A 72,089-nucleotide genomic window follows, 5' to 3' on the forward strand; every position below is an offset into this window, starting at 1 on the left:
GAGGGGGTAGTGAAATGGTGAAGGGTGATGGCGGAGGAATGTCCATGGCAGAGTCCAGTCTATTAGTCTCACAGGTGCATTGCCCATATGGGCATATGAAGTAGAGCTGGGGCAGTTTAAGTATGGACAGGGTGACAAAGTGGGACAGTAGGATGACAATCAGGGTGGTCTCATTTCTTGGTGGGGGTCTTGGCATTGTGCTCTGTCTTGTTCCTGGATCTCAGGGACCGTTTGCGGGGTGGTTCTCCCTCTGCAGGGGGTGGGGTGCTGGTGTGGTGGTCCTGTGGCGGGACATCCTGTCCACTAGTGCTGGTGGAGGTGATAGGCAGTTCATCGTCCACGCTAGTGTCAGGGGCCCCTTGTAGTGCCACAGTGTCCCTCCTGGTGTTCACAAGTTCCTTCAGCACCCCTACGATGGTGCCCAGGGTGGAGCTGATGGTTCTGAGTTCCTCCCTGAAGCCCATATACTGTTCCTCCTGCAGGCGCTGGGTCTCCTGAAACTTGGCCAGTACCGTTGCCATCGTCTCCTGGGAGTGGTGGTAGGCTCCCATGATGGAGGAGAGGGCCTCGTGGAGAGTGGGTTCCCTTGGCCTGTCCGCCCCCTGTTGCACAGCAGCCCTCCCAGTTCCCCTGTGTTCCTGTGCCTCCGTCCCCTGGACCGTGTGCCCACTGCCACTGCCCCCAGGTCCCTGTTGTTGTTGGGGTGGTGGATTAGCCTGGGTTCCCTGTAGTGGTGGACACACAGCTGATTGACGTGTCCTGGGGACGGAGATATGGGCCTGCTGGGTGGGTGCTGTGCTGGTGTTTCCAGAGGGGGGAAGGTCTGTGGTGGCCTGTGACTGGGTGAGGGGAACCGACTGTCCCGAGGTCCTCGATGGGCCGGGCTGGTCATCTAGATCCAGTTGAAAGAGCTGCTGTCATCACTGTGGGCCTCTTTTGTTGGTGGTGTGGACATGTGTGGACCCTCCTGTCCGGTGACGTTGGGTAGGGGTCCTGCAGGGGTATAAAAGGATGGTTATTACATCTGTGTGTGGCATGGTGTGCAATGGGTGGGTGACCGTGTACCCCAGTGCTTGCATTCCTGTGTGGGACCTTGTGTGATGATGGTTTAGGGGGTTGCATGGGTATGTGCAGTGGGCATGCTTTAGTGATGGGTGTCCATGCTTTGTTGTTGCATGCAGGGCTTGGTGTTGGGATGGGTGGTTTGTGATGTTGGGACATATGTGAGGAGCTGGAGTGCTGGGGGTGAGGGTGAGGGTGAGGGTGGGGGTATGTGATGGCATGCAGGTAGGGTGGGGGATGTAATAGGTAAGATTTGTCTTACCAGAGTCCATTCCTCCACCTACTCCTGCGAGGCCCTCAAGATGCAGAATCGCCAAGACCTGCTCCTCCCATGTTGTTAGTTGTGGGTGAGGAGGTGGGGGTCCGCCGCCAGTCCGCTGAACCGCCAGGTGGTGTCTTGAGACCACGGAACGCACCTTCCCCCGTAGGTCGTTCCACCTCTTCCTGATGTCCTCCCGATTTCTTGGGTGCTGTCCCACTGCGTTGACCCTATCCGCTATTCTTCGCCATAGCTCCATCTTCCTTGCAATTGAGGTGTGCTGCACCTGTGATCCGAATAGCTGTGGCTCTACCCAGACGATTTCCTCCACATGACCCTGAGCTCCTCCTCCGAGAACCTGGGGTGTCTTTGCCGTGCCATGGGGTGGTGTAGCTGAGGTGTGGGGTGGAGTGTGTGGTGATAAGTGTGCTGATATGTAGTGGGGTGTTGTGTGAGGTGCGTGGAAGTTCTGTGGGTGATGGTGTTGTGTGCCTGTGGATGCTGTTGTTCTTGCTGGTGCTGTCTCTCTCTGGCCTTCTTTCACAATTTTTGGTAGTAGGGGTTTCTGGGTGATGTGGGTGTGTGTTTTATGTTGTAATGGGTGTGTGGAAGTGGTGTGTGTATGTGAATCAGGTGTGGTAATTTCGAATTGTCCAAAGTGGTTGTGTTTTGTAAAAGTGTGTGTATTTTGAGCACGGCGGTGTGTACCGCCAATAGAATACCGCGGTTGAAAGACCGCTGCGTGGATTCGTGTGTCGTGATAGTGTGGGCGTATTTCTGTTGGCGTGACGGTGGAGGTTTTGTTTTCACCAGTTTATCACTGACCTTTGGTATGGCGGACTTGTGTGGGTGTCTGAATTTTGGCAGATTCCGAAATGTGGGTCATAATAGCTGTGGCGGAATTCTGCGGCTGCGGCGGTGTGTTGGCGGTCTTCTGCGCGGCGGTAAAAGGCTTTTACCGCCAATGTTGTAATGAGGGCCAAAGTCTTTTGCCATTTGTACAGAAAAGTCTTTAAGCATAGGGTTAACACAATGTCGACCTTGCTGAGCTGTAAAATGACAAAAGTCATTTACCACTCTAGACACAGTATTACAGCTTTGGACTGGTAAAATACCATCCAAGCCAACCTGGAATGAATAAAAGCAACCCCTGACATTGTGTTAAACCTATGCTTAAAGACTTTGCTGTACAAATGGCAAAATACTTTGTCACTATCTAGCTCAGCGTGGGTAGCACTGTACTTAACCTATGCTTAAAAACTTTGCTAAATAAACAGACATTTGAGGGGAGCAAATCTAGAGTGTCGCTGGTGTTGCAGGGTGCTCCTTACTGGAGCTACTCTCCACCCAAACTTGGGACCTACCCAGAGTTTTCTCTTTTTTTTTGCATATATATTTATATATATATTCAAATGCAAGAAAGGCGCTGCACTCCCGGAGGTTTCTCTTTGTGGTAACCATTTATTTCTTCCAGAGAGCATGAAATCAGACCCCACAACTCGTTTCGACTATCGTCTTCCTCAAGTGGTATCTCGTCTGCATTCACATTATTAGCGCAATCACAGCTTATATATGCGCGAAGCATTCTGGGACATATTTATTATTGCTGGTGCATTCTGGGATTTATAGTTCTCTGATGTGTTCCACCTGGGACTTGTTAGTAAATTGTGGCATCATTATTTCCATTTTGGTAATCAGGAGGGCTTGATACATTTTCACTTTCAAAAGGGCTCCCATGAAGTAGTTTAATTGCCTCATTGCCTTTATCTCCGCATCTGCACATTTAACTTTCATGCCGCTATTTTAAACAGTATTTACAAGTCGTGTCTATTTATAAATCATCTCAATGTCACAGTGATTATTCCCCTTTAGTTCCACTTGGACTGGATCTCGATCCTAAACCTGTCATTGTGTTAGCTTCATGAAAGTCCTTGGTTTATCGGCCATCGAGGGATTACAGTCCTACAGAGAGGACCTTGCTGATAATCTTAACCTAGGCAGCACTAACAAAAACAAGTGGTTAGCCTATGTTAAGAAAACACTTTATGATCTAGGTTTAGACACATTTTGGGAACAGCATTTCTCCATTAAGCTTACTGCAGCGGATGTTGTTAAAACCGGATACTGGGAGAGACCTATTGTCAAGAATGAATCATCTATGTCTACAGGTAGTTGCCCAAGGGTCTTCTTATTACATAAGATTGTGCGCAAGGCTGAGGAGTTTCATCATTTTATTCATCCAATGCATGCACACACACTTTACTTACAGTTTAGGTATTGTACTTGGCCGACAGCTATGTTTTTAGCAAAATGGGCTAACCTACAGGCAAAGTCCACCTTGTGCCAGACATGCAATCTATCTGACAAGAGTGAAGGGCATCTGTTCTTTGTTTGCCCATATTATACTAGACCTAGCGCCAGGTGGATTGTTCCTTTATGTCGTCTGTTGGGGATGTCACATCGCACTTTTATTTTCAGAAATTGTAAAAGTGATTCCACCAGTTTGGTAGTGACAGCAATATCTAAATTTATCTTTTCTATGTGGTCAATCAGATTTAAAGTGACTGCTCAATTAACTACAATTATTTTGCCTAAGAGCTTTTTTATGTGCATTTTTTAGCAGTATGCGGTTTGCAAGTTAAATGTTTCCAACCGATGTATATTGTTTTATACTTTATACTTTGTAGGGTTTATAACTTGTTTTAGCATATTTTGTAATGACATTTGCTATATTTATTTTTCGGTATGTATTGTTAATTTTTTGATGATTAAATATTATGTTTGATCTGTCAATAAACGAATTTGAAGTAATATGGGGGACAGAAAGGGACGAGTGAGATGTAGGAAAAAATGGAAGAGAGGAATAGAAATAACAACGATCACGGACAAATGAGATGGGGTGGGAAAGTGAAGAGATACATGGGAAGTGAGATAGACCAAATGGTGAAAGGTGGTGTGATACAGAGAACACGAAAGAGAAGGATGGCTGGAGATCTTCAGGGAGTGATGAAGGGGTAGGAGGTAATGAAGAGACTGAAACAGGAGTATCTGCTATCATTAGTGCAACAGGTACAGTGATGCTAGTACCCAGGGGAGAGCAGGAACTACTGCAGGTCAGTTTCAGCAGTGTATTTTCTGCTGCCTATCAACTTGGATTAAGGCATATTTCCATTTCTTGCATTAGGGCCGATGGCAGCCTTGCCAGGGTCGGAGTGGCCTTTAGGGCAATCTGGCAGAGTCCGATGGGCTGGTCTAATAGGTCAGTGTGTGGACCGTTTTTTTGACTGTGTGTAGACCAGTTTTATTGGTCTTCTGGGCGGTTTTTAATGTTGATTTCTCTGATAGTAAAACAAACTGCCTGCAGCATCCACAAATGCATGGACAAATGTATGCAGTCTCCCATGCTTTGCAAAACACTTATAAAGTACGTTTAAACGTATTGAAAGCTGTCCCAATTTACAAACATGGGGCACTTGGTCAACTATTTAACTCACTATTGGAGGCCACTTTTATTTTGGTGCCCAGTCCAACCCTGAGCCTTGCCACTCTGCATACACATTGCCTGCTCTGTGTATGCTGTAGTATAGCCTGATACAAATTGTGAATGATACACCTACAAAGCAATAAGTGATGGGGCTCCCCCAAACCCTTATCAATTACTTGTTTTTTTTATTCAGACAGATAAATCTCTCCTGTCAGACCCAACAAGGACATAAAAATGCGATTACTTAAGTAAATACAAAACGATTTAATTTTTTTTTCACCTCTAGACAAATGTGCTCTGGCCCATTCAATATTTGAATGCTGAAACGTTGCTGGAACTCCACGTTAAAATCCATGTTCAGTCGAAATGTCCCAGTGCGAAAAACCTGTTTACCATTGTAAGTCATTTTTATGAAATACAATTGCTTTCGAATTTTGTCTCTTCTATTTTTTTCATGCCTACAAATAATGAAAACACAGATGTAACCATTTAAGTAATTTAATCACAGGAAGGTTGATCACAACTAATACACGTTATTTTGTTCAGTACAAAGGGGTTATCGCTCTAAGAAAGAGATCAAATGCAAGCCCAGTGTGGGTGCCAAGTTTTATCAAGCAACAGAGTGCCATACCACATAGGTATTGACAAAAAATAGGCCTAACCCTAGCAAGGGCGTAATACCATTTTTACTGACATGGCAACACAGGCCGTATAACACTTGTTAACCATTATGTTTTTATATATCACATGTTCATTTTGCTGTTTTCATCAAATTGCAGCTACAAGTAGGGCACTGATGCTATTAGAATATTCATGACTAAACTGTTGATAAAACAATGGTCAGTGATGACGGCCAGGGGATTTATGAGATGCTGTGGCAGCATAATTTGCTAAGTGATTATGGATTTACTATATTTGCCAGATAATTCACTGCATGATTTGAAAAATTTACAGATTTCCCAAAAAAGTTCCTTTATAAAATGGATGAAAATAATAATATGCTGCCCATTTAGCATTTTGCCACATAATTTGAAAAACCTTGCCACTTAATTGGTCCTTCGTGCCATATAATCATAACACACAAGGCAATGTAAGGTCTCTGGAGAATGACTCGGAGGATGGAGGCTTTCTTTTGACTATGAAATCCATACTTTGCAGGGAACTAAAAATATATTTTTAAACATTTTGTGATATGAAAGAACCCACACATGATCTATCCATCTATCTATCTATCTATCTATCTATCTATCTATCTATCTATCTATCTATCTATCTATCTATCTATCTATCTACCTATCTACCTATCTATCTGTCTCTCTACCTATATATACAAACACACACACACACATGCACAAAACCATAGAATTTCAGCAGCCATAGTTATGGTTATCTCAAGTAACTATAACTCGTGCCTTAAGGTAACTATAACTCACGCCCGCAAATCAGGTAATGCAAATCCAGGGGTGCTGGGGGGCTAAGCCCCCCCCTTTGATGCACCCTCCCAAAAATATTGTGAACTACATGGCACCTTTAAAAATTCATTTTCAAGGCATTTTTAAAAAATTGCACATGGTTACCACTAAATTTGAATTTCTGTTAATTGCATTTCCTAAATGCTCAGTTCGCATTTCGGAAACGCATGTTACATGTGCACAAGTGCACAAGCAATCGCAAATAGGTATTCCCTATTTGCGATTACCTATTTAGGGAATCATAATTTGCGATTTCCTATTCAAAGTCGCAATTTTAGGGAATCTCTAAAAATTGTGATTCCCTAAAATTGCACTGCACTGCCTTTCATACATCCTGAAAGGTGATTTTGCATTCGCAAATGGTGGAATTTACCGATTCGCACTGTTTGCGAATGCAAAATCCTTTGATACATCTAGCCCTATAACTCATGCCCTAAGGTAACTATAACTCGCACCCTGGCTATGCACTGCTAATTACCCTAGATATTACAGCATTCATGACATCTTTTATAACATCATTAAAAATATCAGTGCAACATTAGCAGTCAAATTATTAAAGAAGTAACTGTGCATGGCAGGGGAGCAAGAAATAGTTGCCTTGAGGCGTGAGTTACAGTCACTTCAAATAATTCTAACTGCTAAATTACTATGGTTTTGTGCGAGTAAATTCAGAACCTAAATATAATGTCCCCGTAACCTCTGTTTTTTCAGTGAATATACATATTCGCCCCCTAAGGTAATTATAACTCACTCCCTTACTATGCAAAGTTTTCTTATCAATAATTGTATTGCAAATGTTGCAGTGATAATATCAAAGATGCCATACAAGATCTCATTAATGATATAATATGTGGAGTAATTAGCAGTGCATGGCGAAGGCGCAAGTTATAGTTACCTTAGGGGACGAAGTATAGTTACGTGAAATAACTTTAACTAAAACTGCTGAATTTCTATGGTTTTGTACGAGTAAATTCAGAACTTAACTAAAACCTCCCTGTAGCCTTTGTTTTTTTCAGTGAATTTCTATGTTTTTTTAATGTAAAGTAATTTAATTACTATATGTTATTCCAACCCCTGCCGCACATAGCTGAAGGCTGTGTGCAGCAGGGATTGGTCACGGCCTGACCTGCAGCCAAGCCCTTATAACCACCCAACCCCGTGCCACGCACAGCCGTTAGCCGTGCACAGCGCAGGTTGGCCACAGGGCCTGTCTCTGTCAGTGGATCTGTGAGTGGGTGTGTAAGTGTCTGAGTGGGTCTGAAAGTGGGTGTGTGAGTCTATGAGTGGGTCTGAGTGGGTGCATAAGTGGGTGCATAAGTGTCTGAGTGCGTGTGATAGTGGGCGCCTGACTCTCTGAGTGCAGGTATAAATAAATTAGAGCACAAATGATTCTATGGTTTTTCTTTCAATTTTTTTCTGTATTCGTGAATATTTTGTAAAATTCACAAAAATTAACACATTTTCGCGAATATCGCATATGGCATCGAAAAATTATTTCAAACCCATAAATTTGCCCCTAGAACACACCTATATCACACCCTTGGGATCAGGGTACCTTCACCCTGACCCCTTATGCCACTTTCAATTTGGAATTTCATCCCCGGGGACTGTGTCCCTTGAAATAAAATGGCCACCGCATCTTTCTAGTTAGTTTGCTGTAGCCTATTACAGCACTTCTTTTCAGACGCGTATTCTCGAAAAGGATTTAGCCAGATAATTGTAAAGTCGCCGTGGCCAGAGTTATACAAATTTGGATTTCCCTAAATTTACACAAAATAAGTGAAAGCTTGATCTGCATACCAAAAGCTACCTTTCTGTCAAATTTGGTGTAACTCTGTCCAGTGGTTCAGGCTGTACGCGTGTCTAAAGGTCTTATGGGAATTAACATGGTAAACACAACCTTTTTCTCAGCCCCCACTTGGCGGATCACTCTGGAAACCTTCTGTGTGTAACAAGAATCACTGCAACATGTTTTGGGGAAAATTTTGGGAAATTGCTCAAACGGCACCAAAGATATAGGCAAGTCAAAAAAAAATGTTTCTATGGTCCTAACTGTAATTACCTACTCTATACAGTTAAACTTTGTTACAGTTATGAAAACTTTATTTGTTCTTTCTATACAAACCAAACTTAAAATATACAAGCATTAGAAATTCTTCAGGTATAGTTTATCTTACATTTATAATCTATGCATCACCTTTAAATTAATATGGCAAAACTCAATGTATTAAAAAAATGTAATTTCTAACTTTATACCTTTAATTCCAAATTTTTGCAATTATTACTATAACTCACGCACCTCCATACACAGTGTGTTCAGCTGTTCTAAAATTTCATATGGAAACAAGTGCAGAGCGTAAAGTATTGTGGCCAGAGCCACCATACTCAGAATGGAAATTTGAAGGTGAACCCCACTGATTCAGATCCCCATGCAGCTCTCCATTGGGGTCACCATATTGTGATACAAGGTTTTTTTCTGGTTCCATGACACTCATATGCCCAGACATTTAGAACTAGTCTTGTCAAAGCCTTGAGAGGCCTGCCAATTCATACAGATTTTCCTTCCTGCACATGGAAGATGACCAATTTGTTGTCTTTATGTCATGTTGACAAACAGGGCAGAGTGCCTACTACCATTCATTATCATCATTACCCTGTGACCCCTCTGTCTGGAATAACAATGGAAAAGAGTCATGCATTGGCATAGGGAGACACTGGGTCATCGAAAGAATTGCACCATGCAAATCCAAGAGCTAAAAGACCTCACTGAACCCATTCCATCAATGACATTATTAGCAGGGAAAACAATGGCATCAAGTGGGAATCCTTGTTGGGTACCACTCTTAATGGAAAGGAGACCAAGAATGTTCCATTATCTTTCATTCAAACAATGGAACATTCATAGAAGATCCTTATTTAACTCAAAAAATCAGGACCCAAAATTTATTTTATGAAGGACTTGAAATAGATATTCCTAGTCCAGTAAAACCTTCTTGAAATTTACATAGACATAAGCACTAGGATCTGACAAACCATGAACATGGGCTAACTTAACAGACAGGTACGTCACAGTCTGACTGATAGCACAAATAGGCATAAAGTCATTCTTGAACGGAGTGTAAAAAAGTGGTGATGATCATCACTAAATATATTTAACAAGAGCTTTGGTGAGCATTTTAACCTCACAGTTACTAAGTGGTAGACTACACGAGTCACATCGGACACATGGTTGTTCTGAATAAGCTTCCCCATTTTTGCCTTTGTGGTGCACAGTTCTTTGAAAGATTACTTGCCAGTTTAGAGCCTTTCAACATAGTTTAGAGGTGTCGGGCTACCAGTTTCACAATTATCTTAAAGAATTTGACTGGGAGTCTACTGGACCATGGGGTCTTTTCAGGCTGTGTGTTAGCAATCGTAATTGTTGACTCATCAGAGGTCAGTGCCATATCAAGTTCTTGGCATTAGGCAGCACTAAGTCACCATATCGCTAGATCTATGATCCAGTCATCTTTTTCCTCTACATATCTTTGATGAACTGCTGCTTAAAGGCACTAGTAACAGTTAGCAAAGGTGGCTGCCACCTCAGACATGCCATTGAAACACTCACCCATTGAACCCTATATACCAGACATCAGCCATGAGGCCTCTCCAGGCATGGCAAGACAATAAAGCAATTTACTGACCTCATCCTCTGACTCATGAAAGGAAGCACTGTGTAGCCATCCAGTACATCTGTGGCACAGTACTGGTAATTTGCTTCAGTGACAATCTGTAAACTTCAATCTGGAAGGGTTGCACGCCATCACCAGTAAAATCATATTCCTGTTCTAAGATAAGGAGTTTCACTTTTATAGTAGGAATGACAGCCTCTATGGTTTGTTCCCATTGTGCAATTACCTTCTTCTGATTAAAAAATGTGAAGGTCATCCAAAGAGCACATTGGAATTGGCCCATCCACATACTAAACTGTCCCCCTCCGTCAAGGAACTTAAAAATCCTCATTCACTTACTACCATGTGTTCTGTCTGGTGTCAGACTCCATGCTTCTCGGTATTGCTTCCTAATATTGTGATCCACTGTCAATTCTAATGGGAGTGGTTTAAAAAAGCCTCAAGAGAGAACATACACCTGATACCCATGGAAAATCAAGCACAACAGTAACAGAGTTAAGAAATGACTCATGTAGTGCTAAGAATTATTTTAAGCCTGCTCATATTGGGTACCAAGCCCACCGATTATCTCACAGTCCTGAAACTGTCATACAGTTCTGGAGAACAAACTCCTGTGTGTCCCTACGGTCCATGGTTCAATGTGGTCTAACACCTTATCCAAGTCATCATTGAAAATAGTAATGTGATCAGACTCGTTGGTCAGTAGAATGGACAATAATTCAGTCATAACCGTGATTTGTTGTTGGGGTGTCACAAAACTACAAGTGTACTCATCAACATCCCATCCAGTATTAGGTGCCTTTATTTCCTATAAGTCATAGATTTGCTAACTACAAAGAGTAATTATTTTTTGCGGAAGATGGCTACACTGCTTGAGGCCCTGGAGAAGCCCATATGTAACTCTAGAAAATCATGCTTCATTCCTGTTAGACTTGTTTTCCTTGGTGTGGGCTTCCCCCAAGCTCTTTGCTCACACCATATTGGCATATGTAATCCATGTATAAGCTTCTAGTATGTGGCACTACCTGTAGCTAGGGCCTGTAAAAAAAATACTATTAGTGGGCAAGCAGCACTCATTATGCCACCCACTTAAGCATCCCTTTAAACCCTATTTAAGGCCTGCCATTGCAGTCCTGGGTGCAGTTATATAAACCTTTCGCCAGATCCAAACCTTTCTTTTTGAAACATATAAGTCACCCTTACGGTGGGCCACAAACAGCCCACAAGGAAGGGTGCATTCTACTTAAGACGTAAGGATTGTGTTTTTTAAGTTTTATATGTCTTGGTAGTGAAAAACCTATGAATTGTTTTTTCACTACTTCAAGGTCAATCTCCCTCAGCTGGATAACATTTGGTGACCTTATTACATTTAATTAGGTCTGGGCAGAGCTATGCGGAACCCCACAAAGTGACCACAAAACTCTGCTGCTCTACGCGGAGTTCCGCAAGCAGCGGAGTGTGCTAGGTCACACCATTCATGCTGATATTTAGCATCGGGTGTTTGTCCCAAAGTGAAAAATCTGGTTCCTCTTGATTCCAGAAGTGATCTAATTTTCAGGGGTCTTGGGTCCTCTTCTTATAGTCATTTCTGCCTTTAAAGTAGGCCTACTTCAAAGGAAAATCTCTCTTGTTTGTAAGATCCTGCCTTGCCCAGGCCAGGCCCCAGACACACACCAGGGGGTTCGAGACTGAATTGTGTGACGCAGGCACAGCCCTTTCAGGTGTGAGTGACCACTCCTCCCCTCCCTCCTAGCACAGATGGCTCATCAGGATATGCAGGCTACACCCCAGCTCCCTTTGTGTCACTGTCTAGAGAGGTTCAAACAGCCCAACTGTCAAACTAACCCAGATAGGGAGTCCACAAACTGGCAGAGTCACAGGATGGTTTAAGCAAAAAACTGCTTTCTAAAAGTGGCATTTTCAAACACACAATCTCAAAACCAACTTCACTAAAAGATGTATTTTTAAATTATAAGTTCAGAGACCCCAAACTCCCAATGTCCATCTACTCCCAAAGGGAATCTGCGCTTTAATAATATTTAAAGGCAGCCCCCATGTTAAACAGTTAAACAGTGAAAAACAGAATTAGGCAGTATTTGACTGTCAGGACAGATGAAACACATTAGTATATGTCCCACCTTAAACATACACTGCACCCTGCCCATGGGGCTACCTAGGGCCTACCTTAGGGGTGTGTTACATGTAACAAAAGGGAAGGGTTAGGACTGGCAAGTGGGTACACTTGCTAAGTCGAATTGGCAGTTTAAAACTGCACACACAGACACTGCAGTGGCAGGTCTGAGCCATGTTTACAGGGCTTCTAATGTGGGTGGCAGACCCACTAGTAGCATTTGACTTACAGGCGCTGGGCACCCCTAGTGCACTGTACTAGGGACTTACTAGCAAATCAAATGCCAATCATGGATAAGCCAATGACATATACATTTTACATAGGAGCACTGGCACTTTAGCACTGGATGGCAGTAATAAGGTGCCGAGAGTAACAAAAAACAGCAAAAACAGAGTCCAGCATACGCCAACAACCTGGGAAACTTTGGAGGCAAAAAGATAGGGGAGACCATGCCGAGGATGCCAAGTCTAACATCGATTCTCTCTGAATCCACTTGCCCTGAATTTAGAGGTGGTCTACGTAAGCTACCCATCATAGCAGAGAGGCATCCGTGACTATGGTCTGTGGAGGAATCTGCTGATGGAATGGTGTAACTCGCAGGAGATTGGTTAGATAGCACCACCATTTCAAGGACAGCTTTGTGTGATGGAATAGCTGACTCCTGTCATCCCACTTACCTGTCAGTTGATCCCACTGGTCCTCGAGTCATTCCTGTAGGGGTCTCATATGGAAAAAGGCATTCAGTGTGAGAAATATATGCAGGAAGCCATCGAGCTGAGGAGAGAGGATACTGTTGTCATGGTTGGATGGGGGGTTTTGCTGAAGGATTGATAAGCTTCTCTCCTCTGAAGGACACGTGATTGCTTGGAGGGTGTTGATGGAGACCCCCAGATATTGTAATAGTTGCACTGGGACAGAGGTTGACTTTGCATGGTTGACATGGAGGCCCAGGAGTTGCAGCAGATTGCAAGCCAATTGTAGTGAAGCTGAACTACCTGATACGTAGATGCTTTAATCAGGCAATCGTCTAGATATGGGTAATATTTTGGCCCAGATTTATGGAAAAGCTGCGCTGCATCACTTTAGAAACGCGGGGATGCACCGTATTTTAGTGAATGCAGAGCACCCCTGTGTGGTCCCCTGCGCTGGCACTAAATTTAGCTGCCAGCGCCAACGCAGGCATCCTTGCACCATCGTGCAGGGGACACCTTCCCGCACATAAACAATCATTTCTGGCATTTTGCTCGTTCTATGGGTGCTGCAGAATGTAGCATGCATAGAAAAAGCAAAAAATGAGGAGGAATAAAAGTATTCCTCCTCGTTGAGCCCTGCTGTTAGATTTTGGCGCTGCATCGGGTTTATGAAATTTCATAAATCTGAGGCAGCATCAAAATGAAATGGGTGTTGCTGTGGCACGCCTACAGCAACACCCATTGCATGCCCCTTCCATGCACAGTGCTGCATGGGAAGGGCCCATATTTACAAGGTGAATTTAAGTCACAAAAACTGGCTCAATGCCGCCTTGTAAATACTGCGCAGTGCTTAGCGCCACAGGAGCGTCACGAAATGTGACACTCCTATGGCACTGGGGCCTATGAATACGCCCCTTTGTGTCTTCGTAGATGAGCAGCAACTACTACCATGCATTTGGAGAATGTCTTGGGTGCTGATTTACGGCCAAATGGAAGTACTTGGTACTGATAATTGTTGTGCCCCACCACGACCCTCAAGAAATTTCAATGCTTTCTGGCTACTTGCATGTGAAAGTATGTGTCTTGAAGGTCGATGGGGTAGAGCCAATCCCCTTGGTGTAGTTGAGGGTAAATTTGGTGTAATGCCAGCATCCAGAACTTTTCTCGCCAAATCCACTTGTTGGCGGTTTTGAGGTTGAGAATGGATCAGAATTCGTTTGTGCCTTTCTTTTGATGAGAAAGTACCTGGAATAGATCCCTGTTCATCGTTGGTGAGGAGGAACAAGCTCCACTGCATGCTTCTGTAAGGGGATGTCTACCTCCGCTTATAATTGTGGAAGTTGGAATCTGGATGGTTTGGGAGGAATGGACAGTGGAGGACTGGTTAACCTGAGGCAATATCCATTGCAAACAATATTCAGAACCAAGGCATCTTGTGTGATGTTTTGCCACTCTTCCAGGTAATGTTGGATGCTCCCTCCTACCGGAGTGAGAAGCATCAACGGTCCCGGTCAAATGCAATGACGTTTGGCAATACAAGATGTCGAGACTACTAGCTTCAGAGTGGCAGCTCCCTCTGGGAACCTGAGCCAGAGTCAAAGGAAACCGGTACAAAGGTTTATGAAAAACCTATTTCCCGGCAATACTCCTGGAAACATGGGTTATAATAATACAAGAGCAAACCAGCTAAGCCAAACTCAATCCATGTAATCAAGTCTATGATAGGCAAAGGTCTGAAAACTGAGTAACTCAGCAAGGGAACAAGGGAAGAAAAAGGTGAGGGACAGAACAATGGTAATCGAACTGCTATGGCACCTAGAGGGGCCAATGTAACACAAAAAGTTGCCAGGCACCTTGCTAAGGGCCATTCACAGTTAAGAAAGTACTTCTGCCTAAAGTGACTGGGTAGTCTCACCCCTTCACATTCTCCAGCCAAATAGTCTCTGACCCAGCCTCTATAGGTCAATCGACCACAATCTTAAAGGGATGTGTCTCACAAATCTCTTATGTTTTTCCAACGGGTTAATCCCAGGTCTCCAGGCCTATTCCTGACATGTAACACTGGGTGATGATCAGACGATAGAATTCAAGAATGCTCTGCAATGTATATTGGATTTGACTGAGGAAATTGTCTGGCTCTTGATTAAGACAAGAAAAGCAGATCCACATTTGTCAATATCACATCTTTAACCAAACATCCACAAGAATTATGTTAGATCCACCGGGGAACCCGTTCAAATCTGGAATTGGATCATTAAGAGGACCACCGAGGAGATTTGTGGATCATTTTTACAAATCACAGTACAAACAGAGGAAACTTTCCTAAAGACAAACACAACTTTATTGTTGAAATAAAAACAATTGCAAACAAAGCAAATTAACAAGTATGGCTATGTATCCTTGATATAATAAAATTTGTAAATTTCTTGCCACAAGAATGGGGACTCGGAGAGCGTGAATATTTGAGGAAAAATACATTCTTAAAGATGGTAGTTTGAAGACTGTCCTAAAGACCTTGTTAAGGTTTATGGAGGAGTTTCTTCTACTTGGGTCAGGAAGCACTGACAGAAAAGATGATTGAACTAAATGAAAAATGTGAAAGTAATAAATATACTTCAGTAATACTTAAGGAGACTGTAAACTTCCTTGATGTTAAGGTGACACTTCAGAAAGGCAGATGGATCACCGTGTTACATAAAAGGCTGACCAACAGGAAACGCCCTTTGTGTGTTCGAAGTTTTCATCATAAAGTTTCAAAAAACATCTTTCATATTTACGGGTTTTGCATGGTAACATTTGTGCAAAGAAGATATTCAGAAGAAATAGTTCAGAATGCCACGGAACAAGAAAACCTTTGGACAAATGAAGACTTACTCGAAAGAACAAAACATGATAAATAAGGAGAGACCAGTTTTTGAGACAACATTTCCCATACAGAATAATAACATGAAGAGAATAATACTCCAACAATGGTGATTGATCGAGGGAGATAATTAATTGAATCAACTATTCACAGGTAAGCCAATGTTTACTTACAAGTATGAGTGGAAATGTAACACATTTACCCTGGCTGTCAAAAGAACGCCAGGGTCAAAATGACCACCTATGTGTCCAAATAATTTAATTTTGGTCTTGTTAACTCAGACTGTGCTGCATTCAGAGTGAGACCTGCATCAGCAAGTAATTGGCACACTTGTGTAAGAGCCTTGTCATGCTCCTCTTGCGTTGCTCCAAATACCAGAATATAATCAGTATAATTAAAAGCATATGTGACAGGTTGACTTATTTGACGTATAACATTCTGAAATATTTCTGCAGCTGACAGCAGTTCAAAACTCAACATTTTGTACTTGAACAAACCAACATGAGTCAAAAAAGTATTGATGTACTTGTAGTTCTCTTCCATCCCGAGTTGATGGTATCCCTTGTTCAGGTCAAGACATGAGAAGACACTCTTCAGTTGCATGATCATGTCCACTATGTATGGACCAGGATGTCTTTCTCTCTCGATTGCTTTGTTGGCTTTGAGAAAATCAAACCAAATGAGCACTGCACCGTCACTGTCCTTTTTTGGCACCACCACTATGTGTGACACCATGGCAAAGGATCGGTGGAGCATTCAATGATGTCATGCTTCAACTGTGTTTTTAGTTCTTCCTCAACAGCTTCTTGTAAGTGAAAAGCGACTCTGTGATGTCATTGTGGAATAGGGTGAATGTCCTCATTAATGTGAAGCTGCACTTTTATTGCTTTGAGCCTTCCTAAGCCATGAAACAATGACGGAAACTGACTCACAAGTTCAGAACGAGTGTGAAGGTTGTAATTGAGAGATATCCGTACCATGTCAGCAGCAGTTGTAAATTTGAGTAGGCATGCACTGGATGAAGTTCTTTGAAGGACTTGAATTGGCACTTGCAGTGATACTGCTTTATGTCGCATTGTTGCTATGAATGACCCTTGACTCTGCAGCGGTTTGGAAGCAGCCCACATGTTTACTTTTGTGTTTGATGGGGTTGAGGCGTGGCACAGGAAATAGACTACTAAACTTTTCCACTGGCTTGATGTTAATCAAAGCACCACTGTCTATGATACAGGTTATGGGGTAACCATTGACTTTTATTGTAATCTTGAGGCAGTGTCCAAATCAATTCAGTTGTTTCGTGTGATGGTTCGTCTTTATCTTTTGTTCTTCCTTGCAAGCAGCCATACTGACAGACGGCTGTCGTTCCTTGGTTGACATCATCATCGCATATCCATCTTCTTCATTGGCACTTGACAATGATGCTGAAGAGCCTTTGTAGGCTGAGCTTGATGATGGTCAACTTTGTCTGGTTTCTACTAGTCATAACTGATTCTGCTGTTTGGCCTTGTGGGCGTGGTGAAAATGCTTCTTGAACCTTCTGGCATTCCTTTTCTCTTCTTGCTGTGACATCTGGTTTCTCTTTCACTTTGCAGACCATTATGAAGTGGTTTTCCTTCCCAAAACCTTTGCACATCTGTGCTATAGCTGGACATTTACCTTCATGGTGAAATGAAAACCCACATCAGGTATGCAACTTTTTCTTCTTTGAAGATGTTGACTAGCATGCAACTACCTTGTACTTATGCTTGCTTTTTATGACCAACACTGATTAATTTGTCATTGTTCCAGCCTCCATAGCAGCAGCTTTTTGATCTGCTCGTTCATTGGCTCTTGCAGCAATTAATATTTTTTCTAGACTGAGAGTGTCTCTCAACATGCGTCTTCTGAAAGAGTCTGAAAGACAGCCATTGATGACTGTGAGGCGATTGGGTTCTTCATCATTAAATTCACTAAACCTACAGTGAGCGCCTCAAGTCTCTCAACAAACTCGTCCATAGTTTCATCAGGTTTCTTTCTCGCTTGATTGAACATGTACCTTTATAGTCGACATTCGGCGTTGGATTGAAATTGATCAAAGAACCCAATGCTTCTTTGATTTGTCACTACAATACTGCATCAGTCTGTGAGATTGTCTTTAGCGCGTCTTTCACTCCGTCACTGGCAAGATTCTTTAAATACTTGATGACTTTCTTGTCTCACTCTCTTTGTAGACAAAAGGAAGTTATTTTTTATGAGCACTCTCAGAAATTGCAAGAAGAATATTTGTTGTGTTGTGTTATTTCCGGTTTAGTCCGACATCAGGTTCGGTGGAGGACAGAATGTGGCATTTCTGCTATGGCGGTTCTTGCTTTCTGACATTATGCATTGTTTTTGTAGCGTTTCCAGTTATTTTTAATGAAATAAGGATCGACTGAACCCTTTATTACACTGAGGGCAGTTTTACTTTGGATTGCTTCCGTGAGTTATAGTGTGCCACTGTGCTTCCCTGCAGGAAGAAACGGGTCTGTGCTTAATGAACTAAATATTAGACAGGCAATCATGCATTTTGGTTTCTTGACTTTGAAGAGTGTATTGTAATAAACTGGTGGTGGAGGGGTGAGGACCTGTCCGAAAGGTTTTGTAGTAGTTTACGGACAGGGAATTTGACATGTGGGTTTTTCTTAAGGGGTGCCGGCGCTCTGCCCCATTTATTTTTTTTCTCCTTAAGACAAATTTAGCTTTGGTGTGCATAGAGTCCAGCTAGACTCATACTAGTGTTCCTAAGTGACGTGCTCCCACCAGTCACTTCTCGAGGACTGGTTTCACACTCACCCCACACCCATCCATCACAGGTATCATCGGTCAGGTGATCCTGCAAATAAAAGGGTCCAGGTGCACGTGCCCAGGGCCAGTTCCTGCAACCACAATGCTGTGTCCGAGTCGTTACTTTCAGTAGCATGAGGGCTTAGGGCCCACACCACTACAATGGCAACAAGTGGGTCTGCCCCACACATGAACCAGCTGCAGCTCTATCACTCCACAAAGAAAAATGCCCAAGGCGCCCCCTCACAAGCCATCCACATGTTAATGACCCTGCAGCCCCACCTGCTGTGAGCCTGCAAAACAACAGGTCTGAAAAGAAGTAAGTGCTGAGAAACTGAGGTGAAGCGCTGCAGCTAGCATACAGCACTGACACTGTTTGAAGTGTGCCGCGCTAACACAGAGAAGCCCCTGTTCAAGCCTCCTTGCGGGAACCGAGAGCGAAAGAAAAGGAAGGATGAGCGCTGAATGCTGCACGCTCCTCAATAAAAAGTTTCTGCCACTGCGGGGAGCGAAAGTGATTGTGTGCCTCCCGCCGCAACATTAAAGCACACGAACCACCCAGCAACATGGCCTGGCACAGAACAGTAATGCATACTGATGTCCCACCAAACAAATGCCCCTCAGCGCCACAATGCACAACATCCGCCTTCAAGCCGCCTGGCCCGCTTGTGTAAAGAAGGTGCCAACCCTATGACAGGACTGCGGCACCCCATGGCAGTGAAAGCCAGCACCAGCATGAGGGCCTGAGTGCAGTGTGAATGCGGGAAAGCAGTCCTGCTGTGACACTCCCCTGTCCCCCATTATCATTCACCCAGTCAAGGAGATGGAGAGTCTGGTGCTGCGAAGAGGCTCTAAGGCCTGGAGAGAGGCCTCCGGCTATGTGAGCCCACTGCCGGTGGGGCACTGCTGCACCGGTACTGTGTGCCCCCCACCCCATTGCTCACCTTCAGTGCCTGCATGGGCGAAGAAACAGCACCCAAAGTAGGGCGGCCAAAGTACCAGAGGGGGCTGTCAATGGTAACGTCTGTTGTGCCCTGATCAGCTTTCTGCAGCACAAGGCAGCCCAGGAGGTGAGGAGAGCATTGAGCGCCCCCACAATCTTCTACCTGCTATCACTGCGGGGAGAGGCGGAGACCTCCGACATGAGCCCTGATACCTGTGTACAGGGCCAGAGAATCGGCAGATTAAACCCTGCCTCACCTGTTCCAAGTGGAGAGCATAGCCCTGCTGGATTAGTGAGGATGCAGGGTCACCACTGGCCATTAGTGGTTACTGTACCTCTTCAAGTAACCAGCTGTGTGTTTGCCCAAAGAAACGGCCCTGCAGTGTCACTGAAGAAAAAGGGTCTGTCAGGGCCCTACGCCCCAAGCAGCAACAGACCGTGCAAGCGGGTGCCACATGCCTGCAGGTGGCTGCAGTGTGTTTCAACAGAGGGGAGACTGTGAACCCCTGAAAAGAGAGACTGCTGATGCCTAAAGCTGCACCAGCCAAACAGCAAAGCCTAGGAAGGCCGCAGGAGCCTGAGTGAAAGAGAGAACCCTCATGAACTGAGACGAAATGTTTGAAAGAATGAGAAAGTGCCAACCGGCCACACACCAGCACTTGGCCTGACAGTGAGCATGTCACGAGGAGTGACTGACCCTGCCTTGCAAACTGGAATGATGCCAGGAGCAGGCGCTGTGACAGCACAGTCTCAAGGTCTTGAGTAAAGACAGGAAGAAGGAAAGGTGACCCTCCAGTCTGGGAGTGGACCACCTTGAACATCCCTGAGGAAGGGACAGGACTGGTGTGAGGTCCACAAGAAGAAGGAATCCAGTCTGATTGACAGGACTAAGCCTGCAAAAGTCTGCAATGGAAGAAGATGCACCGTCCAAGGTGCATCACACAAGCCAGCAAGAGGTCTACGTGACACAACATGCGACCTGTGGTGGAACACCACATCAAGAAAGGAAATGGAGAGGAGAAGAGCAAGGAATGTGGCACAACACCACATCCTGAAGGTTTAAGGAAGAAAAGGGGTGACAAACCTGTCACATGGAAGATCAGGAACCCTGCAGGTGCACAAGAGAAAGGGAGAAGAGCGATAGGACTGAGGACTCATACAAGAGGGCGTCGATCACCACAAGCCAGCCACTGGGGTGAACAGACGTCACTGGAGACAGTTCCGCGGGTGGACCAACTGCAAGCCACCAACTTGTGCAGACCGCATCCAAGCTCCACGCTTCTCAGTGGACCTTCCAGCCACCTGTCACCCGCTGCCTGATGCAGGTGGCATCCCTGCTGGTAACTGCACATGCTGAACAAGAACCGCAAGTGGCTATGAAGTCCATCGAGCCATCCCTTCTCCAAGTAAGACGCCACCACCTGTTGAAACAAATAGATGGTAAGATCATAAACATTACCATGTGCATCACCAAAACATCCTAAGAAGCACTGTACCTCCAGAGTGGAGCTGATGTTAGCGAAAAGACCAGAAGTTGACAAGGCATCTCTGGCACAGTAGGAGGCTGACCACCCAGAAACCTGCTGTGAGCCCTGTGAACCTGGCACCTGCCGAAGAGAGCACATGCGACCATTGGACCATCCACCCTTGGGGTTGCACGAGGCTTGAACTTGGTGTCACAGGAAACTCGTCATTTATGACTCAGGCCAACTGGAACTGCAGAGTGGTCTCGATCCTTGTGGGTTCTGCCTTGACCAAGGTAAAGGCGGCCCTTTCTGCTAGCCACAGTGCTGCTGACCATGGGACGTCAAAAGGCAGTCTGTGCCCTCCAGAAGGAGTCCCAGAGGAAAAAACCCCAAAAGGAAAAACCTCTATGACTGGAACTCCTTGGAACAAAAATAAGCATAAAAAGTAAGTCTTTCAACAAGAAAACAAATACTGGAAGAAACTTCAACAGGCAAATAAAAAAGCTGGAGAAAAACAACCGGATGTGATCTCCACCAAAGGAAGTGTTGCAGCGCAAGGAGAACAAGAATCGCAGTCCTTATATACCCTAAAACAGGAACTGACAGACAAGAAGAAAAAAGACGCCATGTTGGATTGGGAAAAAGACCAAAAGGATCCTAATGCATGCAGGGAAAAGGGTAGAAGCAAGGCATTCTGGGATTAAGAAGAACGTGGCTTCTAAGTGTAAAAAAGGAAAGAAAGAAAAAAACGAGAAAGGAAGAGAAAAGAAGAAAAGAACAGGCTTCACCAGGGAAGTGGGGTGTCGCACCCTGAACTCGCCGAGGCCCGATGCCTACTTTAGGGCCTTGTGTGGGAAAATACAAGAAAAAAGGGTTGCGGCACACTCAGCGGCCGGGAACATGAAATGCGGCTCCAGCTGCACCCCGAGCCAATCGCTCTGCTCGGGTCGCGGCGGGCTGGGGCGCTACACTTGGCCCTGTAGGGAGTTTCCCAGTGATCCCCTTGGCTTGGCCTACAAATGGTCTGTACAGCCCACGCAGTCCGGTGGCAATCCAGAAGCAGGGGCCTCAAGGGGATTCCAATGAGAGGGGAATCCTGACAAGAGAGTTGTGTCAGAGGCATCTCTACTACAGGCACAGGGAAGCACTGAGGTCGTGGATGGAGCCTGGTCACCCAAAGATTATTGCAGAAAGGCCAGTGCACCTGAGTCCTGATGACCAGAGCACACAGACCCAGAGAAAAACACCCTTGTGGCTCCAAACGCTACTTAGATGTGGTCCTGTTGGCTGCTCCTCAGCGACCCTTCACTCGGCCTGTGATAGCCCTGCACAGTCCACACAGTCCAGTGGCAGCCCGGCAAAAGGGCCTTGAGGAAACTCCTGTGCAATGGAATCCAAGCACAAGAGGGAAGCCTGAAGCTACTCTACCAGAGGACGTTGGAAAGCACCAAGACATTCGAGGAAGATGTCCTTTTATCCAGGTCATCCTCAGACTTTGGAGATTCGCTATCCCTGGAGCCTGAATGGGTTCCAAGAGATACTTGAAGTGGACTCCCCACCGCTCTGGATGCACCCACATTGAACTTTGTACATAGACTTCACCACTGCTCAGGATGCAATATCTCAGTGGACTGTGTAAACAGAATCCAGCACCGTGAGCTCAGGCGGGACAGGACAAACGGTGCCCGAGTAAACTGTAATGTCATGGACAGGCGATTGAGGATCCGAACTTCAACACAGCATTCATGTCCAGACTAGTCTGGTTAATCTACGGAGGTGTGCAGTGATGGCGAGTGCACCAGCTGCAGATGTCCACGTAGCATGACCGATGGACCGCCTGAAGAAACTCAGTGTTGTTTATTTTAGTATTTATTTCTCTCCCACAGGTTGGCCTTTTTTATTTCTTTTAAATAAAGTTTGGGAGGGATGTAGAGTCCGTCTGGACTCATACTAGTGTTCCTAAGTGTCATGCTTCGACTGGCCACTCCTCGAGGGCTGGTTTTATATTCACCTCATACACATCCATCACAGGTGTCACTGGTCAAGTGACCCTGAAAATAAAAGGGTCTGGGCGCACGTGCCCGAGGCCAGTTCTTGCCACCACAATGCTGTGTCTTCGTTGTTACTTTCAGTAGCATGAGAGCCTACGGTCCCCAACACTACAGTGTGCCCCCTACTTTATTTTCATTTTAAATTATTATTGTTAACTCTTTAGATTGCAAGCACAAATGTGTGCTTGACACTGACTGTGGCTGCTGTACTCACCTCATCATCTTCCTTGCTTCATCATGTAGGTTGATACATGGACAGATGTGATACCTGTCTGCAAAGTGTATTTTTCTGCTGAGGATCTCACAGCCCTGAAGTCTGTGATGGTCATCAGCCTGGCAAAGCATAGCTCCTGGGGCTAATCTCCACCCCCTGATGACATATAGGCAAAGTTAGTCCTAGGCGCTTCAGATAGAAGCCCTGCAGCACCTGGGACTACCTGTCAATCAGAAGCTCACTCTACCCTTTCCCAACTTGTCACAGTAATTCATAAGATACACTTCACACACTCGAGTTGTCTGCTTCCCACACTGATTTTTGAAGCAATGTGATAGCTGTGCAAGACAGTGAGGCAAGTGTACTGCTGCAATGAGTGAAAATTGGAGGCAGGTATAAGCTATCTAGTTTCGTCTAGTGCTCCTTGATAGTGCAGAGGAGACTCTCCATTCTCCAGAGTGCAAGAGTCTAAAGGAACAAATCACATCATGCGAGGTAAATGAGGAGAGGGCCACGGGGAGGAGGTGTCAGGGGGACTACATTGCATAAAGTAGGCCCCAAGGGACGGTAGGGAGAGTAAACTGGCAACTGGCTCATAACTCTCAAAGGTGCAACGTTTTCAGAGGCACCAGGCCTAAAGTTGAAAAGGAGACCTCTTAGCTCGAGGCCGCCGCTAGTCTGTAGGTGTTGGTGTTGTCACCTTGTGCCTTGGTATGACCCCGCATTAGCAAACGGGAATGCCATCCCCTGGGTGTGCAAAGTGACCTTAGAGTGTTGTAAACGTTTTTTTTAAATACTTGCAGCATTCTCTTTATTTCTGAGAATGACGTAGGTGGCGCAGTCTTAACTGCGAGGGAAGGAGAATGCTGCACGCTCTTTGACAGAAAAAATTACATCTAACAGATTCACTTTTAAATCGGGGTGTTTCGTTTTTAGGTTCATTTATAGTTATGTGGAAAACAGGCATGCCATTTAAAAAAAAAGGAATCAAATAAAAAATGTAATTGTTTTACATATGAGAATACGTTTAAGTGCTTTTATAAATTGCGGGCGATTCCTCAACAATGGAGACAACACACGCACAAACCTCATACACGTCATATTTTATAAGAATGTTTATCCTACTTAGTTTGTGGTGTGTATGTGCAAGGTTCGTACATATATTTAATTTGTCCATTATACAAGTAGAGACTGTGGGCCATGCTTTTTTGCGATCTCAAACAGCCCAATGGACCGTTTGCAATCGCAAAAATGCATTTGGGTACGTATGAATTCCGATTCGCGATTTGGTAACTTGTTATCGAATCACAAATTGAGATTGCGACTACATACCAATTCGGTATTAGAAAGGGCGTATCAAGGGCCTCCCTTCCTAATACTGAATCGCAGCGGTATGTAGGAATGTCTTGGACCTAAATGCGGTCACAAAACCTTCACTTTTTACCATCTACTGCAAGTAGATGGTAACCAATTCGCAATGGGAAGGGGTCCTTAATGACTGCATGCAAAAACATTTTTTAAGAGCAGGCAGTGGTCCTGTGGACCACTGCATACTGTTAAAAAAATGAAAAGAAAACTTTTCATTTTTCTTTTTTAAACGCATCCCATTTTCCTTTAAGATTGCTTTATTTAAAAGCAATCACAGACATGGTGGTAGGCTGAGTCCAGCAGGCTACCATCCCTGTGATTATCACCATTAACAATGGGTCACAAATTGCGACCAACCTCATGAATATTAATGAGGTAGCTTGATTTGCGAGCCATTAGGAATCGCAAAATGAAACTCCTGGAGTTTCATACATTCAAATAGCGATTATGTAATTGCGATTCGCAGATAACTGCAATTAGGTAATCGCTATTTGAAAAAATGACACATCTGGCCCCGTATCTTATCATTGACAGTAAAGTTCTCTTTTAGTTGGGAGCTGTGCTAGTTTTCTGACAGCACTTCATGGGTGGGGTCAAGTGGCACTTAACGATTTGCCTTTGCTAATTAGTCCCTCGGTAATCTTTTAGGCTTGAGCCAGGGCATTTACTTTGTAGAGGTGTTGATTTTGGAACTAAGAAAACCAGGTCGAGTCCCGGCCTCTGCTCAACTGCTGTGATTCGGGGCAAATCAAACAATCTCCACGTCTTAAAAATAAAAACGAATTTGACCTCTTGTAATGTAATCTGGTGCTTATGTAAAGCATGTTGATGCCCATTGTCCAAGTTCCAGCTCTATAAAACTGCCATAAATAAAAAAAAATACCTTCGGAAAATGCAGTACCTTCAGCAGGCAAAGTGGGTCATACAGCTATGCAGACACTCTCCGAGAACCCAAAGCGGGCCTGAGTCGTTTCATTGTTGGGAAAAACGGGAGACATGTAATTATAAAGTTCAGTTTAATTGACTGCAGAGTAGTTATCTCATAACTTCTAAGGGAACACTTTTTTAATCTGGTGAGTTGTCAGAGGCTCCGTATCCCCCCGGGAGTTGTTAATTGTGAAATTCAAATCTAAAAAAGTTTGGAAACATAACCAATAAAAATATAGAGAAGGAGCAATAAGAGCAATAAGAACATGGTCCCATTAGGAGCACTGTAGTCCTAGTTAAGATTCGAATCTCAGACTTTCTGTATTGACAGAAAAACAATTCTTTCAATCCAGTACTTTGGATTTAATAATATACGTTCTGTAATTGGTTCTCAATGTTTTCTTGAGGATCACAATCTAGCCAGCTACAAGAAATATGCCCAAGACTACCAATGTTACTTTTATGATCTTTTTCTTAAAAAAAATATATAATAAAACTGTTCAAAAACTCCGAAATGCAGTCTCTTGTCGTAATCCAAGAGTAATTCAGAAGACAGGCTTTTTTTATACAACCTGCAGATTATTCGGCACTTGATTTGCTTATGTGTCCAATCCACTAATATCACAAAATGCTAAAGCTGCAGAAACGTATAATTATAGTCGCCATAGTTATAGGTGTGTAGGTTTCAGGGACCTTGTTTCTTTCTGTGTTTTTAGAGGGCATGTGTAGCCTTCAGTAACCTTGGTTCTATGTGTAGACATGGGCAAGGTGCAAAATATACCTTTCTATCTTATAGGTGTGTACATGCTTCTCAGGCCTGGGTTCTCTGTCTTTGAAGAGCGCAGGTTTCAAAGGCCTTATTTTTATGCTTTAAGTGTGCAAGCATTGGAGACCTTATGTGGTCGGGTCTGTGAGGTGGATAAGTTGAGTATCATACATTTGCAAATAGTTATTTTTAGGTTTTTGGAATTGGAGAAATGTGGTATGAAGCACTAAAAATTTAGTGACGAGTTTAAGAAAAGTGGTGCTGCATCCAATGCAGCGCCACTTTTCTTGTGCCCCCCCTGCACGGTGTTTATGATACAGTGCACCATGGCAGTATCAGGAACAATAGAGTCAACATTTTTGGCGCTATTGTGGAGAAAGAATTTGAGTGGAGAAAAGTGCAAGGAGGCCCATTGATTTCAGCAGGCATTAAAAATTACGCTAAAAATGGCGCCATGAAATGTTGTAGATTTATTTGTACCATTTTTGCGGGCCTCCTTGTGCCGGAATACCACCTTTGCATACATTATGCATGGCGCATGCATAATGTGGCACCAAGGGTTACAAGGTGGTGCAATGTTTGCATTGCACAACTTTGTAAATATGGCGCAGTGATTATGCAAACCTAACGCCACATTAGCATAAAAAAACTATGCTAATGTGATGCTAGGCCTTCTTAAATTTGGGCCTTAATGTCTTGCGTAATAAGCCAGGAATTTTCCAAGATCCTTTGAAAGGTCTTGTACAAAAGCTTTCTGTTGTTTTTATTTTAATACATTGTACTGGGAAATGCATAATTGTATCCCATTGTTTTTAAAAAAAGATTTGCACTTGAAATGGTGACCAGCCTCCCAAACAATGCTGTGCTCCCCCTAACATGAACCTTGATGATCCCCCCGTTATCACCCTCACACCGAACCCCTCTGCAGCCAAGTCCAGTCCCACCACCCTCAAACTTCACCAGTCGCCACTGGAATCTGATCGCTGTATGCATGTGTTCATACTTTACATCTTACTTGCAGCAACTTCTCACATTTCAGTGACTAGTCCATGATTAGGCCAGAGTTGTAATTTTTGAAGGAAGGTCAGTTATGTGACACAGCTAATTTTCTCTCTTGGCTCAGTTGCAAGATATTATTTCGGGTAACGTAGCAAAGAAGAGGCTGAAACTGGAGTATTCTAGTTTTCTCATTCCATAGCAAGGCACTGTTCCAGGTAACATATCTCAGAATGCAGGATTATATAATAAACTAAGAACATGTCAAAGACTTCCAAATCTCTGCACTTTTTACAGAAATCACTCGGAGGTTGCTGGAAAGAAGCCCGCCAAGGTTTCAAGAAACTAGAGAGTTACGAGTTCTTCCCTGCACACATTATTATCACAAGAGGTTGTAAAAAGTGTAGTGGAACCTGGGAGCCTGGAATAGACTGGGTCACTATGTAAGGGTGAATTAACAACACCTCCACAAACATTCTCTTATCATCTCAGGTCAATCTTTTTCTATTGTACTAATACGAACTACATTAGAATGATTAGCTGATAGACACGAAACTGTCATGCTATGTGCTAAAGAGGAGGGTGACTTTGTTACATTTGAGTTGGTTAAATAGATGATGATATAGAGTATGTGGCTCCAGAATAAGTGATGAAGAGCATTAAATGCATGGCATGAATTCAATCTGCTTTGTTATGGTTTCTGCTTTATGAAGAAGTCAATTAGCTTACGGAATATTTTAAGTGGAGCTAAAAGTATAATTATATGATCTATGAGCTAGTTTTTTAATATCTCTAATTAGAGATATAAATATCAAGTCAATGCTCCAAGAGACCTCCAATTCTCTAAGAGAGGACAAGAAATAGAACATACCATAATACATTCAGATTTGTGAGAAAAGTCACTCATCAGGTGTGTTTCTGAGTACATGTTGGTATTCAAGTAGGGACACTTGAATACTTTTTGAGGCATCATCCACCCCCAGAACAAATTATCATAGGCTCTATCCCTCTTCCACCTCCAAGGAAAACAGCCATCAATCTTCAGGTGATCAAATGAGTATTTAGGCTGAGAGGGTAGGGGAAAAGGGCAAGTAAAGCAAAAAGTTGTTGCCCTCAGTGCACTTCTGTTCCTGTGCCAGTCCTCAACTCTTGTCCCAGCGCTTTGGCTAGACGTAACCTTAGGCCCCCTCAGGCATGCAAGGCCAACTTTTCCTGACCACCAGACCAATGGGCAGCACACCCAGCATTCCCAAACACCTCAGAAATGGATATCCCGGTCACAGCCCAGTGCTTCCTGCTTTAGGTTATGACAATTCTGAAAGCTACCCTCGGTTCCAGTGTCCAGCATCCTTGGGTTCAGGTCCTAGGGAGCTGGAACAATTTCTTCATGATTTCAAGTCATGGCTTCTCACCAATATTTGCCATTCCAGGAATCACCAGTGTCTATCAGAGGAGTCATGCTTTCTTGAGTGGGGAGCAGGGTGGATAGGATTCATTGCTCAGCAGGTTAGCCACTGCTCTTGGCCTGGAGGCACCTCTCAGTTTTTAAGTTTTGGAACTTAACCCTTACAATATCCTTAACTGAAGTTTTTCAGGGGATGTTGATGATGTTTTTATAACAATGATAATTTACTGATTTTACAGTAAGTATCAACTTTGAACATTACATTTGCCATAACTTAACTTACTCAGGGCAATAGTAGTCCGGTGTTATATCTGCATTCATAGTAAGACAGGGTATTAATGTTGTGTCATTTGTCTCCCTTTGACACTTTTCCTGGCTCCATGTTTCTGCTTTAATTTTGTGATACTTGGCCATTGACTGATATTGGTCCTGAAAATCAAATGGAAACAATAATTTGAATGTGAAAAATATTATTAGAAAAGTTTATTTCATGCAAACACATAGCACAAAATGCTCACTTATTTCAAAGACACATTGGATTACAGATCTGGATAAAGAGACTGGCCTTGGGCAAGGGCTCATGCTTAGTAAGAGGCGGTGCTAAGCCAAAAGTTCACTTCCGCAGGGACTGACTTTCCTTGTTTGAGAAGAGATTGAGCCCAGAAACCACTTTGGCCATTGCAAGAAGGCTGACAGTCCCTGCACTCAGCAACCCTACTTCAAGATTTTACTGGACACAGATTTTTAGCTGCTCCCAGTGTGCTCTCGTAAAAGACCCGTCTTTTGTCAAAGCCCTGTAGTTATACAATTAATTCTACACTCACACTCCTATGTTTTCAACTGTGTCCAATGGTATTTGGATAGAAGAGCTGGCCTTTGACCAAGTAATGTATTGAAGATGTCTTTGGCAAAAATGCCTTTTTCCAAATAATGTTGATCTGTTCTATGACTGCAGCAAAGACCTGTTCTACTCACAAGATTCCTTATTTCACATTTTTGTATATAGGACAAAGGACTCAAGAGTAAAAAAAAAGTGTACCTACAAAGGGCGTCAGTCACAAAGGTAAACTTACACTTTTGTGTAAGTTCACAATTGTTTTCAATTCATAAAGGTATTTAACTAGTAGTATCTTTATGACTGTGCAGCCTGTGCACATAAAAAGCTAGGACAATCTCACTGTCTTACAGCAATACACAAAGACCAACTGCCAGCCACAACTACTCATGTGATCCAGGATACAGGCTTCAGGCACCAAATGGTTGGGACAAGAAAATACAAACTTTCTAAAAGTGGCATGTTTCTAACTGTGATTGAAAATCCAACATTATCATTAAAGAGTGTTTTAAATTACAATGGTATGGACACCCAACCTGACATCCCTATCTGCTCCCAATTGGACGTTACCACTTATTTAATGTAATAAGGGTACCACATGTTATCCAATGGAAGAGGTAGGCCTCACAGCAGTGAAAAATACATTTAGGATTTTTTCACTTCAAGGACATGTAGAACTTAAAAGTGTATACCCAACTTTTTAAATATACTGCACCCTACCCTCTGGATTGTATACGGCCTACAATGGAGTGGCTTAGTTGTTTTAAAAAGGAAGGTTTAGGCCTAGCAAGACATTTATCTTGTCAGGTCAAAATGGCAGTTTAAAAATGCATGCACAGGATGTAATGGCAGGCCTGAGTCATGCTTTATAAGGCTACATAAATGGGTGGCACAATAAGTGCTGCAGGCTTCCTAGTACCTTTATTTACAAGCCCTGAGTACATGTTGTACCACTTTATTATGGACTTACAAGTAAATTAAATGTGCCAATTCAGTGTAAGCCAATTTCACCATGTTTGAAGGAGAGGGCATAAGCACTTTAGCACTGGTTAGCAGTGGTAAAGTGTTTAGAGTCCTAAAACCAACAAAAATGAAGTGAGCAAAAACAGGAGGATGAAAGGCAAAAAGTTGAGGGGAACCACATCAAGAATGTCAAGTCCAACAGTTGATAAAAGCCTTTTCAATGTTTTCATAAAACCCATGACTCAGTAAATGCAATCAGCAAATAGAGTTTGCCTTCCAAAAACAACTCAAATACCCTTAAAATATAACAAATGGTATTCATCCTATATGCCTCAAACAGATTAGACAAGATTTGCAGTATACATTTTACTTTCCAAATTGAATAAAGGAGAGCTGGCTGTCTCTCAGTTTCAGTAAAACTGAACAGCTTTCACTGGAATTAAATTTCTTGCTTCCTACCAAACTATGCCCATCAGAAATGTAAAGATTGCATTTTACACAGAAGTAAAATCCCTACTTTTTTTTAGAGAATAACCTTACAGTGTAATACCAGGTTAACCACCTTGCAAAAACCTGTGATTTATATATACACGTATAAGCTAAACCTCTTTCATGTTTCTCCTGACTCTTGTTTCTCTGAGTATCTCAAATGGTCCTTGGAAGACTCCAAAAGAATAAAAATGCGGCTACTAGATTAGTTACAAACACTAGGAGCTGGGGACAAACCAATCCAATGCTACACAGATTACACTGACTCCAGATTGGGTGAAATTCAGGCTTTCTGTGGTGCTTCACAAATCAATCCATCATGCACATATCAGTACATCTGCTGTGGTTCTGGTACATTATCTTCCAGGGGGGTATCTGAGGTCACAGAACCAGGTGTTGTTGGTTTCATACTGTTTCAGCAGAACCATGGTCAGTGGTTTGCAGTAAAATGGCTGAATTACACACCTTTGTAACTAAGGACAGCACAATGCACTAAAAGGTTTATGAATGGTCTTAAATTCATCCTCCTATAGTTTGCATTTGAGAGAGGCCGAATTTCTGTTGGCATCTGAATACCTTTACGTCTAGGTTCCTTTAGGTAGCCTAATGTGAATTGACTTGATGTTACTGACTTTGAAGAAGATTGAAATAATGCTTTAAGGGTCCGCAAACCTGCCACATCGTACAATGAAGTTAAGAATGTATTAGTCAAGGCTTGCAGCACATGACAGCTTTAATTTAATAAAATAATTATAGTGTTTATTAATTACATTTACACAACACTGTATTTGGAGATGTTGTTATAAATGTACATAAACCGCTAGTTATTTGCATGTTCAGGCTTTTGAATCAATGTAAGTTAGTTTCATGATGTGTGACTATCCAGCCAACACTTGGAGGCCTTTACTTAATATAATCCTCGTATCTAAACAGGGTCCCTGAGCTAGATACAGAGAGTAACACACAGGGAAGCAATACTATGAGTATAACGTAGTTTACTCTCCATTAACATAGCAAACATAGGAATGGAAATCTTAAATTCAAATATACAACATACAATATATTTCAATTTAGATATTTATTATAGCTAATTAAACATTCAGTTCGCACATAATATAATCAACATAGAATCAACCAAAAAAAAAATATATATATATATAATACAACCCCCTAACCCAAATGAAACATACATATATGAAAACATAAATAACATACCAGTAAATACGCAAAAATAAACAAATAACACAGAACCAACAAAATCACAAAATAGTATACATACAAATTAACAACCACCTCATACATGAGAGGATATTTAAACAGCACAATAAAGTTACTGCTTTGATGCTACAATTATGCGTTGTAGTTTGGATTGTATACAATTCAACATAATAACAGCCAATTCTAGGTTATAATTTCTTGATTCAAATTCTCGAGTTACAGGCCTGATGGTAGCCAATCCTGGTCAGGGCTTCAAATTTGCCAATTTCAAACACTTCATGCCAATGTTCAAAACATGCCAATTTACAAGCCGACGCGCGTTTCGGTGAGTGAAGAAAAATATAAATACACCTTCATCAGGACTTTATGGTTCAGTATAATTGGCATACGTACATCTTGTAATCTGCCTTAGATATGAACGAACATAGATATCCCTTACAGTAACGGTTATTGCTCCTCGAGAGATCATCGTGCTGGTCATATGTCCTGGATCCTGCTGATACTGTTAGCAAGTTGTTCCCTACAAGTTTGGTATCCTTGCGGGTTTCCCCTGTGGATTACGTTTTTTAAACCATGTGAACTTGTAGAGTGAGAAAGCACAGCTTCATTTAGCTATATCCATGTGTTAGTCCTCCATTTTGGACTACAAATTTGAAGTTGGAGAGTGTTTAATCCAGCCTGTAAGGGATATCTAAATTCGTTCATATCTAAGGCAGATTACAAGATGTACGTATGCCAATTATACTGAACTATAAAGTCCTGATGAAGGTGTATTTATATTTTTCTTCACTCACCGAAACGCGCGTCGGCTTGTAAATTGGCATGTCTTGAACATTGGCATGAAGTGTTTGAAATTGGCAAATTTGAAGCCCTGACCAGGATTGGCTACCATCAGGCCTGTAACTCGAGAATTTGAATCAAGAAATTATAACCTAGAATTGGCTGTTATTATGTTGAATTTTATACAATCCAAACTACAACGCATAATTGTAGCATCAAAGCAGTAACTTTATTGTGCTGTTTAAATATCCTCTCATGTATGAGGTGGTTGTAAATTTGTATGTATACTATTTTGTGATTTTGTTGGTTCTGTGTTATTTGTTTATTTTTGCGTATTTACTGTTATGTTATTTATGTTTTCATATATGTATGTTTCATTTGGGTTAGGGGGTTGTATTATATATATATATTTTTTTTGGTTGATTCTATGTTGATTATATTATGTGCGAACTGAATGTTTAATTAGCTATAATAAATATCTAAATTGAAATATATTGTATGTTGTATATTTGAATTTAAGATTTCCATTCCTATGTTTGCTATGTTAATGGAGAGTAAACTACGTTATACTCATAGTATAGCTTTACTTAATATAAGCCATGTTTTCCTTTCATAATCCAAAACCTGCAGACAACAGTTTTTAAGTCTAGGCAAGAGACATGCTACTTTAATAAAAAAAATATATATATTTTAATAGTGATGTGTTAACTTTGATCTTGGTTCCACTACATAATGTCTTAATTGCTTTTAGCAATTGTACCAGTACATCCCAATAATCTAGGCTGCTTAATTGCTTGTCTCAATCAGTGCCTTCAAAGGCTGTTTTATAATCAATAAAACAGGCATACAGCGAGTCAACAATAGCTTGTGTGTGATAATGGCCTATCATTGAGAGGGCTCATTGATTTTTTTGTAGTCCGCTGCCAGCTATTAAGCATGCTTGACACCGGGAAAGAAGGTTTTTCACAGAAGCCCATTTGGTTAGATGTTCCAATAGAAGGAAGGCATAATAAATCTTGATCTGGCCGTAGAACACTGCTCCACCGGCAGAGTTTATGGAATGCGGGCACTTCTCACTACACAGAATAGCACAGAGTTCCCGAATTTCACATTCCGGTGCGGAGCAGAGTTCGTTCATGCACACAGGATTTGGTTTTGGTGTTCTCTCACAAGCACCGTGATACTCTCGGGCCGTTAGCGAGTGCACGCAAGACTTTGCAATCACTTGCGTTGTATCCTGCCACGTGCGAGACTTCGTGTTTACCTGTGCTGCTTCCAGCCGCAGTGGCAGCCAAAACAGTCCCGCTCGCGAGCACGCATTCACTTGGAGTAGATTTTCTACTCAAGATGAATCTAAATGTAGACAAACTGAGGTTTTTGTGTGGATTTTCTTCTCCAATGGACCCTTCAAGTTGTTTTTAGCGTGAGACCCCTTTTTTCTTTTTTTTAACAGGAAGCAAGTGCCCCAGAGGCTCCAACTTCCTGTTCCTGTCCAGCAGGCTCTTCTCAGTGCTATGTTCATCTCCTAGTCACTTCGCACTTGGATTTCTATGTGGAAGGTTCACTCTCTTTTTCTCCCAGAGATATATTTGGATTTAAGGACTTTGGGGTCATTATGACCCTGGAGGCCGGCGTAAATATGGAGGAAAGTACTGCCAACAGGCTGGCGGTACCTTTCTCCATATTATGACATTGGCGGGTTGGCTAAAGCCAAACCACCAATGTACCACACCGACCGCCGAGCTGGAGACTTCACTCTCCAGTCCAGCGGCCGTCACTTGCCCGCCTGCGGGATTATGACCCCGCCTACCACAATGGTTTTCATGGCATCCTTACCGCCACAAAATCCATGGTGGTGGGCACTATCAGTGACAGGGAATCCCTTCCCTGTCACTGATAGGGGTCTTCCCCGCCCTCCCCCTCCCCTGGTTTTTCTCCAATTCCCCATTCCATTCCAGACCCACTCCACCCCCTACACACCCCTCCTTTCACACATGCATACACACACCCATACCAAAATACATCCAGGCATGCATACATTCATTCACACCCGCACACATTTACATACACTTACATACATACATGCACACACACACACACAACAAGAAACACACACCCGCATACACACATGCACAGACATACACCCCCACACCCCCACACACACACACAACACTCGCCTCCATTGTCGGAGCACTTACCTGTAGTCAGGGGGTCCTCCGGCAGAAGACAGGACGGGCGCTGCTGCCAGCAGCAGCGTCCACTAGCAGAACACCGCCAGGCCGTATTAATGTCAAAATACGGCCAGTGGCAGTATTCTGGTGTGGCGCTGCTGCTGGCAGTAGCGTGTGGACCTAGTTATTATTTATTTTGCAATATTTATTTCATTGATTTTTCATCTTTTGTAAAGGAAAATTGTTGCACAGCTCAGTACCTTTGCTACATTTGTATAACATTTGCAATATTATTTTACTATGTGGCCTAGATTTCCAAAGGACTATCTAGCCAATATGCCAAGTACTAGTAGTCCTCAGTGCATGAAATTAATGTTTCAGTGGTATATGTTTTTAAAGCTTCATTTAGAGCAGGGATGGCATTGGATTAAATTAAAAATATTGCCTATTGTTTGAATTTCATTTTAAATGTTGCAAAAAGTGTATATGTTGTGGGGTAATATTTGATGGCATAGGGAGATGTGTTCTATTGTTGTGAAATTTGTATAGCTCCATTAATTTTTGTATTTTGCATTGCTGAATTAATGTTAGTATTTTCTTCTGTGTTACCAGCACGCCAGTGTGTGTGTGTGTTTGTCATTGTCCACCATTTGTCTTTGTTCTCCATGCTGTGTGGCCAGGGGCCATTTTGTATAGTCTATGTCCATAGGCTTGCATGTGTTCTTTGTCCTCCATGCCTCTTTGATCGCAGTTGTTTTTTGACCTTGTGGCTGGCGACCATTTTGTGAATCCATCCAGGGTGTCTATGCAATAGGCTTGCATGTGTCTTTCTTTGTTCCCCATGCCTCCTTGCTCCTTCTTGTTGTTTGACCATGTGGCTGGTGACCATTTTGTGCATCCAGCCAGTGTCCCTTTGCCATAGGCTTCCATTTGTTCTTTGTTTGCTGTGCCTCCTTGCTCCTTGTTGTTGTTTGACCATGTGGCTGCCAGCCATTTTGTGCATCCAGTCTGTGTGTTTAGCAGTAGGCTTGCATGTGTACCTCCTTGCTCCTCGTTGTTGTTGTTTGACCATTTGGCTGGTGGACATTTTGTGCATTCAGCCAGTATCCCTTTGCCATAGGCTTGCATGTGTTCTTTATTTTTAAATGCCCCCTTGCTCTTTGTTGGAGTTGTTTGACCATGTGGCTGGAAGCCATTGTGTGCATCCAGCCAGTGTCCCTTTGACATAGGTTTGCATGCATTCTTTGTTTGCCATGCCTCCTTGCTGTTGTTGTTGTTCTTTGACTATGTGGTTGGCGGCCATTTTTACATCCAGCCAGTGTCCCTTTGTCATAGGCTTGCATGTGTTCTTTGTTTGCCAGGCCTCCTTGCTCCATGTTGTTCTTGTTTGACCAAGTGACTGGCAGAAATGTTGTGCATGCAGCCAATGTGACTTTGCCATAGGCATGCATACAAACATCAGCAATTATTGATCATTTGTTTATTTAAAGGTTAGATTTTAATGTTTTATTTAAATTTTCTATTTAAATTTTTTTTATTGTGTTGGTTTTTATTGTTAAAATGTTATTTTTTTTTACAAAAGTTATTTGTGTTTTTGTTTACATTTTTTATGATTTCTTGTTTTTAATTTTTTTTAAATGTTTGTTCATATTTTTTTTATTTCATTTTATGTAATTCTGCATTTTGTCTTGATCCATCCATTCTTCCATCCATCCATCTATCTATTCATTCATCCACCAAAGGCATGCAACCGCACTACAGCATTCAGTTTATTTAGATGTTTAATAATTCCGATTTCTCATGGACACCCTCACTGCGGTGCACTGCAGTCACATCAGCAGCATAAATCATTTTTTAATGATTATTCCATTCCCCCTGGGCCACCTTGCCGCCATAGGTATTTTAAGGATTATTCCATTTACCCATGCACCTCTTTCTGACTACCACAGGTGCTCTTTTAAAGCTATATCTGCATGTTCTGCTGCCTGATATGAAATGAAATTTTATGGTGTGGTTGGACTTTACAATGTTTGATTAAATTGGTATTTATTACATAAGTAACCAGTCACACTAATATTGCATTTGTGTGTACTATTTCAACCTGCAACAATGACATGTTCAACTAAATACACGTTTTTCTTGCTTGGTTGCTTTTAGGTGCACAAGAGACGAGATTTCACATCACCCACAGTACTGCCAAAAAGAAGGCCTGTACAGTTAGTCCTCCAATCTCTTCCACATGTGCAGCTTAGTACCACTGCCAACTGAGAGCGCTAAGATACCCCCCCAAAGGAAGTTGCTCCCAAGAAAGTGGTCAGTGAGAAGAAGCAGCTTTCCACCAGTGGCGTGGCGACCGCAACCTTTATTGGAAGACGTGTGCCTGAGAGCGGCATCAACAACACCACACCAACCTAAGCCCAAGACCATGTCTGTCAGTGAGGCAGCCACTGCAATCATGGCAACGCCGACGAGCAGTGACGCTGATTTTGATTTGTCCCTTTCGCAAAGTAGTATCCAAGTGTTTTAGGAAACAGACCAAAGTTGACAGCAGCCCGAGCCAGAAATAGTAGATCTTCCTGAAGTTGGATCAGAACAGGAGGTCGAGCTTCCTACCGAGCAAGATTCTCCTCTTTTAGAATCAATGACACCCAGATCTAAAGCAAGAAAAAGGAAGGGTACTACTCCACCATCTCTTCCAAGCACCACTTCTGATGACGATGATAGGGACAAGGTGTTGACCCTGGCAGAGTCTGGGAGATGCCAGCAGATGCAAGGGAAAAGTTCCAGAAAGCCTTAGAATCATGGAAGGGGATGATGGTGAGGAGGATAATGACGACAAGCCAGTAACTGTGAAAGCTGTCACAGAGGAGTCCGACATTACTATCCAACTTGCTCCAAGGGATGTGGCACAAGCAGCACCACTAGCTCCCATATTTGTAAGGCCCCAGCAGAGACCTGCACCAACCTGTACCTCAGTAGAAGTAAGCACTACAGAGAGGCAATCAATACGCCCACCTACCTCCAGTTCTTCTTCAGGCATTGGCAGTGGCCCAGTAAGAAAGTACATCTTCCAAGTTTGGGACTGTTTTTCGATTAGCAAACAGGAGGAGCAATATGCTCCATTTGTCACGCAAGTGTTCATTGAGGTAAGTCTGGTTCACATTATGATAGTGGAGGCCAAATGATCCATATGAAAAAACATCATACAATCTAAGTGGGGGGAGCACCTTTAAAAAAATTGCTCAATGTGGTTGCAGTGGTGAAGGTGAGGAGAAGTGGGAAACATCAGCTGCAACTGGTTAAATCACAGTGGAAGGTGAGGAGAAAGAGAGTGACATCCTCACGCAAAGCAGCCCTGACCCCAGCAGTGCGACAGATTCACCCACCTCAGCGATCTCACAATGGCACAGGAAGACTCCGAGTCAGATGGAGACTACATACGGTGACTACACCATACGGTGACTGCATACGGTGACTACACCATAACACACATTGAGTCTACCACCACCTACACCTCAAAAGTCACCTGCATCTGTGGTCCCACAAAAGAAGAAATTCCAGGCTACTATTATGGGCATGTTGAGGTAGGAGAGGCCCTACATCCCCAACCACACAATGGCACGTTTGTACAATGGGAATCTGGCAAACATGTTAGTGATGGACCTCCTCCCTTTTTCTTTTATGGAAGGAGTGGGATTCTTACAGTTTGTGGCAGCCACCGGCCTGAAATGAAAGGTTCCAATTTAGACCTATTTTGCCAGAGTTGCTGTTCCAGCACTGCATCACAATGTACTGCAATGGATTGGACAAGCTTTGCAGTAAAGTGTTGTCCACACTATCCACCTGACGACAGAAATGTGGACCAGTTGTCAGGCTATTGATTACATGGGCATCACTGCACACTGGATCTCTTTTGTGATGGTAAAGCAAAAGCTATCTATAGGTCTTTGCCCTGAAGAAATTTTTAAGAGTGTTTGGCGGCATGCCACAGTAGCCATATTCAACATGGAAAACATTATATACAGCTGCAAACGTCATGGACGAATTTAACAGCAAGGTGTCTGCATGGCTGCAACTCAGAGGTCTCCAAATTGAATTTGTTGTCAGGGACAATGACAGTAACATAGTCAACCTCATGGCAGATGGTGGCTATTTCAGGGCACTGTGTTTGGTGCACTACACCAACCTAGGTGTGCAAGACTATCTAAAAAAAGAATACATAGTCAGCAACATACTGACCACCTGCAGTTGATTCTGCACTCATTTCAGCCATTCTTTTAAAGCTCAGAAGCAGTTGCTTATTATTCAGCATGGTACCAGTTGAAGCCCTGCTACAGGAGGTACCAACACATTGTAACTCAACCTATTTTATGTTGCAACGCCTGTTTGAGCAGTACTGACAGATCAATAACTATGTCATTCTAAGAGGAGGGAATGCAATTGGGAAAGCTATGACCATGGATGAGGACAAACGGGGGTTAGTCAAAGGCCTGACACACATGCTGCTACCTTTTGAGATTTTTACTTAGGAAGTTAGCAAGTAGGACAGTACGATGGGCCAAGCTATCCCGTTGTTGCATCTGCTATATGAGCAGCTAAGGAAGGTGTCTGATAGGTTTGCACTTAGGGGTGTGAATGAAAACTCAAAAAGGCATGCCTTGGTTGAGAGCCTACGCTTTTGCTTGACTTGTAATGCAAGGCTGCAAAATTATATTTTCTCATCCAAAGAGAACATATGTGCCACCCTATTTGATCCACGTTACAAAAAAAATCTTCCCACTTTCATTCTTTTTTCTGAAGGGGATGTTTCAAAATATAATATGTGGATTATTATATATTTTTTCCTCATTCACCAACTGAGAAGGGGTTGCTTCAAAGAGGTATTGCTCTTCTATTTCTCGGCGTGCCTGGGACCTCCTGTCTTGCCTTAATTCCACCTTCCTTCAGTTCTACTGCCTTCTTCAAGAGCAGACCGTTGCTTCAGGCAGGTCGTGTAATCATTGGACCAGGCAAGTTATTTAAGAATAGATCTTCGTCACTACTGATTCAACCATCTTTTCAATGGATTCCAAAGCCTATTTTTCTTATTATCTTCTCTAGAATCCAATTAAAAATGACATAGTAGTCCACTCTATAAAAAAAGAAGGGGGGGAACAGACTGATCCTCTTCTTACAAATCTCTCTCCTGGCCAATAATAACATACTAAATAATAGTTTTGCTTCATCGCTCTTACTCGCCGGTGAATCGTTCAACACCCAAAAATTACTGTTGGAGTGCTTACCTCAAAGTTTACTTGTAAAATCGCACTTATTGCTTCACCAACCTTCTCCCAAAATGTTCAGAGCTGGGGACATTCCACGAACATATGCAGATCATCGGCAGCCATCAACCCACATTTTTTACAACTATCCATTGAGTCCTGCTTCATACTGGAAAGTCTTCCTGGTGACCAAAAAACTCTATGGACTGTAAACAAATGATTTCTCCTTAGAGCAGCGCGTTTAACTGTAGTATATAAAAGAGACATAGATACTTGCCATAACTTCCTCAACTGTGCTCCCGGTAATTGTTCCCTCCAAATTTCTTCCGGGAGGGTGAGTTCACACCCCGCACTCTCCGTTATCGGCCAATGCCATCTTGTCACTTCTTTCTTTAAAGGGATTGATGAATGAAGTTGATCCTCCAGATTGTTTGAGACCCCAGCTCCTCCTTCACACTTTTCGCCCAACTTGTTATCTGAGGTTTTCAAACTTAGAGAGTTTACCCCCTGACTCCCTATTCAGATTTTCATATGACCATATTTCCCTGCTGTAACAAAAATAGTTCCATTCTACCTACCTTCACAGGGGTGGCTAAGATGTCATTGGTTCAGCCTGGAGAGCCTGGTGAATCCTAAATGGGAGCTGTAGTATGGCAGGTTTGTAACCCTCCTCACCTAATACCAAAGCCTTGCTGCATCTTGAAGCGCCTTGAATCTCACTTTCTTGAAAAATGTGGGGTCTCCAAATTTATATAGATAACCCGACTACCCACCACCATATATCTCTGTCATTACTTTAAATATCTTCCCCAACTCCGAACAACCAGGATAATTCAGCAACTTCTTTACATTTTTCAAAAAGAAGGCCCACGCATAACTTTGCACGTCTGGTAAAGCCGGCCCCCCTTTCTCTTTTTTTCTTCGCAACTTTTTCCAGGCAATGTGGGCACCCTTTGCAGCCCAAATAAAGCTACTAATTTCCCCTGAAGCCTCTTTAACTATTCCTTATTATACATTAACAGGACTGAATTGAAGAGTTATGTAAACTTAGAGAAAATTGCCATCTTGATTAAGTTCACCTGTCCCACAATAGTAAGAGGGATATTCATCCAAGTCTTCATTAGCTGGCCTGTGACCTTCAATAGGCTCATAAAGTTTGTTTCAGCCAACTTGTTTACATCATGTGTGATAGTGACTCCCAAATATGTAATCTCCTTTTTAGTTGCCATCCTACAAGCATCCATGTTCCAAGTCATAACCTCATTTTTTCCTCATTAACTCATATCCTGAAATCTTCCCAATTTCTGCTATCACTTCTTCCAGGGCTGGTCTAGCTTGCCTTAAATTAGCTGTATAGATCAATAAGTCTTCTGCATATAAAGCTACCTTTCATGATAGACTTCTGCACATGAATGAGGTTATCTCTGCTCACTTCTAATTCGGCATGCCAAGGGCTCAATATACAAATCAAAGAGTATTGGGGGAAGAGGACATCCCTGTCTCATTCCTCTTTCAATCTTAAACAAGGGGGTTAGGGAGCCGTTCACCAGGACTCTTGCGCCTGGGTCCTGATAAATCTTTTGTAGCACCTTAGTGAACTTTCGACCCAGGTTATACCTCTCACAAAGAGTAATTAAGTAGCTCCAATTAACCCTGTCAAAAGCCTTTGTGGCATCAACCATTACCATCGCCAATGGGGCTTTGCATGTGCAGGCAAGATCCCTATCAGGCCCTGTGTCAGCTCAAGCATCTGTCTTCCTTTTAAGAATCCTTTCTGGTCTGTGTGTATGAGCTTTCCCACTACTCCCCGTAGCCTTTCTGCCAGAATTTGTGCAAGGACTTTATAGTCACAATTGAGAAGTGATATCGGATGGTGAGAATCACACTTTTTTGGATCTTTGCCTGGCTTTAAAATTATTGTGATAATAGTTTCCTTCCACGACGGACGGAGCATACCACCGTCTAAGATGTCATTACATAGCTCCACAAACTATTTCTCTATGGTACTTCCCAGGGCTCTGTACACTTCCATGGGTAGCCCATCCGGGCCCAGAGCTTTACCCGATTCACCTGCTTTTAAGGTTTGCTCCACTTCCCTCATCTTAATCGTATTTTTCTTCCTCATTTAGCGAAGCTAGGCATAGCTTCCCTTCGCACGCCTTTACTGACTCTGGTGGTACCACTAAGTCTTCTGTATATAACTACTTAAAGAAACTAAAAAAGCTTTCCCCTACCTCCTTCCAACTTCTCTTTACCACTCCAGAGTTCTTGTTTCTAATTTCTGTCACCCTATTTCTAACTAAGTCGGTTTTCGTTTTCCAGGCCAGCATCTTACCACAATTCTCTCCATACTCAAAGCCCTCCCTCCCGTTAACCTCATATCTCAACATGGTCCTTCTATCTATTACTGTGGCCAAATCCTGTCGGGCCACCTGATCCTCTAAATGTAACTGTTTCACTTCGTCATACTCTAGGCATGAACATAATAGCCTCTTATCAATTTGGCGAATCAGATTTTCTAAAGTACTAACATCCTCCTTGTAAGCTTTCCTCTTAAATGCAGCAACACTTATCAATCTTCCCCTTAAGAAAGCTTTAAAAGCATCCCACATCATTGACCCTCTATTGAGGCAAAAAAAAAAATCTGTTACCTCTTGTAACTAGGCTACACTTTCTCATCTAAAAATAACAATCTATCTAACGCCATCTACTTTCTTGCCCATTTATTGAGAGCCTAATTTTCAAACTGATCGCAGAGTGGTCCGGCAGATGAGCCCCTACATGCACTACCACTCCACATTGTCTCTTAAACCTTCATCAATTAGTATGTAATGAATCCTCAACTGGTGTCTATACTTTTTTTTTATTGTAGATATAGCCTCTCCTAAGCCCCAACATCTCTCTCTATATATCGCATAGACCAAATTTAGCCATAATCAAACGTACCTGGGCCTGCATCCTCTCATTAATAGTGATCTTTTATGTGAGGACCTATCAAGCTCATAATTCGGCACTACATTGAAGTCCCCCATCCAAATTATTGGATCCTGATATTGTAATAGAATTTGAAATAGCTCTACCAAAGGGGCAACATCGTCTCTATTATGCCCATTGTACCCCACCAATATAAAAGCAGAATCGTAATCCCATCACCTACTTACTACCCACCTTCCTGATTTATCTGCTAGACCCTCCTCAAAAGAAATATTGTGGTGATTCTTGGTAAGAATGCCCCCCTTTGCTGCCTCCTGCATTATCAGAGCTTACTACCTGTTGTAACCATTTATTTGACTTAAATACATCCAGACATTCCTGCCGAGATGAGTGTGTTTCCTGTAAAACCACAATATCTGCAGGGGCATCTTTTATATACTGCCCAAGCCTCCTTTGCCTGCTCTTTACATGTAAACCATTAACATTCCAAGACAACCAGTTCAAGACCTTAACCATCATCATCCTAATTTACAACCAAATCTGTACTGGTTCCATCTTTCCCCTCCCTCATATCTCACATTTCTAAGGACCAATTTTTTATTATTTATTTTATTTCTTTTTATTCCTTTTTCCCTTATGCACCCCATCCTGTGCCCCCCACACCCACCTTGCCCACCCAATCCCCAACCCATCCCACCTCTGATTACCCTGGGAAAACTCCTATGACTCTCCAAAACCAGGCATCGCCACCTGGGGAGGGGACCTACTGACTCGTTTCAATCATTACTTATCTTCTAGCGAACTGACCGTTGGCTAATGGGGGGGACCCATGCCGGACCAGCAGCCATTTCTAGACTCCGAATTATTTCATCTACCTCACTACAATCCCTAAAGTTACACATTTTGTTGTTTGCCATCACTCTTAGGGATGCCTGGAACCTTAATTGGGCAATTTCTCCCAACTTATTTAATCAATCAATTATTTTCCCCATCTCTATTGCTTGTTTAGCGTTACACTTGCAAGATCCGTTCTAATCTCAAAAGGTACCCCGCCCACGGAAAGCGATTTATTTTTGAGTGCTGCTATTAAAACACGTTCTTTAATCGCATAAGTTTGAAAACTAACCAATATCTTCCTGGGTTTATTCCCGGTAGGCAGCATTTTTGCCAGAACCCTGTGTACTCTTTGAATGTCTTTTGCAATTTCAGCATCAAACTCTTCGGGTAGTACCACTGTTTTCATTAATCGAACCATAAAACCTTTCAAGTCATCCTCTTCCAATCCCTCAGGAATTCTCATAAGTCGCAGATTGTTCCTCCTTTGATTATTTTCCAGGGATTCCAACTTGGCCATAACTTCCACCTCTCTTATTTTGAGACTTTGAAACATTTCCTTATTTTCCACCACCGCGTTCTTCAGATCTCCTACTTCCGCCTCTAGAGCGGCCGTCCACCCTGCCAACTCATCAATTTTCTTACCAAGATCTTCACAGCGGTTTCTGATTTCTAGCTGATTGGTATTTGAAGTCTCAAGCCCACCCTTCAGTTCCATTGATAACGCTCTCAGCATCTTTGTAATTGAGTGACTGGCATCAACTTTGGAGTTTCTCCTCCGGGACTCCTTCTCCCTTGTTGGTTTCCCTCTCTTTTCGATGTCCCCGCATCGACCATCCTGTAACCCCTGGTGCTCTGATCCTGGATCTAAAAAAGTATTTTGTATACTTGAAGAAAGATCAGTATAATTGCGATTTATCTACCAGGGTCAAATAAGACTGGGATCGGGTCTGGTTCATCATTGTGAGAGCTCCCATTTTCTGGATCATGTTGAGCCTGTTGGACAGGTTGAATTAACAAACCTTCTCTCACTGTAGCTTCGTCTGGAGCACTGTCCTGGCTACCATCATGGGCCATTCTTCCCCCTCTTTTTGCGCTATCTTCTGACAAGTTGGCGCTTCAGATACTCCAGGAGGGGTAATCTTTGCTTTCATACTACCTATAGAAGCCAACTTATCCAAAGGAACCTTCTTTTTAGATTTATTCGTGTTAGTATTCATCCACTTTTATTCCTCACTACCTTTTGCTTTAAGGGAGACTCGTACCTCTCTTCTATATTTTTATTAACTACAGCCACTATCGCTGAATTTCTACTACTTCTTAAAGAGTAGACAGGGACTTTTGTACTAGCTTTCCCAAGTGCCCCCTTCCCTCTTCTTCCCAGCTTATCCAACTTGTACCAACTCTCCTTCAAAGCACGATGAATGTATAAGGAACTATTAACAACTCCAGGGGGCACCACGGTATCAGGCAAAACAACCACATCTCCCAACTTACTTTGGTGCACTTGTTCCTTCTCTCGGCCTTGAAATCTTTCTGTGTAAGGAGAGTGATGAGCATCCACACCCCCTCCTAACCTGCAGCTTCCTGTGATGGCTCTGCCAGCTCTCACACTTCTTCCCCTGAACAGAATCCGAGCCGCTGCTTCCCTTCTGCGTTGGAGGTCCGCAGCAGCCCTGGTCCACAGCGAGACTCGCCCAGCTCCTCGGCACTTCCCCTCCTGCGTGTCTCCAACTCGGCTTTCTGCCCCTCTCCACCTCCTCTTTGCTTCACGTCACACCTCCAGAGCCCTAAATCACCCCCGCCAGCGGTAAGTCGCTACGATAGCCACATAGCGCGAGTCCGTCTGAGCCCTCCAGCAACCAGCTCCTTAGCCAGCCGCCATGTTTTCCCCTCTCATCTATCAATAGGTGCAAGCTTGAGTACTGATAGAAGAACGGCTGGACCTTAGAGTCCCAGTCCACAGTTCTGGGGTGCCGCCTTCAACTTCCAGAGAGGCCAGCCTTGTCTCACAGAAGCCAACACCAGCAACAAGTACACAAGCAACAATCGCATCAGAAGAATCGGACCCAACCTCTGCATTGGCTTGGTTTCAAGTGGCAGGTCTTAAGTCCAGTGCAGAGGCAAAAGCAAAAGAGGTTGAGCAAGTGGCAGCACCAATGACACTTCAGAGGATGTTCCAGGAGTATCTGAATGACCCAAAAGAGGTGTATGTGAATCAAAACCCATTGGTGTGTTCGTATGGGAAGATGCACCAATGTCTAGAGCTCAGCGGGCTGGTAATAAAGTATCCTGTAGCCATCGCGTCTGCTGAATGTGTGTTCAGTGCAGCTGGCACAGTTGTTAAAGTGAGAAGGACCGGTTTCTCACCTCAAAACGGGGAGAGATTAACCATGATCAAAATGTATCAGCATTTTATACCACCTGATTACACTGTTCCTGAAACACCACAGAAGAAGGAAGAGGATAATTGGTCAGAATCAAGTGTGTTTGCTGACAAACCTCTGAGTGAACCACCTGAGTTTGAAGATGAACTCTACTTCCCAGACTAAGTATGCCACTGCCAACATAGAACTTTTTAATTATTTCTCATTGAACTTCTTTCTTCCTTACCTTTGTAAAAAAATAAAATAGCTCGTAGAACATTGTTCGTGTTGAATTTATATTGCCCCACCATTTATAATAATCACAAATATGGCAAGATTATAGTTGTACCCGTGTGTAGTGAAGAAGCCACCACATTCCCTTCAGAACATTTGAGACAATGCCTGCCTCCCTCAGATGCCGTTGCCTATCCTTTTTTTATTTTAACATCATCTAGCCATGCTGCCCCAGAAGAAAATTGATTAACAGACGGCCAGTGCCAATGCCAAATTTCAATGTGTTGCTACCATCAAAGGGGAGATAATATTTTGTGTCAACCACCGTGATTGGATCGGAAGAGGTAACTACTATTGCACCAATGAGTAGTTTTCAGATTTTTGAACTCCCTCCCTCTCTGTCAGCCAGCACATACATCATCAACCATCACTCACAATCACTCAATATATCACTACTTAATTGGTTTGGTTCTGGGACAGAGTTAATCAGAATCAGGAGAAGGAGGAGGAGGAGGATGGAAGGACTCAGGGCAGAACTACCTCAAGAGCTACAAGGAAAAAGTTATCTACTTCAAAGAGAATCCATGATGATGGTGAAGACACTGAGGCCTAGTACTCACTCAGCTCTGTGAACTGGAGACAGGTGCATTGGTTTGGGAAATACTGCTGAGTGTGTGTTTGCTGGCTCAAATGTGAAACTCATCTTTATGTTCTTGCTCTGCCTCTTTGTCTTCTTGGTACATTCCTAACTCCTAATGAAGCTTTCCTTGCTTCCTTTTGTCCTTCTCTCTATAATGCAGTTACTGTTTTTTAATACAGAGGCCTTCTCCTAGTTCTCTCTTGCATGAACAAAACTTGGTGAAAGCTCACCAATCCAGCTTACCTACTGGTCAGGTTGAGCCAGGCACCCAAGGATGATGGACATTCCAAAAAAATGGAGATGCACCGCTCAATTTGGCAATACAGCATAATTTTCCTTTTAACAATCATAATTTTTAGAACTGGGTGAGTTAACTTCAATCCTCCATAATTTGTATTTTTCAAACCTAGAAGAGATAACATTTAGAGGTATACTATCTTGGATCTCTTTAGGGCAGAAGGACAGTTTGCAATGAATTTAACTGAACTGTGTCATACGTATACCTTCATCAATTCCTTCAACAACAGATTAATGATGGTGTGCTGCTCAGCGCCCCAATGAATATTGCCATGTTTTTTTTGTGTAGTGTTTGTCTTTGTCAGGCCCTCCCCCAAATCCCCTTTCCTATCCATTCATTGAGAACCTAATGCTTGATTTATTGAGAGGTAACTTAATTTTATAGCATAAATGGATCACACACTTGCTGGGACGGATGTGGTGAAAGCTACACCAACTCACTGCATGACCTTCTATAACCTAGCAATATTCCACACCAGCCCCATCAACATCATCATTAAGGCCTTCTGTTGTGTGTTGCGTAAACGCTTAACCTTGTCCAACCACTCCTGACTCTGAGCCCACTTCTCCTGACTGATGGATTTCATTTCCTAAGTTTTGTTTTCAAACACTAGCTCCCCATTATTCAGAAGATGTTGATGTGCTAGTTTTTATTATCATGTCAGATCTTCTTTGTTGTGTGTCAACTACTGTCATTGTTGTAGTCTGGTCTAAAGTTATGATATAATATATGACTCACTAACCCTCTGTTTTCTCTCAATTTAGTTGACAGTGATGTAAAACCCTTTTATTAATCCTGAATTTGGAGTTTGCATAGGTGGAAGTGGCACCTTGTACATGTTAGCGTGGTAGCCTGATGCTACTTGTAGCCCCTTAAGTTAATAAGATGCCACTTTGGGAAAGCCCTGCAGTAAGAGGAATGAGGTATCAGCCCTCACTTCATCTATTCAGATAAGAAAATAACTATGGATTGAAGTGAACTTGTTTAGCTAGCAATTAACATCTACTGAAGATGTTGTTTGGATGTATCTAGCTTTTTGTATGCACAATAGGCAATGGCAATCAGCTCCTAGTGGTCAATATAGTTACATAGGGCAGTAGAGATATACACATTTTTTAGCAGATTATACAAAAACAGGCTACTCTAAAAGACAGCAGTGCAAACTAAAACGCCAAAATAAAAATAAATGTAAAATATCCTCTTTTATTTTGAAAAAATCGAAAACCCACCCTTTCCGCCCACAACATGCTCACCCCTCTCCCGAAACAAATAGCCCTGTCCCCAACAAGTCCAATGAAAGTCAAATGTGAAACCCGGTCCCAACTCTCTCCACATCCTCAACAAGTCCCTCCCCCAAAACAAAAATATTTAAAAAGGGCTCAGAAGAGGGCATTGTCTAGTTGGTTCTGGAGCTGGTTCAGGCTCTGCTCGACTCTGGTGAGCCGACCCTCCACAGGTCCGCTCCATAGGTCGACTGCAGTATAAGATGGAGTATGGCACTGTCAGAATGGAAGGGGACAGCACCAAGTGCAGTCACGGTCCCTGACAGCTGGAGGCGGTGCAAGCAATGTAATGGCCTGGAGGATGAGGCTGGCATGCCACTGAACTGGGTCTGGTTCAGAGGCAGCTATTTCCACCTATGAGAGCTTGACCACTCATCTGAAAAGCAGGTCTTCTGCAGGGGCCATGACAGCCACCCCCATCCTTCCAGGACACCTCTCGGCAGTGCCTGCGTGGCACAGACGTCGCGGTAGGTGTCCCCAAAGGGTGGGGGGATTGGACAAAAAAGAGAGAGAGAGGAAGGAATACTGCCACTGCTGCCTAGTCCAGGTGGGCTCCCAATGCTTCGAGGTGCAGGTGGTGGCCGTCAACACTGTTGAGAGGGTCTGTTTCTGCAAAGAGGAGGAAACAGGTATGAGTGACATACTGATGGAACCCACAGAGCTACAGATGTTTATGTAGTTGTTCAATTTAAGTTAATCACCTGTATCTCAACAAGAACACTTGTCCTCTCTCTTCACACAGTAGGGCTGGTAGAAGTCCACCATTAATGCCTGTGGACTTCTCTCTATCTCTGTATTACAAGTTTGTCTTGGTACTGCTTTACACACTGTGAATCACAACATAACATAATACACAAAAAACTAGGAATGGTCTTTCCCACAAATAAGAATATGTATGTGTAAACACTAATCTCACAAACAATAATGTATATGTGTAAACACTAATCATACAAATATCTTTATGATAGGTTTTCTGAGATAAATCCAAACATCTCAGTTTCATGGCAAATCTTGATAACATAATTATTGATCAGCACATAGATCGGTTTTCAAAACGTGTGTGATTCTTTCCAGTAGCAAACAATACACAGATACATTCAGAGACAGAAATAAAGCGTGCTACTTTGTTCAAATGCCAAGTCAATAAACAGACTAGTATGTTAAAAAGTTCTGTTCAAGAAAACATAACATCCAGCATTGGAAATATGAGTTCAATACACTTTTGCAATCAGGTCTCCAAGCATGCTGCTTACTCAAAAGCCAGGTCTCTAAGTGCAGGTTAAAAAGTCCTCAAGGCTCAGTTAAAAAATGTAACCCTGTGAGTCACTTAGGTGAAAGACTGTAGCAGGGGATTGTCATAGGTTGCTCTGCAATGGGTGTCGAGGCTTGAAGAGAGTTCTCCAGGAATGGCTTCAGACGTCAGCTGTGCAGGAATGGGAAGAAAGAAAAGCACTGTCTGGCATGAGTGAGGCTTTTTATATTCTGTTTGGAATGTTGTTGAACAGCACATAGCTAAACAAAGAGCACAAGGATGTTGATTAGCAACAGAGTAGAGCATCTGTCAAGCCACATGTAGAGGCACAAGTGATTACCAACAGGCCCCGTGGAAGGAGAAGAAACAAGCCTTGGCAAAGTTCACAATGATAAAAAAACAAGCCTTGGCAAACCAACAGTGACAATAAACATTGACATACATAAGGCAGCAAGTCTTTGTTAAACCAATCAGTAACAACTTAAACCTGTTAGCCTCACACATTACCGGACTTCGCATGATTAAGCCAGCACCTCTGGGGTAGCTGATGGCACAATGCACAGGAGGCTGACAAGGGTTAGGGCAAGGGAGCCCAAACACTGCCTCTTCATCCTCCAGGACCACCTGCCGCCAGTATTCAGCCTATATAGTCTCCAGTCTCTGCCACCGCAGACAGCACGCTATCTCCTGTAGGAGCAGCTATATTGAGAAAAACAAAAATAGAAAAGACAAACTGTAAACTATACTCTAAGCAAACACTTCTTTAAAAGTAATTAGTGGGTGGCACAGTAGCAGTACATTGCTGGTCCCCTAAGGACATTGGAATTTGATGTGATTGTGATTTGGAAAGTAACAGGGACAATTTTATTCGTTTACCTACATGTGCCTCACATAAAAAGCACTGCCTGTCTGGTACAAAAGAGTTAAGGCAGAATAACACCAGATTAAATAAACAGTGAAATACCTCTCATTTATGAGTAAGGCATTATGCACTATGGAGTATAAGTTGTTGTGCCAAATTAATGCATGATAGCCAGCACTTTGGGTACTTCGCAACTGTCTTCAGTTTGGCAGCTGTAGTTGACAATTATCTATCTTTAATTCCAATGGCCCCACTCTTCTCCAAATGCCTTGCACTTAGGGCCAGATGTAGGAAGCCTTTTGCACGTCGCAAACTGCGAAAAGCGCAGTTTGCGGCATGCAAAAGGCCTAACGCGATGCACAACCTCAAATTGCGAGTCGTACCGACTCGCAATTTGAGGCTGCGACTCGCAAATAGAAAGGGGTGTTCCCTTCCTATTTGCGACCGCATCGCCATGCTGAGTTGCTTTGTGGCCGCGAATGCGGTCGCAAACCAACTCGCAGTTACCACCCACTTGAAGTGGGTGGTAACTCATTCGCAAAAGGGAAGGGGTCCCCATGGGACCCCTTCCCCTTTGTGAAAGCCGAGAAAAATGTTTTTTCCCAGCTGGCAGTGGTCCTATGGACCACTGCCTATTCTGAAAAAAACGAAACCAAATGGTTTCGGAAGTTTTTGTTTTCGCAGCTTGTTTTCCTTTAAGGAAAACGGGCTTCAAAAAGAAAAAAAAACTGCTTTAATAAAAAAGCAGTTACAGACATGGAGGTCTGCTGTCTTCAGCAGGCCACCATCCCTGTGAATGCATGGACTCGCTATGGGGTCGCAAAATGCAACCCACCTCATTAATATTCATGAGGTGGGTCTTTGCGACCCCATAGCGAGTCGCAAAAGGTGTCTGAGACACCTTTCTGCATAACATTTTGTGAGTTGCAATTTGCGAGTCGGTATGACTCGCAATTTGCAAGTCGCAAAATGTTACTTACCTACATCTGCCCCTTAGTTTCTACCCTGACACGTCACACGTGTCACATATAAAATGTGGACAGATCCTGTCTGCCATAAGTAGACAATGGGGAATATTATGCACTGCACTACATGGAAAGGAACGGGCTCTATAGAATGTATCTGGCACAGAGTATCCCTTACGTCAAACTTTAAATCAAATCAGGCACTTACTAGTCCCACTTTACTCACTGGCCTTGCCGACCGCCACAAATTATTTCCAAAAAATTAATTGACTGGGCAGAAAGGAAAGGAAGCTTGTTTTACTCTACTGCAGGGTAATGCAGAGGGATTAGGTGGGTAGGTAGACCTTTTGCTATAGATTAGAGGAGTGTCACTGATCATTGATTCATCAGGTGCCTAAGCTCTGGCTTATTCAGACACTGTATGGACGAAAATCTAAATGGAAAAATCTGAACAGATGTAAAATAAATCTGTTATGGGAAACAATTAAATATATTTTGGAAACATTTTACATGACCAAAAAAATGTGCCACATGCCAAGAATGGATTTTTCAATTATTTTCGTAGGCTGGGACGGAAGAACTTAGAACAGAATAAAGGAGTGAAGTACTAGGAGGTGACTGAGTGGATAAACGGAAACACACCTTGTTTGTTCGGTTTGCAATGCATTGAAAACTTTGTAAATGTCATCTTAACTGAAGCAGACACACATACTGTTCTTCTTCATCATTGGTAGTAAAATGCCATGGGCAGTGAAGGGGCTGATGAATAATATGGGTGGAATACATAACTGCCTCGCTTAACAAATACAGTAAGTAAAGGGATTTGAACACAAATAAAAATACCCCCCACTTTGAACCATAGCTTTGATAACCATAAAACAAAGTGAGCGAAGTATGTGAGCAGCCTGCCCCTCTCCAGAAGGGTTCCCTTGTTAATTTATCCAAGCAATTATTCAGTCATCCTTTCATTCTTACTATATTCACCAATAGTCATCATGATTTAAGCTTTAATTTCTCTCATCCAGTCTTTCACCAAAATTTACAATCCATTATCCATCCAGTCAGTATCAACCCTTTTTTTTGTCATCCTTTCACCCATCCATCCATTGGCCAATACTCACCCATGCATCATTTCACCCACCCACACATCCTTTCTTTCCATTCATTTCACCCATCCTCACTTTTAACCTTCCGTCCTTTTCCGTTTCCATCAAGTCATAATTTTTAGCGTACATTGCATGAGCTTTTTCTGAGTTGCAGATAGAAGAGGCCATAACTCAACCACCACTGTAGCTGGTAAAGCGGGGGCTTCACGATCACAACAACACTCTTGTAGCTAGTGAGTATAATAGTAATTGTTAATAAGCAAGCAATGTGACTTACCAATGCCCATCCCTGGTGCCACTTCTACCTCTCCAATTGACTCTCTTCCTGCAGCGGCACTTGAGCCGGCGCCACTGATAGTTGGTGTGGCTAGAATTTTTTTAAAAATTTTTTTAGATGCCAGAAACTTTTTTAAATAAAATAAATGCAACTGCAATACATCACTATGGTTCAGTTAACACTGCAGTGTCTTCTATCAAAAATATCACTCTGGGCATTTTGTTTGTTCACAATGTTAGAAAAGTCAGGTAGTCAAGCTAATCAAAAACATTTTGTAATGGAGGGGCAGAGCTATAGCCTATGATGATGACTCAGAATCATTGAAATTCAATGAAGGGTGAAATAATAATAGTCAAAGAAAGACAGAAAAAAGATAATGCAGGGATAACAGGAATTAAACAAAAATTGGATAGGGGAGTTAGAAAAAAGGAGACAGTCTAAAAAATAAACATGACAACATTAAAAGTAGTATAATAGTGGGCAGAGAGAAATAATAATAAATTGTAGGACATATTGAGAGCAGACCGGTGCTGCCCCTCTCATTGCCCTTGGGTGTTGATGTAAGAAATAAAGAAGATAAAAAAATAGATTAGTGGGACAGTAAATCTCCACAAAATTATGATAACAGGCAAACACCTATGGTACTAGTATCAACTATAGTTGAGTTGGCTGTACTAAGCCTAAAATCCCTATTCCAAATTTCCTGAACAAAAACTACATTTGGCACTAATGCACTACAATGAACGATCTTTGATTCTATTCTCATTTCTCAACCCCCTTTATGGACCAACTCAGTCTCCTTTTTCTGCAATGCATAGATGCATACTAGTAGTACTACATCTAACTGTGAAATTGCGTGGGACTGTACAAGCTGCATAGATAAAGGTCACAGAGAATGCTAACTCACTGAAATCACTAATTCACTATAGTGACAGGAGGACAGAGAAGCATGCATTGCAATTATTTCTTAAATAATCAGCCAAAGCGAGCTATTAGGTAGTGCCAAATACCTGCCTAGCTCAAACTCTATCACAATATTCTTAATGTAAACTAAATGTAACTTACCTCTGAGTGTGAGAGGCATGCCATTCGGAAAAAAAAAAGTTAGCACTGTAGAACACAAACACAGCAAATAATATAAATAATACTCATTGAGCCCCAGAATCTCGACGCTTAGCAGGTCAAGCAGGTCTTGCTCCCGGTCGAGTATATCCACCCAGCAGTGTGTCTGCTGCTGGGTGGTGCGCTGGGCCTGCTGGTGGTACACACACACCTGCACACCCTCCACTAGTGCAGCCAATGCTCATGCAGGGGGTGCCCACTGCCAGGTCTGCTGCCTGTATGGAGGGGAAGGGCACTGCACATAGAAAAAACAGTGCTGCCACCTCCACCTCATGAAAGAAAGAAAGAAAGAAAGAAAGAAAGAAAGAAAGAAAGAAAGAAAGAAAGAAAGAAAGAAAGAAAGAAAGAAAGAAAGAAGGAATAAAGTAAAGGGAAAAATAAACAAAAACGAAAAGTCACAAAAACACAAAAAAATAAAAAAATATTAAATTCACAGAAACAAAAACACACACTGATACAATAAATAAAAAAGAGGAATAGAATCATGAGAAGGGTTGTGTATTGAAAATATATAGAAGGATTTAAAAAACAGGCCCAGCAGCATAAAAAGAGTTAGAAAAACAAGATGGCTGAGCTTATGCGGATGCCATGGTGCAGTTTGCGCATCACTTTTAAAAGCGAGAACGTACTTTGCGTTGTGCCTGATGTAAAACACAACGTGAACGGGCACGATGGAGAAACTTTGCCCTCCCACAGAACTCTATGTAGTGAGACAACGTTTTTTGACCACTCCCCGGAGTTCTGCGAAGCATGACTCAGCACACTCCAACAAGGCCTAAATACATCATCTCCAAGTCCAGCAAAGTCTGTAATTATATGGGGCCTGATTACAACTTTGGAGGAGGTGTTAATCCGTCCCAAATGTGACGGATATACCACCAGCCGTATTACGAGTTCCATAGGATATAATGGACTCGTAATACGGCTGGTGGTATATCCGTCACTTTACCGTCACTTTTGGGACTGATTAACACCTCCTCCAAAGTTGTAATCAGGCCCATGGTGTAGTGTAGAGGACAAGGAATAGAGATGGTTCAAGTGTGATAGGGCCTAGTAAAAAGTAAAATGTATTTTGTCGTGGGAAAGCCACATTGCCTGTAGGAAGGATCAGATTCATAAAGTGATGCTGATAAACCATTTGAGCTGTTGCCACATCTGACCTCTTCATTTAATTGAACCTTTCATTCTTTGAGTAGATGTTACCTGCTTTACCTCTTTAGAGAACTCTACCGTAAGCCCAAGTGAACTCTTAAACAAGAGCAGAAATAAATCATTCTAAATAGCTGAACATTTCACAAGGTTGATGTTGTCCTTCTTCATTCCCTGCATTACCCCACATGTGAATTAACATACTGTTGCCAGTCTCCTGCAGAAAAAAAAACTTGTCCCTCTGACTGTGATGTGCTTCCTGTTTCTGGAAAGAACTGCCCACCAAGAATAATAACACTGACTTATCAACCTAAACGCTCAAAGTCACTATATTAACCTGTGCTCAATTCCTTGGTAGCTATGGTACACAACAACAACAGATAGGGTTAACTTAGGGCAAAGTGTAAAGTATATATGGAGTACCCAACAGTAATACATTCATAACACCAAACAATAAAAATACAAAAGTGGATTAGAAGCATAGAGTAAATTGTAATAAAAAGAATGACACCAAGAAAACAAAAATCCAATAAGAGGAACTGAGGATATAATGTTTTAAACTTTTAAGGGACAATAGTGCCAAAGAGTGCTAAGTGCCAGTGATAGTCTATGGAAGGGATAGACCAGAACCTAGACCCAACTTCAGGAGGACCACAATGGAGAGCGAGCCAGATACACTAAGCAGGTTCATCCTGATCAAAGATCTTACCCTCTAACTTAGTCTTTTCATTGAGATACAAATGCTCCAGCGGGGCAAGCCTGAAACCTTCTCCAACTAAGTTGCTTTGAAATCAGACCACTTCACCCCATGTCTGATTTACATCTCTGGAGGTTTCTAAGTTCAAAGGTTTCAGGAGCAGCTCCTCTGAGTCACTTCTAAGTGTTCCAGAAAACTAAAGCTGCACCTAATGGCCAGAATCCACTCTAGCGGAGGCCACCAGCAAGGCCAATCCAGGTCCAGTTTGTTCTGGTCAACTGGTCACATCAGGAAAAGGGCCTCTTGCAGCTTGTGTCACTGTAGACACACAGGAGGTCAATCAACTGACCCTTGGAGTCTACTTTTCTATCCTGGGTACAAAAGGGAGCAGGTCCAGTCCTACAGGGTTCTTCTCAAGTCAAGGACTGTAGGTCAAAACAGAAAAGTGTCCTCAGGACATTTTGTTGGGGGTACCACATTTATGGCTTGCACTAGTCAGTTGGTGGGGATGACTCTTGGACACTCCCTAAGCAAGTGGGGGCATTAAACCCTGTTTGATTTACTGCAAACTTTATTGTACCATTCTAATGGAAATCCAAGATAGGAATGGCCTTCTGCCCTTGGAGGGAGCTTGCCAATCAGGGGTAGGTTCAGGGGAATGAGAAACCCCCTTCCCTGTGCCCACTTGAAAGCATTCCTCCCACTGGGTTCAGGGCAAGTCTGGCTAAAATGACCCTTGGGGACAAAGGCTTCCTTTTCTTCAGATCTACCCTTAAATAAACCTATGAATGGATAGGCTTGGCATCTGTCCTCTTCAAGTTTCTGAAGTTCCTGGCCTACCATCCTGAACTGTCAGGGATTTCATGCCGCACACTGAGTACATCCTATCACCAGGCCTAAGCCAGTGCTCTGCTCTGCAAGCAGTTCTCATACCTCATTAAGGCCAAATACTGGCTGGGCAGCTGCAGATAGGCAAGTGGAAATTAGCCTCCAGGAGCTTGAGGCAGGGAAAAGGTGACTTTCTGAAGTACAAGTTACTTACCTTTGATATATCTGGTAGAGACATATTCTAGATGAAGATTCCTTACCTTTGAATTTCCCCAGGCGTCAGACTGGATCTGCAGAATTTTTCTTTGAGCAGTACCCCTCCGCACTATTAGGTGGCGCCGGTCGACTCCGCTGGTGTCGTTGGCGTCGTGGTTGCCGTGATGATGTTGCAGTCGTATATAGGCGCCACCCCGGCATGCTGACATCAGTTCTTTTCTTTCCGCGCCAGCCTACGCGCAGATCCGGAGAAGAGATACCCCAGTCATATTCTTTTAGTAACTGCAACATTTTGTCGAATTTGTTTTTGGTGAGTTTTGATGCATCCAGGGATGTCCCTTAAGACCAGATTTAAGCCCTGCAACTCCAGTCACCGCATGATGTCGGAGACGGATTCGCACCTCGTGTGCCTCTGGTGTTTGGAGCACGACCACCACCCGAAGCCGCTCTCTGAGTGTCGGTCATGAACCTGAAAGCTTTGTGGGAGCAGAACCTGAAGCTCATGGCGGCCCGACACTCGACTCTGTGTCATTCCCAGTCCCATTCAAGAGGGAGGTCAGGAGACCGGTTACGGAGTCACCACTATTCTTCTTAATCCAAGTCATCTGGACATTCGGGTAAGAAGAAGGCGAAATGTTCTTCGACTTCGCCCCGTTGGTCGCATGGCACAATGCGGGAAGAGCATCGAAGCTCTAGGCCTCCATCTTCGGAGCCGCAGTCTGGCTCCATGCCTCCCTGAATTTCCGGAAGCTGGGGCTACCCCTGCCCAACTAAAGGAGTTCTGTGAGGCCATGTACCTCATAGTTGGGCAGCCCGACCCATCCTTGGCGCCTTCGTGCCCAGGTGAGCCGGTGAGGGCCCCCTCAGGTTCAGTCGGCAACTTTGGTCCCAACTCTAGAGGGAACCTCAGGATCTGCTTCTGGATCTCTCCCGTCGCCGGTCGTGCCAACATGACCTTCCCGGCATCAGGTCAGACATTGACGCTCCGGGTGCCAATTGGGCCCACAATCGATGTCGACCCTATACTCATTCCTGATGACCCGGAGCTGGAACAATGTCACTCAATGCTGGTTCTGTTTTCCATGGGCTCTGCTTTGCCCAGGGTTGATTCTGAACACTATTACTATGGGTATGGATATGGGGATAGTGTGGCAGGGTCGCTGGACCCTTTAGAGGACCAGCTTGAACCTGAACAGGACTGGGTGCAGGATTTGGGTGATGCCGATGGGTTGGACACCTCCCCTGACACTGGCATGTTCTCTCCCCGTACTGTGGCTATGGAGGAGGGAGCGTCTTATTCTATAGTGGTGAGAAGGGTGGCTGAGATTTGAACCTCAAGATTCCTTCTTTGGAGGTCAGGCCTAACCTCCTGACCAAAGTGCTTCAGCCTGGGGCCTCCAACTTGGAACCCCTTTTTGCCTTCAACAAAGCACTTACAGATGTCCTATTGGGGACCTGGTCCAAAAGCAGCAAAGGGGCTCCTGAGAATAGGATGATTACCCGCCACCATCGACCTGCGCCAAATGCCCCAAATTTCCTTACTCAACACCCTACACCTGAGTGCTTTGTAATCCAGGCTTCTTCATCCTCTGGAACATTCCCTACCGCTCCCCTGGACAGGGAATCAAAAAGACTGGACAGCTTGGGATAGAAAATGTTTTCTTCTGTCAGTCTAGCGCTGCGGTCCGCGAACACCGCATGCCTTTTGGGCCACTATTCCCATACTCTCTGGGATGTGGTCGCGCAAGTGCTGCCCCAAGTTCCGGAAGATGCCCAGAACGTTCTCTCCCAACCTATGACAGATGGGAGAGACGTTGCCAAGTTCATGACCCGTTGTGGATTGGATACAACCGAATCACTAGGCAGATTGGTTGCATCGACGGTGGCACTGAGACGCCACGCCTGGTTGAGGGCGTCTGGCTTTTCGGGGGATGACCTGCAATCTTTGATGGACATGCCCTTTGATGACATTCATCTCTTCGGAGACAAGGCGGACTCTGCGCTTGAGCGCTTTAGGGATTCCCGGGCTACGGCTCCATCCCTTGGCCTTGCAGCTGCTCCTTGCCCCCCCTCAGCCCGCCTCTCGTTCCTTTTGTGGCTACGGAAGGGGCACCCAACCGCATCCATTTCCACCGGGCCACCGACCCGCGCATGTTGCACCGCACCTGTGAGGATGCGGGATCAACCGAGCTCGTGGATCAGGGAGTAAGTGGGCTGCCCAGTCCACCCCCACCCCTCCTCTGCCTCAAACATTCCTAGTTCTTTGGGACACCCAGGACTGGTTGGCGGCAGAATTCACCCTCATCTGCCCCACTGGGAATCCATTACCACGAACAGGTGGGTTCTACAGATTGTCCGAAGGGGCTACTCCCTCCCCTTCAAGACTTCTCCTCCAGCCATGCCACCATCATTTGATCACCTGTCAGAGGATCATTTGGCACTTCTCTGTGAGGAAGTCAAGGCTCTCCTGGACAAGGTAGCCTTAGAAAGGGTCCCGGCGCCAGAAGTAGGTCATGGTTGCTATTCCCGCTACTTTCTGGTGCCCAAAAAGGACAAGGGTCTTCACCCTATCCTAGACCTCTGGTCCCTCAATCTCTTCCTCAAGAAGGAGAAGTTCAAGATATGAACCCTAGCTCAGGTCCTTTCTGCCCTGGATCCTGGAGACAGAATGGTTGCATTGGACTTGCAGGACATCTATTTCCATATGCCAGTCCTGCCGGCCCACCGACATTACCTACAATTCATGGTAGGTCACAAGCACTTTCGGTTCACTGTGCTCCCCTTTGGCCTTACTAGTGCACCTCAGTTGTTCACAAAAGTGATGGTAGTAGTTGCAGCTCATCTGTGCAGGTTAGGGGTCCCAGTCTTCCCCTACCTCGTTGACTGTCTGTTGAAGGCAGATACGCCCCAGAAAGTCATCTTCCACCTCCAGACTACGGCGAACCTCCTGTATTCGCTGGGGTTCACTATCAATGTCCCGAAGTCACACCTGAATCCCTCTCAGGTGCCGCCTTTCATCGGAGCTGTTCTGGACTCAGTGCAGTTTTGGGCTTATCCTCCCGAAAATCGAGTCCAGGATATTTGGGCTATGATACCAATGTTTCAGCCTCTATCCTGGATTTCAGTGAGAATGACTCTGAGGCTACTGGGCCTCATGGCCTCCTGCATCCTGCTGGTCCCACATGCCTGAAGGCATATACGGGCTCTGCAGTGGGACCTGAAATTCCAGTGGGCACAGGGGAATCTCTCTGACATGATTCAGATCTCGGAGGGAACTGCAAAAGACCTGCAGTGGTGGTTGTCGAATCCAGATGGGGTCAATGGCAGATCCCTCTCCCTTCCACAACCACAGTAGTGACAGATGCATCACTTCTGGGATGGGGTGGCCGCATGGGAGAGGTGGAGATAAGAGGCCTCCAGTCTCTGGCGGAGACCGGGCTCCACATCAACCTTTTGGAGCTTCGAGCGGTCCGACTTGCTTTGAAAGCATTCCTTCCCTTTCTCAAAGGAAAAGTGGTGCAGGTGTTCACTGACAACACCACTGCCATGTGGTATTGCAACAAGAAGGGTGGAGGGGGGTCATGGATGCTCTGTCAAGAGGCTCTTCTCTTCTGGACATGGCTGGAACGCCAGGGCATTTCCCTGGTGGTTAAACTTGAGACGGGCTCTCTGAACACCAGAGTAGACAAACTAAGTCGTTGATGCGTTGTTGATCACGAATGGCGTATCCATCCGGATGTGGTGCAAGGTCTCTTTCAGCAGCACGGAGAGCCTTGGTTAGATCGGTTCACCTCTGCAGGGAACGCACAAGGTCAGCTGTTTTGCGTGTTGGAGTTTCCAAGGCGGCACTCACTCGGCGACGCTTTTCGTCACGAGTGGAACTCAGGCCTCCTGTACGCCTTCCCGCCAATACTACTTCTGCCCAGAGTTCTGAAGAAGATCAGGCAAGACTGAGCCCAAGTAATCTTGGTAGCTCCTGACTGGGCACAAAGAGTCCGGAATCCCGAGCTCTTGAGCATGGCCATCAATCCTCCGATCAGACTGCCCCTTCGGGAGGATCTTCTGTCACAGCAGCAGGGGACGGTTATCCACCCGAACCTGTCCAGTCTCCGCCTCCTTGCGTGGAGATTGAGTGGCGACAGTTGACGGCTTTTGACCTTCCACCTGAAGTCTTTAATGGCATCTTGGCAGCCATCAAAATGTTATGGGGGTCATTCCGACCCCGGCGGGCGGCGGGCACTGCCCACTGGGCGGAAACGGCCCAAACACCGCCCCGCAGTCAGATGACCGCGGGGGGCATTCCGACTTTCCCGCTGGGCCGGCGGGCGATCTGCAAAAGATCGCCCGCCGGCCCAGCGGGAAAGCCCCAGCAAAGATGAAGCTGGCTCCGAATGGAGCCGGCGGATTTGCGGCGGTGCGACGGGTGCAGTGGCACCCGTCGCGATTTTCAGTGTCTGCCAAGCAGACACTGAAAATCTTTATGGGGCCCTGTTAGGGGGCCCCTGCACTGCCCATGCCAGTGGCATGGGCAGTGCAGGGGCCCCCAAGGGCCCCAAGACACCCGTTCCTGCCAGCCTTTTCCTGGCGGTGTAAACCGCCAGGAACAGGCTGGCGGAAAGGGGGTCTGAATGGAGGATTCCTTTGGCCAGGGGAAAACCGGCGGGAAACCGCTGGTTTCCCTTTTCTGACCGCGGCTTTACCGCCGCGGTCAGAATTGGCCAGGAAGCACCGCCAGCCTGTTGGCGGTGCTTCCGTGGTCGTTGGCCCTGGCGGTCGATGACCGCCAGGGTCAGAATGACCCCCTATATGTCTGTAGTTGGAAGAAATCTGTGGCATCGTGTATCAAGAACTCTGTTGATCTCTCTGCACCTCTCTCAGAGGTTCTCCTCTTTATTCTCTCTCTTGCCCAGCAGAGCTCTACTCTGGGCACCCTCAAGGGATATTTGTCTGCCATCTCTGCCTTCTTAAGGCTAACAGACCAACCTTCTCTTTTCAAATCTCCCATTGTTAGGAGGCTACTTAAAGGTCTCACTCATAGGTGAGGCCTTTCTCATTAATAAATGTGAAAAATAGACTATTACTGACCATCTGAAACCTTTCTTGTCAATAGTTGCTGACTAAAGTTTATGTATAGTTTGACATTTTCTAGGATCTAGCAACAGCTCTAGCAGTGAAAGGTTCTTCACTGGAGGAATATGCAAACTTTAATTTCACATGTTACACTTTCAGATGTCAGGCACTCTACCTTGTGGGCAACAAGGTGTAGTTAGAGATGACATTAATTTTGAAAATCAGGCTTTCCCCTGTCAAAAAGGGTCCCTTTGGGAAGTTTGACAGCAGGTTTTTATGCTTCTGCAGTCAGTCTACAAATGGTGGGCCTGGAGCTATGTTTTACAGTCCAACCCTTTGGATATCACAATAGTTGCTGTAGTCTACAGGTGGCATTTAACTTCCAGGCTAGGGTGAATTTTCCACACCATATCTGAGAGTCCTATAGACATGATAAATATGTCAATCAGGGATAAGCCCAATTAACCATGTTTAAAGGGAGAGCCCAGGCACTAAGGGGGCCATTACAACATTGGCGGTAAAAGCCGCTTACCGCCGTGCAGAAGACCGCCAATACACCGCCGTGGAAATCCGCCACAGCTATTATGACCAACATCTCGGAATCCGCCGAAATTCAGACACCCACACAAGTCCGCCACAACAAAGGTCAGTGATAAACTGGCGAAAACAAAACCTCCACCGTCACGGCAACAGAAACACGCCCATGCTATCACGACCCACTAATCCACACGGCGGTCTTTCAACCGCGGTATTCCATTGGCGGTACACACCGCTGCGCTCAAAATACACACACATCTCCAAAACACCGCCACATTGGACAATTCGAATTACACACACCTGATACACATACAAACACCACTCCCACACACCCAACACAATATAAAACACACACCCACATCACCCACAAACCCCTAAGACCAAAAATGATTGATGAAGGCCAGAGAGAGAGCACAAAATAGACAACCCCACCACACAGAGGCAAACAACACCATCACCCACACAACATCCACGCACAAAACACCACACACCACTACACATTACCACACTCATCACCACATACACCACCCCACACATCACCTACACCACCCCATGGCACGGCAAAGACACCCCATTTTCTCTGAGGAGGAGCTCAGGGTCATGGTGGAGGAAATCGTACAGGTAGAGCCACAGCTATTTGGATCACAGGTGCAGCACACCTCCATAGCTAGGAAGATGGAGCTATGGCGAAGAATAGTCGACAGAGTCAATGCAGTGGGACAGCACCCAAGAAATCAGGACGACATCAGGAAGAGGTGGAACGACCTACGGGGGAAGGTACGTTCCGTGGTCTCCAGGCACAACATCGCGGTACAGCGGACTGGCGGCAGACCCCCACCTCCTCCCCCACAACTAACAACATGGGAGGAGCAGGTCTTGACCATTATGCATCCTGAGGGCCTCGGAGGAGTCGGTGGAGGAATGGACACTGGTAAGTCAAATCTTAACTATCATATCCCCCACCCTACCTGCATGCTATTACACACCCCCACCCTCACCCCCTCCCCTATCACTCTAACTCCTCACTAATGTACTAATACCACAAACCACCCATAACCCCCCCCCAACCATTATCACACAAGCCCCCACACAGGAATGCTAGCACTGGGGTACACGCTCACCCACCCATTGCACACCATGACACACACCCATGCAATAATCATACTTTTACACCCCTGCAGGACCACTACCTAACGTCACCAGACAAGAGGGTCCAGACATCTCTAGCCCACCCACAGAAGAGGCCCACAGTGATGACAGCAGCTCTGGCCAACTGGATCCAGATGACCAGCCTGGACCCTCGTGGGCCTCGGGACAGTCGGTTCCCCTCGCACAGGCACAGCCCAACACAGACCTTCCACCCTCTGGAAACACCAGCACAGCACCCACCCAGCGGGCCCATACCTCCGTACCCAGGACACGTCAATCAGCTTTGTGTCCACCACTACAGGGAACCCAGGATAACCCACCACCCCAACAACAACAGGGACCTGGGGACAGTGGTAGTGGGCACACGGTCCAGGGGATGGAGGCCCAGGAACACAGGGGAACTGGGAGGGCTGCCGTGCGACAGGAGGTGGACAGGCCAAGGGAACCCACTCTCCACGAGGCCCTCTCCTCCATCATGGGAGCATACCACCACTCCCAGGAGACGATGGCTACGGTCCTGACCAAGTTTCAGGAGACCCAGCGCCTGCAGGAGGAACAGTATTTGGGATTCAGGGAGGAACTCAGAACCATCAGCTCCGCCCTGGGCACCATCGTCGGGGTGCTGAAGGACATACAGAACACCATGAGGGACACCGTGGCACTCCAAGGGGCGCCTGCAACTAGCATGGACGATGAACTGCCCACCACCTCTGCCGGCGCTAGTGGACAGGACGCCCCCCCACAGGACCACCACACCAGCACCCCACCCCCTGCAGACGCAGAACCACCCCAGAACCACCCCGCAAGCGGTCCCTGAGATCCAGGAACAGGACAGAGCACAATGGCAAGACTGCCGCCAAGAAATGAGACCACCCTGATTGTCATCCCACTGTCCCACTTTGTAACCCTGTCCATATTGGAACTGCCCCAGCTCCACTTCCTATGCCCATATGGGCAGTGCACCTGTGAGACTAATAGACTGGACTCTGCCATGGACATTCCTCCACCATCACCTCTCACCATTTTACCACCCCCTCCAATAATTAGCACTTCAATAAACACCCTTGAACCACAAAACAATCTGGAGTCAGTCTGTGATTTAGAAAATGTGTATTAGCTATGACACTGACAAAATCCGTTCTCACTAGTAATGTCAACATACCTATGTCACACATCACAAGTCCATGAAGGATGCAAGCAGATGACACACGTTGGTAACCACACCTGTGAAACCATAATGGAAATGTACAACTCTGTTACCAAATACTAGTTGAAATCGACAGACAGGATAGAGGTAGAAGTATGAAAGTACTTGTAGTAGGCAAGAAAGTGTTCTCACCTGTGTGTCACTGGAAATATTGCTATATGACTGAGTCCCTGTTGTCAATGTCTTCTTCCTCTGCTTCCTCCTCATCACTGTCCACAGGCTCCACAGCTGCAACAACACCGTCATCTGGACCATCCTCCGGCAGAAAAGGCACCTGGCATTGCAAAGCAAGATTGTGAAGCATACAGCAGGCGATGATGATCTGGCACACCTTCCTTGGTGAGTAGAATAGGGAACCACCTGTCATATGGAGGCACCTGAACCTGGCCTTCAGGAGGCCGAAGGTGCGTTCGATCACCCTCCTAGTCCGCCCACGGGCCTCATTGTAGCATTCCTCTGCCCTTGTCCTGGGATTCCTCACTGGGGTCAATAGCCATGACAGGTTGGGGTAACCAGAGTCCCCTAATAGCCACACCCGGTGCCTCTGGAGTTGACCCATCACATAAGGGATGCTGCTATTCCGCAGGATGTAGGCGTCATGCACAGAGCCAGGGAACATAGCATTTACCTGGGAGATGTACTGGTCTGCCAAACATACCATCTGAACATTCATCGAATGATAACTCTTCCGGTTCCTGTACACCTATTCACTCCTGTGGGGTAGGACCAGAGCTACATGGGTCCCATCAATGGCACCTATAATGTTAGGGATATGTCCAAGGGCATAGAAGTCACCTTTAACAGTAGCCAGATCCTCCACCTGAGGGAAAACGATGTAGCTCCTCATGTGTTTCAGCAGGGCAGACAACACTCTGGACAACACGTTGGAAAACATAGGCTGGGACATCCCTGATGCCATGGCCACTGTTGTTTGAAATGACCCACTTGCAAGGAAATGGAGCACTGATAGCACTTACACTTGAGGGGGGATTCCTGTGGGATGGCGGATTGCTGACATCAGGTCTGGCTCCAACTGGGTACACAGTTCCTCGATTGTGGCACGGTCAAACCTGTAGGTTATGATTAAATGTCGATCCTCCATTGTCAACAGGTCCACCAGCAGTCGGTACACCGGAGGATTCCGCCATCTCCTCACATGTCCCAGCTGACGGTGCCTAGGAAGGACAAAAGCGACCACAGAGTCAAGCAACTCAGAGGTATGTACCCACAGCTACACAGAACACAAAACATAATCCAAAAAGTTGTCTGTAAGAGTGTTGAGTCCAGGCCTAGGTATGTGTGACGCAGTTGAAAATGAAGCCATGTGGGCCCCTGAAATGGCGGCTGCCTGACCTCTAAACTGGGACAATCAGATGTGAGGTAACTGCGCTGGCGTTGTACACCGTCGCGGTAGGCGGTCGAAGACCGCTGCACAATGCTGCATTGGTTAACATTGGACCCTATGGGTCCCAGGAGCCAATGACGAAGTGCGCCGGCGGTGATGATACGCACCGCCGCGGACATGACTGCCATTTTCTATCTGTTGAATCACTCAATACCTGATCTTCGACAGGAGAGGACCTATACTGCAAGTGCTGCTGTGACCTCGGTATGGAAGAGACAATGGCATGTGCGTCTGGGGAAAGGGCCCCTGCCTTCACTGCACAGGAGTTGGAAAAGCTCGTGGACGGGGTCCTCCCCCAGTGCACGCTACTCTACAGTCCTCCAAACCAACAGGTGAGTACATAGGGTGCAAGTTGTATAAGCTATGCCTGGGTGGAGAGGGCTGGTCGTAAGAAGGAAGGGGGCAGAGTTCAGTGAGCATGAAGGACTGTGAATGCATGTGCCACATGGCAAGGGCCGGGATGTGGGCCACTCACTTCAACGGTGCAGTTGGTAATGACTTCTCTTCTTCCCCTGTACATGTCATGTAGGTCAGCGCCCACCAGAAGAAGGATATTTGGCGTGCCATCGCCAAGGACGTCCGGACCCTGGGGGTCCACCAGACACGGAGCACCCACTGCCGTAAAAGATGGGAGGACATTCGCCGCTGGAGCAAGAAGACGGCGGAGGCTCAGCTGGGGATGGCCTCCCAACGTGGGAGGGGTGCCCGTCGCACCATGACCCCCCTGATGTTCCGGATCCTGGCGATGGCCTACCCTGAGTTGGATGGGCGCTTGAGGGCATCACAGCAGACACAAGGGGGTGAGTACACTCTCATTCAGCTGACTTTGCGCGCAGTGGAGGGTTCTGGGTGGGGGAGGAGGGCTGTGGGTTTCCCTAGGCCAGGGCGAGTTCCGTAGACTAGGCCCCTCCGTAATGCAGGCCATGTGCCACTCCACCCCACCTCTGTAGAGTGCCAAGTACAGGTATACATGCCCCTGTGTCATCTATGTGTGCAGATGTCCACCATAGCCATGTAGGCCATATCCCAGGAACTGCATCTGTGGAGCCCAACAGCGCGGCGTAGTGCAGGGGGCTGCTGTGTCTGTATTGTCCACCAACGGTAGCGGTAGCCATGCACTCAACCTGTCTTTCTTCTGTCGTCCCCCCTTTTTGTGCTATCCCTGTTCTTTTGTGCATCAGCATCATCAGGCAGAGGTACAGTGGCACCGGAGCACGAGGGGGCTGCATCCTACATGGCCATGGAGGGCCACACCACGGACTCCGAATACACCAGTGGGACGGAGGGCGAGGGGAGCTTCACGGCGGTCACCAGGTCAGCAACTAGCGACACGGACTCGTCCTCCGATGGGAGCTCCCTTGTGGTGGCGGCAACATCTGTGCCCCCCACTTCTACAGGTACAGCCGCCACCCACCCTACCAGCACTGCCCTCCCAGCAGCCCCTCAGCCTTCGCCCGGTGCCCGCTCACCAGGAGGGTGGGCATCACCTTCGCCCCAGGCACCTCAGCCCCTGCCCCTGTCACCTCTGCTGCCCTCAGTGAGGAGGCCATTGACCTCCTCAGGTCACTCACTGTTGGGCAGTCTACCATTGTGAATGCCATCCAGGGTGTAGAAAGGGAGTTGCAACACACTAATGCATTCCTGGAGGGCATTCATTCTGGTCAGGCTGCCCATCATCGAACCCTGCAATCTCTGGCCTCAACACTGATGGCAGCCAGTGTCCCTGTGTCTAGCCTCCCCGTGCAACTTCCTCCACCCAGACCCAATCCCCTGTACCTCTGCCTATCCCAAGCACACCATCAGACCAGCCTGCACACACGTCAACACACAAGGGAAGCTCAGGCAAACATAGGCACCACACATCCCACAGGCACTCACACAAGCATCACCCACATACAGACACAGCAACATTCACTGCCTCCACTGTGTCCCCCTCCTCGTCGTCTCCCTCCTTCCTCCCAGTGTCGTCTACACTCTCACCTGCATGCACTACCACTACAGCCACTAGGACTCGCACCAGCACACCCACCACCACACCCCGCTCACCTGCACTCACACCCCCACTACCATTTACACGTCCCCTGTTTCCTCTCCCAGTGTGTCTGTGACGCCCCCTGCCAAAGTACACAAACGCGGGCACACACACACCCAACATCCATCCACCTCACGACAGCCTCCAGAACATGCACCTGCACCCAAATCATCAAACGTTACACCTCCTACAACCACCTCCTCTTCCTCCACTCCCAGACCCCCTCCAGCTACCCGTCCCAGTGTTCGTCAGAAACTTTTCCTGAGCAACGTTGACCTCTTTCCCAGCACCTCCCCCTCCAATTCATAGGTCCCGTAATAGCACCGCAGCCAAAAAATCTCCGGTACCAGTGGTGCCTGTTAAAGGTATGTGGAGTGCACCGGGGACCAGGGCAGCCAGTGTGACACGGAGCCAAAGCACAGCCAGTCCCCCCTCTGTGAAGCACCAGAAGTTGGACAGTGCCCGACGGGATAGGGGGAAGGCTCCAGCCGGCAAAGCCACTCACAAGGGTCCCGGGGGGAGTGTCGACTCAGCTGTGACTCCTCCCAAGGTGGATAAGGGGCAGAAGAAAGCGCCAAAGTCTGGGAAGAGCAGCACGGCGGAGAAGGCCGCCATCATCGCCGCTGCCCAGGAGGCCTCCGCCAGCCTGATCGTCACTGGCCATGACGCCACCGCCAGAGTCAGTGCCCAGGAGGGCAGTCCCATCGTCACTGGTCCGGAGGTCACCGCCAGAGTCAGTGCCCAGGAGGGCAGTCCCATCGTCACTGGTCCGGAGACCACCGCCAGAGTCAGTGCCCAGGAGGGCAGTCCCATCGTCACTGGTCCGGAGACCACCGCCAGAGTCAGTGCCCAGGAGGGCCCCGGCAGCCACAGCCCCGCTGGGCAATGAGGGACCGCCATGTCAAACACCGCTGCACAGGTCAGAGACAGCAAAGTCAAGCACCGCTGAACAGGGCAAGCACCACTGAACAGGGCAAAGACCGCCATGGCAAGCACCGCTGAACAGGTCAGAAACTGCAAAGTCAAGCACCGTTGAACAGGGCAAGCACGGCTGAACAGGGCAAAGACCACATGGCAAGCACCGCTGAACAGGGCAAGCACCGCTGAACAGGGCAAAGACCGCCATGGCAAGCACCGCTGAACAGGTCAGAAACTGCAAAGTCAAGCACCGCTGAACAGGGCAAGCCCCGCTGAACAGGGCAAAGACCGCCATGGCAAGCACCGCTGAACAGGTCAGAAACTGCAAAGTCAAGCACCGCTGAACAGGGCAAGCACCGCTAAACAGGGCAAGCACCGCCAACTCAAGCACCGGTAGCCCATGGGCGGCAGGGGCAGTGACGTAACTGGGACCGTCGCGGGGGAGTGATGCACTCTGGGCACCAGTCCCCCTCCAGAACCAGTGGAGAACAGCATCCACTACCTCAGTCCTTAACAGGATGAAGTACTCTGGGCACCAGTCCCCCTCCAGAACCAGTGGAGAACAGCATCCACTACCTCATTCCTTAACAGGATGAAGCACTCTGGGCACCTGTCCCCCTCCAGAACCAGTGGAGACTGTCATCCACTTGAGAGACTGTGCTGTGCACTCCCCAGGATAAAGCAGTGGGCAAACCACCCACTATGGAGACTTGTGAGACTGTGGCTTTGCACTCCCCAGAATAAAGCAGTGGGCAAACCACCCACTGAAAAGACTTGTGAGACTGTGGCTTTGCACTCCCCAGGATAAAGCAGTGGGCAAACCACCCACTATGGAGACTTGTGAGACTGTGGCTTTGCACTCCCCAGGATAAAGCAGTGGGCAAACCACCCACTGAAAAGACTTGTGAGACTGTGGCTTTGCACTCCCCAGGATAAAGCAGTGGGCAAACCACCCACTATGGAGACTTGTGAGACTGTGGCTTTGCACTCCCCAGGATAAAGCAGTGGGCAAACCACCAACTGAAAAGACTTGTGGGACTGTGGCTTTGCACTCCCCAGGATAAAGCAGTGGGCAAACCACCCACTATGGAGACTTGTGAGACTGTGGCTGTGCACTCCCCATGATAAAGCAGTGGGCAAACCACCCACTGAAAAGACTTGTGAGATTGTGGCTTTGCACTCCCCAGGATAAAGAAGTGGGCAAACCACCCACTGAAAAGACTTGTGAGACTGTGGCTTTGCACTCCCCAGGATAAAGCAGTGGGCAAACCACCCACTGAAAAGACTTGTGAGACTGTGGCTTTGCACTCCCCAGGATAAAGCAGTGGGCAAATCACCCACTGTAGAGACTTGTGAGACTGTGGCTTTGCACTCCCCAGGATGGTACAGTGGGCAACCCACCCACTTGTGAAACTTGTGAGACTGTGGCTTTGCACTCCCCAGGATACATCAATGGGCATGGAGCCCCCTTGTGGATCTGGCGTGGTGCTGTCATCCGGCTGAGGTGCCCCCCCATTCCTTCCCCCTGAGGTGCCTGTTGTATTTCGATCTGATGCCCCAGCAGTGTTCTCTCCGTTTTGCTCAGGTATCTGATGTGGGCCTCGCCCATGCATTTTGGGCCCAGTGGTCCACAGACATTGAATGGTGCATACCTGCACTACTAAACGTGATGTATATTTTGTTGAATGTGTATATATATCTGTATATATTCACTTACTGTATTTGTATACATTACAATGGTTGCACTCATTTCCTTTTGTCTTTGCATTATTCTGGGGGGGTTGGAGGTTGTTACTGTGATGTTTGGATATGCATTGGTGTGTGTGTTGTAGTGGGTGAGGGTCGGGGTGGGGGTGGGGGTGTTGCATGTGTGTGTCCCTGACTTTTGCCTCCCCCCTCTCCTATGTCGTAGGTGCAGTACTCACCATTGTCTTCGGCGCCGGCGTTGATGATGATCATACAGGAGCAGGAATAGTAACACAGGGAGTATTTGGAGTTCCGGCTCCATGGTGCCCTCCTTCCTCGTGGAGTGTTTGAGGTGAGCGTTTTCCCTTTGAAATGGCTGTTTCCGCCGTGTTTTTATCCACGGTGAATCCGCCTCAGAAAAGGTGGCGGATTGGTAGGTTGTGATACTGTGGGCGGTACTTTGTCTCCCGCCTGTCTGTTGGCGGTGACCGCCGCGCTGCTTGTTTGTACCGCCGTGGCGGTCGGAGTTTTAAAGTGGCTGTCTTTGTTGGCGGTTTCCGCCACGGTCATAATTCCCTTTTTTTTTTCGCCGGCCTGTTTGCGGTCTTACCGCAGCTTTAACACCGTCCGCCAGGGTTGTAGTGACCCCCTATATCTTTATTTATCCAAGGAAGTGCATGGAGTGTTAATAGAAGCAAAAAAGTTCTAGAAATAAGTTCATGTCTGGTGATCT

This window comes from Pleurodeles waltl, chromosome 6 (assembly GCF_031143425.1).
Source record: "Pleurodeles waltl isolate 20211129_DDA chromosome 6, aPleWal1.hap1.20221129, whole genome shotgun sequence".
Classification (NCBI taxonomy): domain Eukaryota; kingdom Metazoa; phylum Chordata; class Amphibia; order Caudata; family Salamandridae; genus Pleurodeles; species Pleurodeles waltl.